Source organism: Babylonia areolata, chromosome 13 (genome assembly GCF_041734735.1).
Source record: "Babylonia areolata isolate BAREFJ2019XMU chromosome 13, ASM4173473v1, whole genome shotgun sequence".
NCBI lineage: Eukaryota > Metazoa > Mollusca > Gastropoda > Neogastropoda > Buccinidae > Babylonia > Babylonia areolata.
Window position 1 is genome coordinate 18,209,217 of NC_134888.1, and position 72,089 is coordinate 18,281,305.

At 40.3% G+C, this 72,089-nt stretch overlaps 3 protein-coding genes across 4 annotated transcripts; 1 reads left to right on the top strand and 2 right to left on the bottom strand.

Moving 5' to 3' along the window:
- Window positions 1–2,438: 2,438 nt before the first annotated feature.
- LOC143289119 (peroxynitrite isomerase THAP4-like) lies at window positions 2,439–14,889 on the bottom strand. The gene is made up of 6 exons (XM_076597982.1): window positions 14,598–14,889; window positions 12,781–12,911; window positions 11,543–11,702; window positions 10,680–10,789; window positions 8,359–8,462; window positions 2,439–6,412 (listed from the first exon to the last, which is right to left on the bottom strand). The coding sequence occupies exons 2-6, from the start codon at window positions 12,791–12,793 to the stop codon at window positions 6,299–6,301; spliced, it is 501 nt and encodes a 166-aa protein (XP_076454097.1). The 5' UTR covers window positions 12,794–12,911; window positions 14,598–14,889; the 3' UTR covers window positions 2,439–6,298.
- A 105-nt stretch (window positions 14,890–14,994) lies between these two features.
- On the top strand, window positions 14,995–40,757 carry LOC143289120 (cysteine protease ATG4B-like). 2 transcript variants are annotated; one of them, XM_076597984.1, is made up of 12 exons: window positions 14,995–15,027; window positions 22,236–22,343; window positions 23,632–23,703; window positions 25,751–25,849; window positions 26,716–26,817; window positions 28,587–28,659; window positions 29,548–29,627; window positions 30,888–31,147; window positions 32,184–32,262; window positions 33,572–33,720; window positions 35,404–35,557; window positions 36,691–40,757. In XM_076597984.1, exons 1-12 carry the CDS (start codon window positions 15,015–15,017, stop codon window positions 36,765–36,767), a joined length of 1,266 nt encoding a protein of 421 aa, XP_076454099.1. In that variant the 5' UTR covers window positions 14,995–15,014; the 3' UTR covers window positions 36,768–40,757. The 2 variants fall into 2 exon arrangements, with proteins under 2 accessions (XP_076454099.1, XP_076454098.1); XM_076597983.1 differs by having other exon boundaries at window positions 15,001–15,027; window positions 22,215–22,343.
- Window positions 40,758–45,448: 4,691 nt separating this feature from the next.
- LOC143288866 (rhomboid-related protein 4-like) lies at window positions 45,449–60,134 on the bottom strand. Its single transcript, XM_076597517.1, has 7 exons — window positions 59,976–60,134; window positions 58,058–58,412; window positions 57,044–57,155; window positions 52,265–52,414; window positions 50,965–51,051; window positions 48,944–49,174; window positions 45,449–47,671 (listed from the first exon to the last, which is right to left on the bottom strand). Exons 2-7 carry the CDS (start codon window positions 58,388–58,390, stop codon window positions 47,616–47,618), a joined length of 969 nt encoding a protein of 322 aa, XP_076453632.1. The 5' UTR covers window positions 58,391–58,412; window positions 59,976–60,134; the 3' UTR covers window positions 45,449–47,615.
- Between the last annotated feature and the right edge of the window lie 11,955 nt (window positions 60,135–72,089).

The following is a 72,089-nucleotide window of genomic DNA, read 5'->3' on the forward strand; positions in this document are numbered from 1 at the left end:
TCCATGGTGGGAAGGGGGGGAAGGGGAAAGTTTTCTAAGCTTTTCTTGCAGTTCTTGGACGAAAGTACTGGAAGGGAACACTTTGTCTGCACATGGGGGTGGAAGGAAATCGCCAGGCACTCGGAGGTTTGTGCCATAAGTGAAGAGAACAGGAGCAGCATCAAGATCTTCTTTCCACGTTGTCCGGATGCCAAGCATCACGATCGGTAGTTCATCCATCCAGCGTGGTCCACTGAGGCGAGCTTTGAGAGCAGCTTTGAGGCTGTGATCAAACCTTTCCACCATGCCGTTGGCCTGGGGGTGGTATGCTGGTGAACTGACGGCCTTGGTCTGAAGTAATTGTGTTTGGGACCCCGAATCGCGCGATCCAAGTACGCAATAAGGCTTTGGCACAGGTAACAGCTTCTGCGTTGGGGAGAGGGATAGCTTCTGGCCATCTTGTGAATCTGTCCACGATGGTAAGCAGATAATTGCAGTCTTCTGATGAAGGGGAGGGGTCCCACAAGGTCCACGTGTATGTCACCAAAGCGTCTATCAGGGGGGTCAAAAGAGGACAGTGGAGTTTTGGTATGGCGGCCAATTTTGCTAGCCTGACATTCATGACAAGCCCTGCCCATGTTCTTTACATCCTTTTTGAGTCCAGGCCAGATGTAGCGTGCTGAGATAGCGCGGGTGGTGGGTTTGGGTCCAGGGTGAGACAGGTTGTGCAAAACATTAAATACAGTTTTTGTCCATGCTGGAGGTACCACCGGCCGAGGGTGGCCAGTAGAAACATCACACAGAATTTGGGTGCCATCCAGAGTGATGTCCTTTAGTTGTAGGGATCCTGGTTTGGAGCGTAAGTCTGCAACGTTGGGATCGGTTTGTTGTGCCGCTGCCATTTGAGCAAGATCTACAGCAGGGATTGATGATGTGCTAGCAATCAGTGGCTCCTGGTCAGGCATAGGTGCCCTGGAGAGTGTATCAGGTACAATGTTGTCTGACCCACTGATGTGTCTGATGTCAGTTGTGAACTCGGCTATGTAGCAAAGCTGACGTTCTTGGCGAGGGGATCTGTCAGTGTTGCTTGTCAGGGCATGAGTTAGTGGTTTATGGTCTGTGAGCACCGTAAATGTTTTTCCTTCCAGGAAGTAGCGGAAATGCTGGATTGCACTGTAGATGGCCAACAGTTCACGGTCAAACGTTGAGTAACGTTGTTGGGTTGGTGTGAGCTTCCTTGAGAAGAATGCAATGGGTTTCCAGGCACCATTCTGCTGTTGTGACAGTTCGGCTCCCATGGCAGTGTCTGATGCATCCACCGAAAGTTTTGTTTCAGATTGTGGGTCGGGGTGATGAAGCATAACAACAGAAGCCAGTGCTGATTTGGCCTCCTGGAATGCAGCTTGACATTCAGGTGTCCATGTGAATTTCTTGGGTTTACCTTTGAGAGCCTCAGTCAGAGGTGCAAGGCGCTTTGCGATGCCTGGCAGAAATCTGTGGTAGAAATTCATCATTCCCAGAAAACGTTCAAGAGCTTTCTTATCAGAAGGTGTGGGAAGATCGACAATTGCGCTAACTTTTTCTGGCAGGGGTTCAATCCCGGCTGCTGAGACTAAATGTCCAAGGAAATGCAGGGAAGATTGACCAAAAACGCATTTCTTGATATTGACCACTAAACCGTTGGAGGTGAGTAGGCTGAAAATGGAGCGTAGATCGGCCTCATATTGTTCGGGTGAATCACTTGCAACAAGAATGTCATCGAGATACACAAAACAGCAATCTAGGTCCTTCAAAACACCATCCATGAAGCGTTGAAACGCCTGAGCTGCATTTTTCAGACCGAACGGCATTTTCAGAAACTCATACAGGCCGAATGGGGTGATGACTGCTGTTTTTGGAATATCCTGTGGTGCAACTGGGATTTGGTTGTAGCCGCGAACAAGGTCAATTTTGGAAAAAAATTATTTTTCCAGCAAGGTTGGCATTCAGGTCCTGGATGTGGGGAAGGGGGTAGCGGTCATCTCTAGTTATATCATTGAGTCGACAATAATCTCTGCAGGGACGCCAGCAGCCATTGCTTTTCTTCACCATGTGCAGTGGTGATGACCAAGGGGAAGATGAACGGCGGACGATACCTAGGTGCTCCATTTCATCAAACTCTGCCTTAGCAGCTGTCAATTTCTCATGGTCGAGGCGACGTGCATGTGCATGCACAGGAGAACCAGTAGTGGGGATGTAGTGGAGTACACCATGCTTGTTTTCTGTGAAGGAAGGTACTAGGAGTGCAGGAAAATCCTCTACAATTGCTTCGTAGCGGGAATGAATCTTGTGTATGCCTCTTCCTGCTTGCGAGCGTGCCAGTCGTCCAGGAATCACCAGATCTCCATCCAGGGACACCAGACGTCTGTTGGTAAGATCAATAGCCAGTCTTTGGGTAGCAAAAAAGTCTGCGCCCTGGCCTAATTGTAATGGGATATTCCTTTTTCCATAAGCAGGAATGGCTGAGCCGTTGGCAGCAATCAGACTGGGTCCTCGAGTCTTTTTGCGTTCTGCAACACTTGCAGGGAAAACAGATTCCTCAGCCCCCGTGTCAACCAGAAAACTGCGTCCTGACAAAACATCTGCTACCATGATTGTGTTAATGTTGACTGAGGTAGTTGTTGAAAAGTCCTGAGATTCGGTGGAGCTAATGTTAGCAGCCTGTTTTTGATCTCTTTTCCACTTAGGTTGTTGTGGGGCCATTGCACAGGGTCGTCCACCGACCTTGTTTTCGCAGCGTCTCGCTTCAGTTCCGAATCGTGCGTGGTACTTGCACAAAGTGAAAGGATTTGAAGCAGCAGTGCTAGAATAATTCTTTGGTGGTCGATTAGATGTAGCTGCCACAAATGCAGGAGTTGGAAGATCCAGTTCCAAAATGTGGTCAGCCTTTTCGGCCAGAACCTCAAGATCTTCGTTTGGAGACTGGGCAAGAATCTTTCAGACTTCTGGTGGCAGTTGATTCAGAAAAAGAGCTCTGAAGAGAGTCTCTGGGTTGGAATTCATCGTTTGCATGTACTGTAATAATTCTGACGGTCGTTTGTCTCCCAGACCTTGCATTTGCAGAAGGGCAGTATCTTTCTGTAGTTGTGTGGACTCAAAAGCTTTGAGTAGAGCTGCCTTGAGTGTTTCATACTTTTGGGTGTCTGGGGGGCGTTCAATTACCGCTTGTACACGCCTGGATGTATCTGAGTCGAGAAGTTGTACCACATGATGAAATTTTGTCAAATCATTCGTGATGGGAGGTGTGTGGGTAGCAAAAACAGCTTCCAAACGAAGAAACCATGCTGATGCATTGGTTGTCCAAAAGGGGGGTGCTTTGAAGGCGACAGCTGCCACAAGTGGTTGAGGAGGAAATTTTTCTGTCTGAGATAAAGTATGTTGCCGGATGGCGTCTGCAAGTTGTGTAATTGCTTCTGTTGTCATCGACATGATTGTAATTTGTATGAGTTTGTGAGTATACGAGTGGTCGTAGCTGGTATTAGCTGGTCACTATTAGATTCTACTCACGTCGGGGTCACAAAACATTTAATAACAAAGCTAAAACATTCTCAAATCAACTTCGCTAAAACAGTCGTTGAACAACGTGGTCATAGCAACGCTTCCGGTTTCAAATACAATTGACTAAAAACCCAAATCGCATGCGACGTTATGTCATGAGGTAAGTCGCATTAGGTAAATGCTACAGCATGAACATAAACACAAATCTTATTTATTTTCTCTCCAAATACAGATATGCGTTTGTGGTATAAAACACACAAAACACTGCAAGAAAATCACAGGGTCATTCAACACACATGTGTGCATGGCCATGGAGACAGAGAGAAATGTCCTGGTTAAATATTCTCACTTTGAATGTCAAAAAATGTAGTGTAAATTACTATTGCAAACATATTCAATAGAAACGCAAGTTCATACATGAATATAATGTAGCCTCCTAACGACTGAACTTTAGATAGCTCTCTGTGGACTGCTAGCACCGAGATAGTAGCAGAGGAACCCGAGCGTGGCTGTAAATTGGTGACATGGAATGAGCAGCGAGGAAATTATGCCACGGTGCAGATAATGGTGCTCCATTATTAGGTCACACATGATACTGTCCATTTCAGGTCTCTTGCAATCACATACCAACAACATCTTATGTACGGAAAATTGCGTAACTGTCGCATAATTATATGTTTGACTGTGGTTTAGTGTAACTGCCATTGAAAACGGTGCAGATAATGGTGCTCTATCATTGGGCCACAGATACCGTCAGTTTCATGTCCCACACAATCACATACCAACGTCATCCTGATCTTATGTTCATTGCGTAACTGTCGCATATATGTCTGTATGTGTGACTGTGGTTAAGCGTAAGTGCATTTATGGGTGCATGAACGGGATATTTTCATGTTCCTATGTGTTAAGAGTGAATTTACAGCAGCACCCCAAATTATTTTATCGTCAGCCAGCTGCTTTCACATAACAAAATCCACCTCAAAGTTCTTTTCAGCAACATTAATTTTTCCATTCACTTCCAAGCATGTTTACCACAGCCCTGAGACACCACAGTTCTCTGCTCTCTCAAAGGCACAACCGATGAACGGCAATGACAGATGACAACCAACCAATGAATGGCAATGACAGATGACAAACAACTGATGAATGGCAATGACAGATGACAAACAACCAATGAATGGCAATGACAGATGACAAACAACCGATGATGACAAACAATTGATGAACGGCAATGACAGATGACAAACAACCGATGAATGGCAATGACAGATGACAAACAACCGATGATGACAAACAATCGATGAACGGCAATGGCAGATGACAAACAACTGATGAATGGCAACAACAGATGACAGACAACTGATGAATGCCAACAACAGATGACAAACAACTGATGAATTACAACGACAGATGACAAACAAGAGAAGCCACAGCAATTACAACAGCTCCATCGTTGGAATGCTATGGTTTGACCCTTGTCATTTCAGGTCAGTCTGGAATTGGCTTTTGATCTGACTGAGTGACCTAAATGGAACACATATAACCCCCCACACCTCTTAACTTCTGGGCACAGGAATGTGAATAGGCACATCATGAGAAAATCCTCCCAGCTGTGCCAATAATGGAGCGACCTGCGTATAAGTGGAATCATCTTTCAAGTGAGAGCTCCCAGCTCTACCCCCCCACATTTTCTTTGATTCTCACAAAAAGCGTTTACACATCACATATCACCATTCTGATTGGTTAAGACATGTGAGACATTCTTTACAGGAATATAAACAAAACAAAACAAACAAACAAATACATGACCACACACACACTGGTGATCCCCAAAATCAAGTGATCTTTTGTTCTCAAACTGGATGACTGCATCAACAGTCAAACAGCAAACTAACAGAATACCGTCAATGAAATTAAAACAATATTTCCCATTGAAGAAATTTCCTAAACCAGACTATTAAGTTGAGCTAACTTGTTTCATTTGATGTTTTCATACCATTTTTCATTTACCATTTTAGCACAAGTGAAAATAAGGCAACCTGTACCAACGAACATTATGTCGGTGGCAGTTGATGATGATGATAACAATATGGATACTTACATAGTGCCTATCCTCTGTCAGAGACCAATCTCTAAGTGCATAACATGGGGTCTTTTGCACAACAGGCTATCTACCTGGATATGTGTACGACCGTTTTGTTTATTTACCCTGACATGTGGGTAACCATACTCCGTTTTCCGGGGTGTGCATGCTGCGTATGTTCTTGTTTCCATAACCCACCGAACGCTGACACAGATTGCAGGATCTTTTCATCCGTATTTGATATTCTGCATGCATTATACACACGAAAGGAGTTCATGCCCTAGCTTGTCTGCACACATGTTGACCTGGTAGATCAGAAAAAAGAAATCTCCAACCTTGACCCACCAGGTGCGACAGGATTTGAACTGAGAAAACTCCGGCGAAAATCCAGTGCTCTAACCATCCGACCGCTGAACCTGTCAGTTGTGCTGAGAAAGATGGTGTGAAACGATTGAAACATACAAGTAAGTTAAACTTCTGATTCCCACTTAGGATATTCCTTCCAGAATCAGAAAAAAAAAACTTATACCAACAAATATTTCTGATCTGTCATCAACTGATATGTCTTCAGAGTAAAATACACACAATACCAGTTCTAAAAGGCAAGAACATGTGCACTGATATTCAAATCTATGTTTTTTTTTTGTTTCTACTGGTTAAGACTGTTTATGAAGTTGAGAACATTTCTGGGTGTTGTTCTCAGTCTACTTTCTTGTAGGTGATACTGAGATGTTCAGTCAGAGGAGTTCGAGATGTCTCCATGGAAAGCACCTGCTTCAGTTCGTCTCCAGTTCGTTGGAATGTCCGCACCACCTGTGGCAAATCATGACTGCATGTTTGGAAATTTAAAAGCTCCGTGAAGAAAGCTGCGTTGGTTTGTTAAGTTAAATTTATGTGAAGCTTAATGACTTTCTTATGATTAACTCAGAATATGTTGCCCATACTGAATTTATCACACTCTTTTAAGTCATAATTATTGGTAGTTTCTTTTTTATATAATTTTTTTTAATTTGCACTGAATAATGTGCACAATTAAAATTAATGTGTGTGTGTGTGTGTGTGTGTGTGTGTATGTGTGTGTGTGTGTGTGTGTTTAATAACTGTTACCAAGCCATAGTAACATTTTGAAATTTTGTTGCTGTTTAATGGTTTTATACAGGATGCTCTTGCATTTGATCACAATGTACACACGCTCACATATCTGTCTGCAGATGTCAACAGATCTCTGTGTGTTCGTATGTGTGTGGTGGTGTACATGCGTGAGTGTGCATGTGTATGTATGTATGCCAGTGATCGCACTAACCAGCATTTGCACTATTGGTATTTAAAGGAACTACAAAAACAACAACAACAAAAAAAACAACAAAAAACCCCCAAAAAAACAAAACAAACAACACCAAAGTACCCATCAAAAGCCAGTCAGTGTCCTGATTAGGAATAACTAAAATCAATCCTTGAGAATGTCAGTGAACGTTTCTGTTTCTATTGAATAAGCCGACTCAACTGACTGATCAAGTTCAATAATTAGAAAAAAGAAAAAAGAAAAAAAAAAAGAAAAAAAAAAGAATCAGTGGTTGTATTGATCTTGTGTACAGCCTGTCAGTAGGACAGCACTGTGTGTGTGTGTGTGTGTATGTGTGTGTGTGTGTGTGGGGGGGGGGGGGGGGGGGGGGGGGCACAAGCTCTTGCACTAAGTGTGGCCCATTTTATTTTTTAAATTTTTATTAAAAAAAAAAAAAGTTTGCTGTTTGTTTGCTTGTGGAGTGGTGGCCTAGAGGTAACGCGTCCGCCTAGGAAGCAAGAGAATCTGAGCGCGCTGGTTCGGATCATGGCTCAGCCGCCGATATTTTCTCCCCCTCCACTACACCTGGAGTAGTGGTCTGGATGCTCGTCATTCGGATGAGACGATAAACTGAGGACCCGTGTGCAGCATGCACTTAGCACACGTAAAAGAACCCACGGCAAGAAAAGGGTTGTTCCTGGCAAAATTCTGTAAAAAATCCACTTCAATAGGAAAAACAAATAAAACTGCACACAGGAAGAAATACAACAAAATGGGTGGCGCTGTAGTGTAGTGACGCACTCTCCCTGGGGAGAGCAACCCGAATTTCACACAGAGAAATCTGTTGTGATAAAATGAAATACAAATACAAATCATCTTTCCCTTCACTATATTTTAATGTATTTTCTTTCTCTTCACAGTATTCAAATGTGTTATATTTTTTTGATTATTTTCTTTGACTGCCTTATTTCATTTACATGTTAATGTTTTAATATGTTAGGTTATTTCAATTTTCTGGATAAAATGTGCATGAATTTGAGTCATGACTTGTGTCTAATTTTTTTCCAGGTGTCTGAAAAAAAAAAAATCTTCCCTTCATGTTCTATGGGTTTGATACTGACAGCATTTTCTGCCCAGATATGGTCCAGTAGCGTGTGGTCAGCTAGGCTATAAGCAACAATGATAAACAGATAAATGAATAAGTACCACACTGGTAATTGAAAATCCTGATATGATCCCCATGATTGTGCATGTGTAATAAGTGTACGCATGTGCATGTCCTCACAGTTCAAGGATGGGTATGTGCATACCACTGAGTTAAAAAAAAAGAAAAAAAAAAGGGTAGTTCACTTCCAGCTGCAATATTTAGGATGGTGTGTGTGTGTGTGTGTGTGTGTGTGTGTGTGAGTGAGTGTGTGTGTGTGTGTGTGTGGGGGGGGGGGGGGGGGGGGGGGTGTTAACGGCAGGAGAAGTTTACCTTCTTTGTTTCAGGTTCTTTGGAGAAACTGATGCGATGGATGGTGGTCGTTTCCACTGTCAGTTCACCATCCTTCACCTCCCCTTCCTCAATGTCCGTCACACCTGGAGGTGGTGGTGACAGAACACGCCTTTCTTTGTTCAATCATGGTGTGAATGAACACCGACTGTTCTGCCTGTTATCATTTTTAATGTCAACCAAGCCTTATAATATCACATGGAATCAATGTGCAGATGAATACTCACTGTTCTGTCTGCCTATATTATTCATATGTAATCCAAACATTATCATATCACATATAGAATCAGTGTGCAAATGAACAATCAGTATTATGCCCATATTGTTTTTATGTATATCAAGCATTGAATAACACTGAATTAATATGTGGAGAAATACTCCTTGTTCTGCCTTCATTGTTTCAATACAAACAACACATTATACATAATTTTATCAGCACATGGAATCAATATGTGAATGAATGTTCATTCATTGTTCTGCTTATACTGTCTTTATGTAAAATAAGCATTTTGAATTCACATAAAATCATTGTGTAATGAATACTCATTGTTCTGCCGATATTGTTTTCATGTAAACTAAACATAATCATATCACATGGAAACAGTGTGTGAATGAATACTTATTATTTCCCCTACATTATTTTGCTGATGTGAATTAAACATTATAATATCACATGGAATTATTGTGTGAATGAAAACTCCTTGTTCTGCCCACATTATTTTGTTGATGCAAACATTTATATATAATATCACATGGAAAAATTATCATATCACATAAAACCAATGTGTAAATGAACTCATTGATCTGCCAAAGTTATTTTGATGTAAAGCAAACATGATAATATCACAAGGAATCAATGTATAAATGAGTACTTATTGTTCTGCCTATGCTCTATTTTGATGTAAACTCAGCATTATAGCACAGGGAATCAATGTGTGAATGAATATCTATCTATCATTCTGCCTATATTATGAATTTATTTTGATGTGAACTAAGTATTACAAGATCACATTTTAGAATCAATGTGTAAATAAATATCTGATGTTCTGTTTTATTTTGAAGTGGAATGCAATATAGTGCTGTGACTTCCCAATGTTGAAAAAAAAAAAAAGTATCTGTGAACCTTTGTCTAGATAAAAAATGTTGAAAATATGACCTTTTCTTTGCTCACTTTGCTGGAAAAAAAAAGAAAAAAAGAAAAAAAAGAAAAAAAGAAAAAAAAGAAAAAAAGAAAAAAAAAGGGGGACGGGGGGTCAGCATTTATTGCTCTGGAAGAAACTAAGTATAGCTGGTAAGCAAAAGGTATTTCAATCTTAGAAAAGGAAAGAAAAGATAAATCAACTATACAGGCTGTCATCCTGACCCATGATGAAGAACAGCACCAGTTGACCCCAGCAAGTGCACTACTTGCCCTTCCACTTGACAGTCGGCAAGTCCATCAGTCTGTCAAATTACTGGTCAACCGATCAGTATGCAACTTACGATATGTGTACTATACAAAATTCTAAGTGTGTGGTGTGCATGTGTGTTGATGAAAAAGTCCTCTGAACATTTTCTTCTTTTTTTAAAAAAAATTTCATTTTATAACTTTGTTTAACAGCCAGTCAGCTGACCAAATAACTGGTAAACTGATAAGCATGTAAGACTTTTATTATTATCATTATTCTTATTACTGTTGTTAACATTATTCATTATTGTTATCATTGTATTGTGAAGAGTATGTGGTTCACATGTGTGTTTATATGATTTATGTTTTGCAATGTCACTGAAAACATATAAGCATGCTTCTGTATGTATGGGTATGTGCGCTAATGTATGTGAGTGCGTGTACTTGAGTCAAACTGTCTTTTCTAAGACCGTATTGACATTTGGGGTTATCTGGTGCTGGCCCTGAATATCACTCTCTATTCTTTTGCAGTCTCTTTGGTGACTGCGTTTGGTTTCCTTTAATGGTTCCTTGACAGTCAGTATAATGCATAATTCTGTATGCAACAATCCGTTAAGTATGGTCCTGAAAACATGGGAGCACGTGTACATCTATGCATGCGTGTGAGTGCTTTTTGTCTCGTATTATCATGTGCACACCATCATTGTATTATCATGCCCACACAATTTCTAACGTGAAAGCACTTGCACATGTATGCATGCCTGCATAAATGCACGCCTGCCTGTCAGCATTTGGAAAGGCTTTTTTGCAAGCACAACGCAGTGCAAGAATCATAAATATTTTGATATACGTACACATACATGTGGAAGTGTGCGTGACCAGCATAAAGCATAAGTGCAGAAAACCAACAACTTGCCTGAGTTTTGTGCGCTGATGAGGGCAATTTTGTTTGTTCCTGGCTTGATTCGGATGAACCCTATTTCCCGGTGTAGGGGTATCTTTGACTGGGCATTCCAGGAGTATAAACTGAAACATTGCAAACATTGAAACAAACAATGAAAGAAATGACACACAAAAAATTATTGTTGTTGATACTGCAATTATCGCAAACTATACGTAAGGTATAAGAAGGAAGAATTCCTAGCTGAACTTTGCTGTTTATTGTTTCAAAAGTAGCAGTGGCCTTCTGATAATCTATTAGGTTTTGTTTTTCTTCTCTTTTATATCAGCGATAAAATGAGAATATTCTAAACTGCTCTGAGGGATATGTAAGAATTTTTTAAGATCTATGCTTGCTTATCACCATACTGTTAGAAATGATATACTTTCTGCCACTGATAAATCATGCATTTTCTCTCAAATTTCTTGTTTGTGTGCCATTTGTCCAAAAAAGGGGGGGGAAAAAACAACAACAAAAAACAACAACAAAAAAACAAAACAAAACAAAACCAACAAACAAGGCAAAGTAATAAAATGTAGAAGAAAAAACAACAATGTCATGCACATATTTCACAGCCGCTTTTAATTTTGTTCTCGCACACACACACACGCACACACACAATCACACACACACACATGCTGGTTTACATGCATACATTCCTCAACCACCTTTTCCTCTTCACCTCCAGTTCCACTCCTCTCTACATCCCTACCCAAACCCATCCCCCAATTACACACCCGCTTCCCCTCCCCCCCCACCCCACCCCTCTTATATCCCTGTGTGTGGAAAGACGTCAAACTAAAAGACTACTTACATTCTGTTTTCAATCGGACTCCTACCTGAACTGCACATTGGGCTGGCCCACGGTGAAGAATTCTGCCTCTTCACCGTATTCAAAGTTGTTGATAGTGGGATACTGTCCACTGCCGCCCTCTTCTGCCCTCCACTTGCCAAGTATCCATGCCAGTGGCTGTATCATCTCATGAACCACTGGGGCTTCTTTGGAGGAAAACAATATGAACAAAACAAACAGTCATCAAAGCATTTGATGTAGTGATAGAACTCATGTGCAAATGACACAAGCCTTATCCAAGGTATAACAAGGAAAAAATGTCATCTGAACTCAAACAGTCATGAAAGCATGTGGTTAAATGATATAACACACATATGCAAATATCGCAAACCATATGTAAGGTATAAGAAAGAAGAATTTTTAGCTGAACTTTGTTGTTCACTGTTTCAATAGTAGCAGTGGCCATCTGGTAATATACAAAACAAAGAAGAGAGTGTCCATGGACATGGTTTGCATAGACTTCATATGCATGTTTTCTTTTCTTCTCGTAAAGAATATCATGTCATTCAAAATGTTGTATTCATCTCAGTATACTTTGTGTTATATATTGATGCACTTATGGTGCGACGTCAAGGAATGGACCAAAATGACGATGCCAGATCTCCTCACGAAAGCTGCCAACAGAACGGCGTGGCGAGCTATGACATCTTCCTCATGCCCCCCCAACGACCCCAGCGGTCGAGGGAATGAGTGAGTGAGTGATGTAAATGACAGTACAACACGCTAGGTCAATTAAAAACCCTGACATTACATCTCATACTCCCCCAACACTAAGCTCAGCAAGAAAAAGTCCGTTATTTAGATATTAGACATACATTACACTAATGCAACTGAGTTTTATGCTTCCTGATTCATGAAAAGAAAAACAAACAAACAAAAAAAAAGCCCCCAAAACTGACTGTCCATAGGTGCAAGTTCTGCACTGGACCCAAGTTTTTAAAACTCCCTCCATTTGACCTCAAATCGTGGTCTGGGTGGTCTTTTCATTGCATGACACGATAAACCAAGATCCTGTACAAAACATTGCACTAAGCCAACATACAATTGATAGGAAAACAGACACACTTGCAGACAAAAAACAGAAAAAAAAAAGAAAAGAAAAAAAAAAAAAGAGAAAAGGTGAGGCTGCATTGAGGCAACACACACTTCCCAGACAGCAACCCAAACCTCACAGAGAGAAATCTGTTGTGACTAAGAAGTAATTAATACAATAATATAGTTTACCTGATTTACTCATCTTTTCTTTTTGGCCCTGTGATGGTTCTGTTGTTTTTTCGGGTTTTGTGCCGATGCCTTTTAAAGTTCAAAGGGTTCTTGCTAGGCCTTTATGTAGTTTGACCCAGTCACAGCAGACCCTGAAGACACAATGACAATAAGAATTGACATGAACTGATATAGTATACTGTACACACCCATTCCTGTTCCTTCTACTGCTGATTGCTGCCCTTGTTTAGTCTATTAAAAACTTTTTTTCTCTTAAAATGTATCCACTGTCAGTACTATCAAACTGTGTGCTTTAATTCTTTAATTTTTTTTGTATTTATAACACTGTGATGGAATAAACTCATTAAGCCCTGTACCCTGGCATTTCTCTGGTGTCAAAATTTGTCTCATTAAAACATTTTTTTTTTTTATGTTCCAATGTATATAAACCATAAGGAAAGGGAACTAACTTCTACAGTATTTCTGGATGTGTCTTCATGCAATTTGGAGGAAAAACAGTATATATTTTTGTGTGTGCAATTTTCCTGCTTCAGTATGGCATGGGAACCTGCTGAGACTGTAGACTCCTCCAGGGGATTAATGGATTAAGACAGTGAAAATGTGTAAGATTTCATGTCAAAATTAACTGAAGAATTTTGAATTGTATGGGGTGATTTTTATAATTGATTTTTCTTTAGGTTTTTCTTTTGGATTTCCGAAGAATGGACAGGAAAAAAAAAAGTAGAAAAAAGATGATGAAGAAGAAAAGAAACAACAAAAAAAGGAACATTTCAGACCATATATGTCTGTTTTCACAAAATTTGTTGCTGCTTGATCTGCCCCTGTCTAATGAATGTTTGTGTATTTATACAAGCTAGTGTATATTTTCCAATTCTACACATGAACAAGGGTATGTGACTGTGTCAGTGTGTATGTTGGTCAGTTCCAGTTTCAAGGAAGCATCAAAATGTGCAGACTGATTCAAGTGTACGCAACCCCACATCTGGTTTGCCTGCTTCATCCATTCAGTCCCTTCAGCGCATACAAAACTCTGCACATCACTCCTCTTTTGCAAATCTCCACTGGCTCCCTGTCTCACACAGAATAAAGTACAAGATCAGCATCTATGTTATAAATGTGTTCACAAAACTGCCCCTTCCTATCTCTGTGGCTGCCTTCACCTCTACACTCCATCTCGCTCACTACGATCGGCTTCGGATCCACTCTGTTTATGCATACCCAGATTCAAACACTCCACTGTTGGCCGCTGTTCTTTCTCTGTCTCTGGACCTTGCAATTGGAATGAACTTCCTCTTTCGCTTCGTCAAGTCTCCACTCTCAGCTCTTTCAAGTCTGGCCTTAAAACCCACCTCTTCCCAAAATAGCCCTCCCTTGCCTGCCCTTCCTGCACAAGATTCAGGGCTATATAAATACCATTATTATTATTATTAATAAATGCATAAATAAAGTTGGGGTGAGGAAGCATGCAGATGTCTAACACATGTAGACATGTTAAACACACTGGCCTTAGCCTCCTTGATGCGTCTAAACATGTTGCAGGAAAGGAAAGAGCTAGAAGGGGGGAGGGGGGGAAGAATCTAAAAATGACACAAAAATCAAAATGATAAAATATAAACCCAGAGAGAGAGAGAGAGAGAGAGAGAGAGAGTGTGTGTGTGTGTGTGTGTGTGTCGCGGTGTGTATGAATGTGTGTGTGTGAGTGTTTGTGTGCGAGCGCATACACACACAAACACGTACATGCACGTGCGCGCGCACACACACAGAAATACAAAAGTGAGTTGTTAACACAGGTACAGATTGTCGTTGAATTTAACAACCTTTTTTCGGCTTTCGTCTTGAGAAGTTCACCGCAGTCACACAAGTCACAGACACTCTGGCCCCGCCTAACATCGACACACAAACACGCAAGCCAGCAAGACGACTCCTGTGTTCAATGGGGCGCAAAGGTAAGCCCAGTCTGAAAGTCAGGCACCAGTCAAATAAACGGTTTTGTTCAACATTAAACATGAAATACGTACTCTTACTCTTCATAAGACAAAAAAACTATATAATTCAAGCTGTTGCTGTTTATTCTGCCTATCATCGTTCATACGGGTAGATAAAAAGAACAGAGAGAAAAAAAGTTTACCTAAGTTTAAAATTAGCAATGCATTGGTGACCAATCCAGGTTTTATTATTTTCCTGGTTCATATCCTGTCAGGCATGCGCAGTTGTATGTTTTGGTTTGCACGGAAATGGATTTCGATGGTAAGGCCCGCTGTCCGTTGATTTTGTTAATTTTGACTTAGTGTTCGCATTTGTGAGTTGAATGATCAATTCACATAAATATTTCTCCAAACAGACATGTAACGTTTGGTTTAAAGATGTTCAGAATGCGAGGGATTATCGTCTGTACTTTGGCTACTTTCGACAAGGAAAATGGTTGTGGTGACGCATCACATGACGAGTGATATACCATTGTTTTGTTATGATTGTCAGACTGGGAGTCTGTTCACCTGTAAAACACATATTGTTCGCCCAAGTCGAAGACTCAATTAACAGTTCCAGCCAGTAGCTCATTTTTTTGTTTTTAGTATTTCTGAATCCGAATCAAATTACACTGTGCCATCAGTTTTCTGATGGACACACTGCGATGGCAAAGTGTCACATCGTTTTTATACAACTTACAGGAAAGACAGTCCCAACTTCTTTGAATATAGAAACAACATAAAAGTTTATGTAAGAGTAATAGTACACACTAACACATGCACAGACTGACAGGCAGACTGACAGAGAAAGAGATGGTAGATTTACAAAATACTGTTGAAACAAATGTTTGATATATCATATAGGAACCAGTTTTTGGTAAACTGAACAAATCTGCCATCAGTATATATTGATTTCCAGTTAATTACTGTATGAAATTATGAAGAAAGCTTGCACATTTTTGTATTTCCTTTTTTCTTTTTATCACAACAGATTTCTCAGTGTGAATTTGGGCTGCTCTCTCCAGGGAGAGCGCGTTGCTACACTACAGCGTCACCCGTTTTTAAAAAAATTTTTCCTGCATGCAGTTTTACTTGTTTTTCCAATTGATGTGGATTTTTCTGCAAAATTTTGAGAGGAACAACTTTTTTTGTTGCAGTGGGTTCTTTAATGTGCGCTGTGTGTATGCTGCACACGGGACCTTGGTTTATGATGTCGTCTCATCCGAATGACTAGGGTCCAGACCACCACTCAAGGTCTAGTGGAGGGGAAGAAAATATCGGCGGCTGAGCCATGATTCGAACCAGCGCGCTCAGATTTTCTCACTTCCCAGGTGGACACGTTACCTCTAGGCCATCACTCCACATTTGGCAGTTATTCATGTAACATTTGTAGATATATACATATATATAAAACTTAGTACCAGAATGAAGTCAAAATCTTTGTCAGCAATTACACCATCTTTATAACCAAACATTACCAATTCTTCAGACAGGAATAGTGAATTACAATGTTATCATTTTTCAGTTATTGCCTTTAGTACCCCAGTCCAAACTGTTTGTGTGATTTTTTGCAATTCAGAGCAAATGCTGTAAGGTTTAAACTTCTCTATTACAAATGGAACAGTGGATCTTCATTGATTCTGCATTCATACAGAAATGTTCTTGTACTTGTAGGAAGTAACTGGTGTAAACTTTGAACCCGGAACCACTTCAGTTTCATTTGATATAATTTAAAGCAATCATATGGTTATGTGGTTCGTCCATCGGGATCGACGAGGACCATCTTGTCATACTGGGGGTGGGTGGGTTGGGCACTGCGGGTGCACAGATGACTGGTCAGGCCAATCCGCGCCTGGAAGGTTCTGATGCAGTGTGGACGGGATGGTGGTGGCTGTTGGGGACTTGCTGGCACTGCTTTTCCTGGCCTGTCTGCGTTGCTCTGCTGCAGCAATTCTGTTGGCCTCACAGGATTTGGCGCCTTTGTGGACAGCTGAACGCCACTTTGGTCTGTCCATTGCATTCAGCTCCCATGTGTCATGGCTGATGTTGAAGGCCTTCAGAGAAGCTTTCAGAGTGTCTATGAAGCGCTTCTTTTGGCCTCCATGGGAGCGCTCGCCATGTTGGAGTTCGCCGTACAGCAGTTTCTTGGGGAGCCGGTGGTCTGGCATGCGAACTACATGGCCTGCCCAGTGCAGCTGGACCTGCATCAAGATGGTGTAGATGCTGGGCAAGTTTGCACTAGTGAGCACCTCTGTGTCAGGGATCTTCTCGTGCCACTTTATGCCGAGAAGTTTTCTGAGGCTGGTGGTGTGGAAGTGGTTCAGCTTTTTGGCGTGGCGTTTGTAGACCGTCCATGATTCACATCCATAGAGCAGTGTGGTGAGAACTATGGCCTTGTATACTTTGAGCTTCGTCTCCAGGGTGATGCCTCTCCTGTTCCAAACGTTCTTATGGAGTCTGCCGAAGGCAGCGCTGGCTTTGGCGAGTCTGGCATTCACCTCGTCATCGATGACAACTGTGGGAGAGAGTGTACTGCCCAGGTATGTGAACTTGTCCACCGCATTTAGTTGTTGCCCATTGATGAAGATGTTTGGTTCAACATAAGGCTTTCCTGGAGCTGGCTGGTGCATCACCTCAGTCTTCTTTGTGCTGATTGTGAGGCCAAAGTTGTCACAGGCAGCAGAGAACTTGTCGACGCTGTGTTGCATGTCAGCTTTGGAGGCAGCATTGAGAGCGCAGTCATCAGCAAACAGGAAGTCGTTGACGGTGTCTGTCCTCACCTTGGTTTTTGCTTGAAGCCTCCTGAGGTTGAAGAGTGAGCCATCTGTGCGGTACCTGATGCCAATGCCTACGTCAGCATCTCTGAAGGCATCTGTCAGTATGGCTGAAAACATGAGAATTAACAGGGTGGGGGCAAGAACACACCCTTGCTTGACTGCGTTGGAGACAGGGAATGGTTCTGAAGTCTCTCCGTTGTCTTGGATTCGGGCCAGCATCCCATCGTGTAGTTGCCGTATGATGGTGATGAACTTTCTGGGACATCCGTACTTCGCCATGATTCTCCAAAGGCCATCTCTGCTAACAGTATCGAAGGCCTTGGTCAGATCGACATAGGTGGAGTAATGGTCGGCGTTCTGTTCCTGACACTTCTCCTGAAGCTGCCTGGCAGCAAACACCCTGTCGATAGTCCCGCGTTCTTTCCGGAAGCCACACTGGCTTTCTGGTAGGAGACCTTGCTCAAGGTGCGCTATGAGACGGTTGAGTAGCACTCTGGCCAGAGTCTTGCCTGCGACGGACAGCAGGGATATTCCACGATGGTTGTCACAGGCCTGACGATTTCCTTTGCGCTTGTACAGGTGTATGATGGAAGCGTCTTTGAAGTCCTGTGGAACTGCCTCATGCTGCCAGATGAGCTGGAACAGCTAATGAAGCTTCTCAGTCAGTGCCATACCACCTTCTTTGTAGACCTCAGCTGGAATGGAGTCTGAGCCAAGGGCTTTGCCATTGGATAGCAGACGGATAGCTTTCTGGGTCTCCTCCAAAGTTGGAATGGCATCCAACGACTCACTGACTGGCACCTGGAGGAGTCGGTCGAGGGCTTCATCATTGATGGTGGAAAGGCAGTTCAGTACGCTGTCAGTGTTCCACCCATCTCTCAAGGATCCCGTCCTTGTCAGTGATTAGGGTAGAACCATCAGCACTGAGGAGTGGAGCATATCTGGAGGTGGTGGGACCGTAGACTTCTTTCAGGCCGTTATAAAAGTTCTTCATGTCGTTTCTGTCTGCAAAGCCCTGGATCTCATCAGCTTTGTTGCTCAGCCAGGAATCCTGCATCTGCCGCAGCTTCAGCTGGATGGTGCTGCGTGCGCTCTTCAGTATGTCTTTCTTTGACTGTGACTTGGGATCTTCAACGTGGGCTCTGTAGGTTTGGCGTTTGTCTTCCAGCAGCTGCTTGATCTCAGTGCAGTTCTCATCAAACCAGTCTTTGTACTTCCTGGCAGAAGGCCCCAGGCACTCCATGGCAGTTTTGTACACCGTCTCATGCAGTGCGCCCCATGCTGCCTCCACATTCTGGTTGTCCAGCATGGTGGACTCAAGGCGTTCCTCCAGGATGTCAGCAAACCTCTGCTTGATGTTGCCTAGCTCCAGCTTGTTGACTTTCAGGCGTTTGGGTGCTTTCATGCCCTGAGGCCGTCTCTTGGGTTGGATGTGGAGGTTGAGTTTGGAGACGATAAGGTGGTTGTCTGTCCAGCACTCGGTGCCGCACATGGCCCTCGTGACTCGTACGTCCTGCCTTTCCCTCTTCCTGACGATGACAAAGTTGATGAGATGCCAATGCCCAGAGCGAGGATGCATCCATGACGTCCTGTTGCAGGTAGGGAGACAGAAGACAGTGTTTGTGATAAGAAGGTCACGCTCGGCACATGTTTGGAGAAGTATTTGACCATTGCTGTTACAGTTGCCAACCCCATGCTTCCCAATCACACCTTCCCAGGAGGTGCTGTCACAGCCAACTCTCGTGTTAAAGTCACCAAGAATGATGAGCTTGTCTGCGTTGGGAACAGTGGTGATGACAGCGTTCAGGTCCTCGTAGAACTTGTCCTTGATCTCATCTGGGTTGGTCATGGTGGGCGCGTAGGCGCTGACAATGGTGGTAAACTTCTTCCTGTTGCATAAAGGGAGTGTCATCATCATCAGGTGATTGTTCACTCCTTTCGGGGGGCCAGCCAGCTTGCCAACGAGGGTTGTCTTCACTGCAAAGCCAACTCCAGCCTCACGTCTCTCTTCAGGTCCGCAACCACTCCAAAAGAAGGTGTAGCCTGCACCTCGCTCACAGAGTTCGCCGCCTTCTGCCAGTCTGGTCTCACTTAAGGCAGCGATGTTGATGTTGTACTTGGCTAGTTCACTAGCAATGAGTGCTGTGCGTCTCAGTGGTCTGTCCGAGTCGCCTCTGTCCAGAAGCGTACGCATGTTCCATGTGACAGTGGTCAGTGGAGTGCTCCTTGTTTTCTTTCTTTCCTTTGTGTGTCGACCGCTTGAGTAGGGTCCCCGTCAGCCGCGGTATGCTGACTAGGGTGGTGTGGAACAGGCAATGTTTAGGGCACCTTTTCTAGCCCCTTCCTCATGCCATGGAGATGAGCAGTGCTGTCCTGAAGAGGGCTGCTCAGTCGCTCAGGGGGCTGCCGATCTCCACCGCTGCTCCAGTTGGTGAAAAACGACCCTATGGCCTGAGCCGCCTGTGTGCAGGTCCGCGGCTACAACTGCCAGTGTACCCACACCTGTCGCTTTGTCGCTCAACTGTTGCCACAGGGCTTGGGGAAAATGATGGTATGGGATGAAGGATGACTGATGACTTGCGCGATGACTGTGTTTATAGTGAGGAGGAGTTGCGCACTGTCAACCTCACTCTCTTGTCCGAGACCGTCTCATTCTCTCTGGCATTGACTACTGTAACTCTTATTGTCTGGGTTGCCTGCTTCATCCATTCAGTCCCTTCAGTACACACAAAACTCTGCTGCCTGACATGTTCTCAGAAAGAAAAGATCTGAGCACATCACTCCTCCTTTTGCATCATCTCCATTGGCTCCCTGTCTCACACAGAATAAAGTACAAGATCAGCACTTTATATTATAATTTATATATAAATGTATTCACAAATCTGCCCCTTCTTGTCTCTGTGGCTGCCTTCACCTCTACACCCCATTTCGCTCTCTGTGATTGGTTTCAGATCCACTCTATTTGCGCATACCCAGATACAAACACTACACTGTCGGTCGCTGATCTTTCTCTGTCTCTGGAACTTGCATTTGGAATGAACTTCTCTTTCGTTGTGTCAGGTCTCCTCACTCAGATCTTACAAGTCTGGCCTTAAAACCCACCTCTTTTCAAGATAGCCTCCCTCCCCTGCCTTTTTAAAAAATTTTTATTTGTCTTCTGTTTCTCAAGTTAAAGAGTTATGGAAGCACGTGAATGACTGGTGTGAAAGCGCTTTGATTTGTCTCTGCACAAGATTAAGTCCTTGTCAATCCTTTTATCAGTCTATGTCTAATGTCAAATGCCAGTGTATATCCATGGACTGTGTTGTGCAATTTACAAAAAAAGTTAATTTTGATATTAATGACTTTCAGTTTCATTTAATGATGAACTACTAGTACTAGTAGAGTAGGTTCTGTATTTCAGTTTTAAGCAATTGAAACTGAATTCACTTCAGTATTACAATGTAACTGATTCTTTTGTGTAAACTTCAATGGGCCTATGTACAATAGTATTGTAGCTTGCTATGCTTTGCAGTAAGTCATGAGTGTAAGTTTTAATTCTGAAATTGAAGAAGAACCCATAATTATTCTTTTCTTTCTTTCTTTTTCTTTTTCTTTTATTTATTTATTTTTTTTAAAGCCTGTGTGATTACTGATATTTGTAAAGTTCTACTATTGTTCTGTATAGTAGACAGTGCACTTAAGTTATGCCATGTTTATGGAGAGAGACTTGAAGAATGATATGATGAGGTGGTGTGTAGAAAGCTGAGATGGTGGAGGATCAGATAGACACAGAAAAACAGTCTGATCATCATGAACACCAAATTTATTTGATTTATTATTTGGACACTAAAAGAAAGTGCTTAATCAGATGGATGATAAAGACAGAGTAAAAATAAGCATATTTGCAGATGCTGAATACTTGCTGGATATAAATTTATGATAACTTGAAAAGTTAATTGAAGTTGGTGAATTCAGATGAGGATTGTGTGGAACCTGTCAGGCTTGGAGAAAAAACTAAAAGAAAAAAAGGTGGGCGTTGGATAGGTAACATGCAGTGAAAGGGGAAAAAAAAAGAAGAAAAAAAGAGAGATATTACCAGGAAAGTGCTTGGAAGTAACAAAGTTAGCAAAGCAAAAACATCATGAGCGAAGTTGCCAAATAAAAAAAAAAAAACATGAACAAAAACAATTACAGAATAAGAGATAAGAAAATAAAGAAAAAAAACAACAACATATCTAATGCTTACACACACACACGCGCGCGTGCACGCGCGCACACACACACACACACGCACACACTCTGCTAAGATAAAATAAAAATTCAGTGAACACACTCTAAAAAGTTACCGTTATTACAGTACAGTAGGTTTTCACTTTCAGTTTAATATTAGCTTAGAAAGAGAATGATGGGGTGGGTGGGATACTTTTCACATATTTTGTTACACTTTGCCTGACAAACATAGGTTTTCTGTTATCGGTTTAGAAGTTTCAAAAATAGGCTTTCTGTTACCAATTGAGGAAGTTTCAAGCACAGGCTTTCTATTATCTATTTAGGAAGTAGAAACTTCCTGCATGTTTTTCCTCGTAATTGTCATTGTTTTTGCACATGTGTATGTGCTTTTTTTTCACTATTATTTTTTTTCATCATATCAAGGAATGAAACAGCCACCCAGTAAGAACAATTGAGAAACATGTTGATTTACCTCCAGATACGTTTCTTCCCTATGCAGCCAACCTCAGCACACTGACCTACGAGAGTGGACCCTGCCCCAGCGATGAGTTCCCACGCTCGGCTGAGCCAGTCTGCATCCTTGGCAGAATGTACAGCACCCTTCATGGTAGGTAACTAGGTTGCTTTCAGTTTTGTGATGCTGCTAGTTTACTGGGAGTTCAAGAAAGTATATATATATATATATATATATATATATATATATATGTTTTTAGTTAAATGAAGCATACATAGACGGCGATAAACACACTGACACCAACACATGGCAGGTTTTGCAGTCTCTGGGTCAGAGATAACTCTTGGTAACAGATTCATACAAGCATGCATACAAACACACACACACACACACACACACACACACACACACACACACACACACACACACACACACACACACTGCCAAACCTATAACAGACCATATCAGCATCCTCCTGGTCCCCCACCTTCATGATTCATCATAATAAAAAAGAAAAAAAAACCCTGTCTCACACACATGCAGCACACATTTGGCACACTGAAAAAGAGCCCATGGCAACAAAAATGTTGTCCTCTGGCAAAATTATGTAAAAAGAAATCCACTCTGATAGGTAAACAAATGTATATGCATGTATTCAAGGCCTGACAAGTGCGATGGGTTATGCTGCTGTCAGGCATAGATCTGCCAAGCAGATGTGGTATTGTGTATATATATGGATTTGTCCAAACGCAGTGGCGCTTCCTTGAGAATCTCTCTCTCTCTCTCTCTCTCTCTCTCACACACACACACACACACACACACACACACACACACACACACACACACACACACACACACACACACACAACAGGGCTCCTCCTGACAAAAGAAATGTGATTCATTCACTCACTCTTAATAAACATTTCACTCAAAATGAAATAAAAAATCCATTTTCATGCATGCATTTCACCCTCCAAAATTGCAAACCAGGAAGTGGTTCACTCTCTTAAATCACACACACACACACACACACACACACACACACAGAGGCACATATACAAGCATTTCTCACACACACACACACACACACACACACACACACACACACACACACAGTCTCTTTTGTGTGTTTTTTAATATGCTACTGTTGCATGTGCAGTCACCCATGAATTTAGGTACATGAAATGATGTGCTTATAATAGTATGGCAAACTTGAAAAAAAAATTTGAATGTCAATAGATAAGGTGTATTACCACGAAATTCTTGTATTCTGTCACATGCTATTGTCAGCAACGTTTGGGCTGTGTTTCACTTGTGCATACATGCTTGTGTGTCTGTGTCTGTCTGAATGTCCGTCTGTCTCTTTCCCTCTCTCTGTCTCTGAGTTTCTCTTTGTCTCTCCATCAGTATATATGTACATGTATACATTGGATATTTGCAGACATGGAGGAGCTGAAAGATGACATCCGCTCAAGGATTTGGTGCACATACAGAAAGAACTTCATTTCCATAGGTCTGTGTAGTATGCTGTGTCAGGGTATGGTCGTGGGATGGTGTCCGTGTCTCGTCTCCTGAAATTGTTAGAATAATGTTAATGATGGTAGATTAATACATTTTATTGGCTTGCACGTGCAAAGAAAGAGGGTTTGTGTAATATCCCTGTTTTAGTTGTTCGTTTTTTCTGTGTGTATCATGTATCTATGTATGAATGTGTGTAAGTATGCATGTATGGTTGTGTAACATGTGTGTTGGTGGTAAACATTATGAAGTTTAACACTGCCATTTGCTCTGGAAATGCATCATGATCATCTGTTGAAACCATATTTGCTTTCCAAGCAACCTAATCATATCAATGCACAGTCAGGAAGGGCACAAGAAACATTAAACAACAATCAATTCACTGTTGATTTTTTTTTCTTTTTCATAGAATTATAGCACTTTTATCATAGTTACAAATTGTCACTTTGGTTTTTACAGAAAGTATCCAATTTATGATATATAGTTTCAATATGAACATTTTCTGCATAGTTTGGAAGTTACACGGATGCATATGTCAGTCCAGACTGGCAACAGATACTGCAGACTTTATCCTGGTGTTTTTTTTTTAACTGAACACAGTTGAAAAGCTCTTCAATGGACTTTTCTCTACAGATTTGTCAAAACTGCTCCTTCACCTCAGTGAAAATAGTTATGCTTCCAGGTTGCTGGGTGACATGAAATATGTTGTTGTGTCAGTCAATATCAAGTGTTGAAAATAAAATCAGTGAATTCCATTCACCATTGTTGACATGCTGGATACCTTCGTTTAAGTGAATGAAAAACAAAAAAACATACAGATTCCTGAATTTCATAGCTTGAAACAGCAGTTGGTTAATGATCACAAACGCCTGGAAAGGGTTAGTCAAATTGTCTGCTTTGTAATAATTTGTTATAAGTATTACAGAAGTTGCTTGCCTTATATCCACTGACAGTATTCTGATTCTAAAAACAGGCAGATTAACTTACCTTAGAAAACTGTGCATATGGTGAACCCCAGAACAGTAGGTTAAAACAAAAGTGGCAGGTCAAATTGTCTGGGCTGGAACAACTTGTTATTAGTAATACAAATGTTGCTTGCTTTTTATCCAGCATGTGACCTATTTTGATTGGAAAGGCAAACTTGTTTCATCTGAGAGAATTGTGCACTTGATGGCCCCTTGTATGCATGATATATGAACTTGTGGGTCATAACCCCCCTTTTGAAACCAGTGGTGCATGGTGCAGCCCTGAAATAAACCCTGCGATGATAGTGTTAATAATGAAGATGATGATGATGATTACAGGAAGCAGTCGGTGATGATGATGATAATAATGATGGTGGTGGTGATCACAAATAGCATGGGCAATGATAATGCTAATATTAGTAATAATAATAATGATGATTTTAATGATGATAATGACAGTGATGATGATTACAGGTAGCAATAGGCAATGATAATACTAATATAGTAATAATGCTGCTGCTGATGATAATGACAATGATGATGATTACAGGTGATAACAATGGTAATAATGACAGTGATGATGATTACAGGTAGCATTGAGCAATGATAATACTAATATAGTAATAATGATGATGATGATGATAATGACAATGATGATGATTACAGGTGATGATAATGGTAATAATGACAATGATGATGATTACAGGTAGCATTGAGCAATGATAGTGCTAATAGATAATGATTACATGTATGCATGATGGCCGATGATAATGGTACTACTGACAGTGATGATGATTACAGGTAGAATTGGGCAATGATGGTGCTAATGATAATGATTACATGTAGCAGTGGCCGATGATAATAATACTGACAGTGATGATGATTACATGTAGCAGTGGGCAATGATAATGATACTGACAATGATGATGATTACAGGTAACAGTGAGTGATGATAATAATAATGACAGTGATGATAATTACAGGTAGCAGTGGGCAATGATAATGATACTGACAGTGATGATGATTACAGGTAACAGTGAGTGATGATAATAATAATGACAGTGATGATAATTACAGGTAGCAGTGGGCAGACCACAGACACAGGATGGGGGTGTATGTTACGCTGTGGACAAATGATGTTGGCCCATACACTCGTACTCCGCCATCTCAGCAGAGGTGAGTGTACAGTGTATATCTATCTCTCTCTGTCTAAATATCTCTCTGTCTGTCTGTCTATCTATCTAAATAAATAAATAAATAGATATGTGTATGTATAATGTATGTATGTATGTATGAATACAATATATACATACCTGCATACACACATGCAACACTTACCAAATGATTAGCCACATGGAATCAGACACATAGGCTATTGAGACTGCAGAATACTTTATCATATTCAAAGAAGAAAATGATTTGTGGTGTAAAATCACAGTTGTGAATTGTAGATATTCCATTCAGATAAATTTTCTAAAACTGGGTTGCTATATCTCAAAACTATTTCAAAGGGATTTGTTCAATGATGAAACACACATATATTGTTAGATATTCTTGCATAATCAGTCTTCTGGTTCCTTTAAAAAAAAAATTATCAGTTGCCTTTATAATTTGTGTAGAAAAACAATATCAGAACTTCTCTGAGAACACTTTGGCACTTCAGCAAAACAACATTCCAGTTTGGGATGGGTTCCCCCCCCCCCCTAGTTTTTGATTCTCAGGTTGTTTAGATTCTTTTTCTCTTTTTGTTTTTTGTGCTGGTGGTGGGATTGAGAGAGGGGATTTTTTTGTACCTTCACTCATTTTCAGGGTTTAGTGTAGCAGGATTGATGCGCAAGTTGCATAAAATTTTGCCTGCCTTTGTGGTTTTACTATAAACAAGACCAGTATATTGTGGTATGCAAGATGGGCTTTTTGTTGTGTTTTTTTTAAATTTTGCACTCAGGTCAGTTTTTCAGCCCTGATATATGGTTGTGTTTGATCCACTGTGCTCTAACTAAACGATAATGATGGATGTCTTGTTTCTGTGCTGTGTTTTTCAGACTGGCGCTGGCAACAAGGGAAGAAAAAAGATGAGAAGTACTGGAGGTTGCTACGAATGTTTCAAGATAAGAAGGCCTGTGTCTACTCCATTCATCAGATAGGTGTGTGGCAGAGGTGGTGGGTAGTGTTACATCAACCAGCTTGAAAAAATATATATATATTTTTTTTAGTGTGTAGTTTGCGTCAGATAGCAGCATGAATGAGAGAAAACTTGTGTTGAGACTTGTGTAATACTTGTGTTGAGAATTGTGTAATACGTTCATGTATGAGTGGGAGTATTTTTGTATGATATGGATTTCCTTATTTGGCAATTTATATATACAAGTATATGTATTACTTTATTTCAGAATTACAACATGCACTTTCGTTATGCGGTCCTTGTGCCGTGGCCATAAGCTTTTCTATTTTTTGAAAATCAGTGGTTCCTATCTGTTTTAAAGTACATGATATTTTCGTTATTATATATTTTTCATTTTAAATGTGTGTCATTAAATCTGTTATAAAACATTGAAAGAATAAATGAATGATTTGGATACTTATATAGCGCCTTATGTAGCGGAGACCAAGCTCTAAGTACTTTACAAACACAGGGTCATTTGTACTGCAGGCTGCCGACATGGGTAGAACCGACTTACAGCAGTCATTGGGCACTCGTCATTCATTTCCTGTGTCATTCAATCAATTTCAGGCACGCACACATATACACTTAGACAGACATGTAACATTATTGCACTGATTTGCAGTCAAAATGATCAGAAATATGTTTGATATTTGCAGTGCTATTTTCATACCAAGTCTGCATTGTAAAACACCTAAAAAAACCACTTTGGAAATATACATACATGTCAAAGGGAAATCTGTTTAAAGGAACATTGCTAATGTTGGGCAAAAATGGCTGAGAATGATTGATTAGACATGCCTTCAGTCATGGGCAACTTTTATGATGAGGTATCTTTCTTTGTTGCTGAGCATTTAGAGAATGAAAACACAAGTACATGCACGCACATAACAGATAGAGAGTCAGTTTTCATCATCTTTGATGCACACACAACTTGAGACTTTCAAGAACATGTTGGAATTTTAAAAAAACTCATTCTTCACTGTAAAAATGTTCCCAATTTACTTATATATAAAACTGTCTGTGATATTACATGCATTTTATGAGCTGTCTTCTGCAAAAGAATAAATGAAGCCTTAATTTATTTATTTTTTTGTTTGGTAAGTGCGAGTTCGGTGCAGTTACCTCCCTTCATATAGGATTTAGAAGTTTCCTTGGGATTTTTCTGTCAGGGGGCAGAGGGTTAAGTGCATGTTGCAGATGGGACTTCCGTTATTGTCTTATTTGAATGACTTGCATCTGTACCAGCACAAGGTTTAGTGGAGAGGGAAGTAAAACGCCCAGTCCATATATGGGAATCAAACCTGTGGACACTTGTCAGTAGGGGACTATTTTTGCAGGTGTCCTAAGTACGTTACATCAGAAAAAGCACTGCTGAACACCACCAAAGTGACTCAGCAGCAGTGCAGAGTCTGCTGTGGTGTGTGGCATCCTGGTGACCTAACATAAATTGTTCCCTGTGGACTGCTTACAACTGGTACTGTGATAGACGAACATGGGTATACAGGGGACTCAGAATGAGCGGCGTTAGAGTAATTCCACTGAAATAGTACAGATGGTGGGGCAGCAAAAAAACAACAACAATTAAAACAAAAACAAACCAGGAACACTCATTTTCTAGTCAGGAGCGTGATTACTAGGTCAAACGTCCATTATGTATTTACTTGTGAGTGGGCTACAGCAGTTTGGAATTGGAGAGAGTGCAAGTGTAGGTTGTTATTTGAGGACTTGATGTTGGTGTTCTTGTTTCAGCGTCGATGGGGGAGTCAGAAGGCAAATCTGTGGGTCAGTGGTTCGGACCCAACACCATAGCTCAGGTGCTAAAGTGAGTAAAATCAGCGACACGGATTCATCATTTTTTGATCTGCGGTTTGCAGTGTGGTGGAGGGGGGGAAAGAGGGGCTTTGCCAGCCTATCTGCACCTCTCAGTTTGCTTGTTTATTCGTTGTCAGTTCTCAGCATTATTGTGACTTACTCATTGGCTAAACTGTTTATTGAAGTTGCCGTAAGCATGAAGGAGGCGAAGAAGACTGTTGGATTTGTTGTCTTACATTTTGCTGTGAATGACTATAAATTGATTTGTTCGTTTATTTACTTCTGAACTGATTTATTTACTCATTTTCTTTTATTTAGAAATGAAATTTTGCTGTGTGGGCGATCACTTATCGTGTTGGTTGAAGAATGAAAGCAAAAATGAAGAGAGTGTTCAGATGATCTTTCTCTCCCCATAGTCATCAAAACCATCAGCAGCATTGACATTGTTGTCTGGTCATTTGTGAGGAAAGCTTTTGTCAGATAAAACTGTTTATCTTGATTGTATTCTGAATGTTCAGTTCTTGTGAAATTTGGTCTTAGGACATTTGCATGGACATTCTCCCTCCCACTCCCTCACCCCCACACTCATACATACACAGACACGCACAGACAGACAGACAGACAGACAGACACACACACACACACACACACACACACACACACACACACACACACACACACACACACACAAAACTCACTCTTACTTTTGTGCACAAATGCACATACACACACACACACACACACACACACACACACACACACACACACACACACACACACACACACACACACACACATACACACACTCCCACACACACTCACACACACACGCACACACTATATCCAGATGATCTGTTTCAATAAGTCTCTTATTTTTTTCTCCCCTTTATGCCTGCAGACGAATTGTTTGTTACGATGAGTGGAGCAACATCAACATTTATGTTGCCTTGGACAACACTGTGATAGAGGATGAAATTCGTGAGTCTTTCTCTTTTCTTTTTTTTTCTGTCTCTGTCTGTCTGCCAGTCTGTCTGAGTCTGTCTTGTCTCTGTGTCTGTCTGCCTGTTTGTTTCAGTCTATCTTGTCTTCTGTAATTCTTATCTTTTATTGATTTATTTTATTTTATTTTTTTAGGTATAGATAAATCTGGGTTTCCCTAGCATCATCATCATGATCATTGTTCTCTTCACTGTAAAACATACAATACAATAAAAATTGTCAAAGATTCTGTGGTCATGCTATTGTTAGGTGCAATACTGTCATGGTAATCTCAGTTTCTTTACGCTCCCTCCCCCCCTTCACTTCATGCCTAGGATGAGTTTTTGTGCTGGAGTCTTTGTTGTCAGCAGATTCATGGAGATTGAGTCGGAAAGAGGATGTGGCAGGTCTGCACTCAAGGGACAAGGGGTGCGGTGGTCATGGGGGAGGGAGGGGGTGTGGGGGTCACTCAGTCTGGCACTACAAGTGAGCGGTTATTGTCGTCAGTCAGCAGGGAGCTGAGCAGGTGGTGGCCTTTATGACTTGCTTTGAGTCAGAGCGGACACGGCTGAAAACCAGACAAGGGACTGGGCAGCAGTGCAGGGTCTTCTCTGGTGTATGGCCTCACCAACTGTGATCTGACGTTGATGGTTAACTTTGGGCACCGAGACAGTGTCTGAATGAGCCCCATGGATGGCTGTGCAAGGAGCATTCATGGTATTTGGCATAGAAGTTATGCCACTGGAGCGTTGTAGGACATGGAACACACACACACACACACACTAACCCCCCCCCCCCAAAAAAAAAAACAACAACAAAAAAACAAAAACAAAACGAAAAGAAACAAAACAAAGAAACAGGCAAAAAACTTCAGTTTTTCATGTGCCTAGATACTAGACTTATCACTATTATTCTTCTTAATTTGGTTATTTCATTTGCGCCCTTTCTTGTCTTCTGGCTGTCTCATATTTTTATCATTACATTCCCAACCTTTCTAATTATGTGTGGCTGTCTTGTATATACTTATAAAATTATTATCACATTCCCACCTTTCTTATGTGAGACAGTCTTGTATTTGTGGGTTTTTTTTTTTAATTATATTACATTTCCACCTTTCTTGTGTTGTGGCTGTGGCTTATTGTAGATACATCCCCACCCTGTCTAATGCACGGCTGTCATATTTTTTTTATTGAACATATTCCCACCCTACGTTGTGTTGCGGCTGACTGACCGGCTGTCTGTCTTGTCTTGCCTTATCAGGGGAAGGCTGCAGGAAATGCAGCACTTTCAAAGAGCAGAGCTCGGCAACAGCAGCCATCAACGGCGACGGCCGAGACGTGGGCGTTCAGCGCTTCTCTCGCTTCGTCAACGACGCCTCCCCGACGGACGCGGGGCTGGACCAGCCTGGGGAGGGGCAGCCCGGTGGGGAGGGGGAGGGGCTCTGGCAGCCCCTGCTGCTGATCGTGCCGCTCAGGCTGGGGCTGACTGACATCAACCCCATCTACTTTGACGCCCTCAAGGTGAGTGGGGGTTTTGTGTGTGTTTGTGTTGTCTGTGCGTGTGTGTGTGTGTGTGTGTGTGTGTGTGTGTGATTGTTTGTGTTGTGTGTGTTGTTTGTGTGTGTATGTGTCATTTGTGTGAAATCTGTGTGTGTGCGTGTGTGTGTGTGTGTGTGTGTGTGGTTGTTGTTGTTGTTGTTGTGTGTGTATGTTTTATGTGTTGTTTTTGTGTGTGTGTTGTGTGTGTATGTGTTGTAAGTTGTTTGTAGCTTTGAAATATAATGCGCCTGAACTAGGAAGCGAGTGTCCAATGGATTCGGTTCACATAAATGAACTGGGATCTTTTTTACTCCCATGTCCATCCACTAGACCTTGAGTAGTGGTCTGGGTACAAGTGGTTTGGATGTGACAGTAAACTGAGATCTTGTGTGCAGCATGCATTTAACACAGATAAAAAAAGAACCCATGGCAAGTACAGGGTTGCCCTGGCAAAATTCTGTAGAAAAATCCAATTTCATAATGAAAGAAATACATTTGCAGTTAGAAAAAGGAAACAAAAAGAGTGGCACTCACTCTCCAAAGGGAGAGCAGCCTGACTTTCACACAGAGAAACCTGTTGTGACAAAAAGTTAAGTGATATAAGAAAAATCAGTACAGTACAATTTGTGGTGCTTCTTAATCTTGCGATGAGAATAGTGCAAGGTTTTGCTCCTTTCCCTTTCCATCTCTCAGAATTATGAACTCAGTTCATTCCCTTACAGTTACAGAATACTTTTGTTCTTGTTGTTGTTTTTTAATTATTTTTTTTTTATATAGATAACTTTAAGAAATAAACTGTATAAAGTTTGTTTCAGTTCTTGAATTAAGTGAATTTGTTTTTAAAGCTTTTACTATTCAATTTAAATTTGAAAGTGGGTTTTAGCAGTTTGTTTCATGAACAGCCAGAAATATGTGATGTTCTTTTATGATGTATATGTCCTTCATACCTCAGATGGGGTTAGTCTGTCCAGATGAATGGTATCTTGAACTGTGTGTGTGTGTGTGTGTGTGTGTGCAGCGGTGTTTGAATTTGCCATACTCTGTGGGGATCATTGGGGGAAAACCTAACCATGCCCACTGGTTTGTGGGATACGTGGGTGAGTATGTCCTTTTTTATTATGGTTTTGTTTTGTTTTTGTTTTGGGGTAGGGGGTGTGGTGGGGGGTAACTGGGTCTGGTTTATCATTGCATTTGAATAGTATACCCCTGATCTTCCCAACCCACGAATCCTCCCAATTATGCACCTGTTTCATATGCACAGAAGTCAAGGTCACAACGCGACATAATTATGATAACAGTAGAAAAAGCTTGCAGGTGCAACTTGAAAGTGAGATAAGGTGTTGCAGGCAATCTTCATCAAACTTGGCACAGTGATTGGAAATAGCCAAAACACAGCTTTCAGAAATCAAGATAAAGAGGTCAAGGTCACAGTGCTATACTATAACAATTTTCCTTTTGGGAGATATGTTTTACAACCTGTTCATAATTTTGTTGATTCCTATGCTTGATTGATGGTGTATTGTTCATGCTCATGAGAAGGCCTTGCATACCTTGTTGTTTTAGATTAAAATGGTTATGTAGTAACAGTGTTACTGGTAGTGAAACAATGGCACAACACCCTCAAGACAGGTTTACTTGACTGTAAAGAAAGAAAAGAGACTGCCATTTCAGATTTGGTGTGTTTGCCATCCCGTCCTCCACCCCTCCTTCCGTCAGAAAGAGTAAACACAGCTTAAGTGCTGATTTTATATCTATTTTAGTTTTTCAGCTTGAGGGCTGCAACTCCCATGTTCACCTGGATCTGTGTGTGGGCTTTTACATACATAGCTGTTTTTACCCAGCGTCTATGCAGCCATACTCTGTTTTTGACACGTATGCATGCTGGGATGTTCATCTTTCCATAACCCTTCCACTGAACTCGAATAATTATGGATCACAGGATCTTCGTATGAGTATCAGTATTAGTATCAGTAGCTTAAGGAGGCGTCATTGCGTTCGGTCAAATCCATATACGCTACACCACATCTGCGAAGCAGATGCCTGACCAGCAGCGTAACCCAACACGCTTAGGCCTTGAGGAAAAAAACCCAACAAATCAATAAAAAATAATAGATAGATACATAAAAATACTACTACTACTAATAATAATATTTATAAGGCACAAAATCTTGATGAAGCCAACTCTAAGCGGAAAAACAAAAATACATGCATGTTTGATGTTCTGCGTTTGTACACAATGCAGGGGGTTCAGGCAATAACAGGTCTGTAGATAATTGTGTTGATCTGGAAGATCAGAAAAAAAAACCCTTAACCCATCAGAAGCAGCCAGGATCCTCAGGATTGAAAGTACAGTGCTCTGAACCACTCAGTAGTCACCCCTGTCACATTGCAGTGGTGTGTCGACAGGTGATGAGCTGATATACCTGGACCCCCACACAACGCAGGTGGTGGGTGACCTTGACGACCCTGAGGAGAGAGCGGCGGCAGACGAGAGCTACCACTGTCGCTTCTCCTGCCGGATGAACATGCTGCGACTTGACCCGTCTGTGGCCGTGGTAAGTGGTGACATGAAGTGGTACAGACACGCTGATTTGTCTATCTGTTCTGTGAAACCAACAAAAAATTGTCAACAGCATTATGAAAATATGAAACTTGGTCGTTCGGGGGTGGTGGGGTGTGGGGGGTTCTTTCATGCGGGGGGGGGGGATTCTTTCTTCAGATGATCGCAGTGTCAACTTTGACAAGCCAGCATTCTGATGGAACCAGCATGGAAATACTGTGAAATGAATCCGCTTGCTTACAATACATGGAACATAGTGATGATAAGGGATTGTGTGTGAGAACAACTCTGAAAAAAGACTAAGCAGTGATGAAGAGGATGCTCTCGGAAAACCGCCGATGGCAAAATCACCGCAAGTGTCGTCTACAGCTGTGCAACAAGCTCAGATTTTTTTTTGTTTGTTTTGGTCTGTATATATGTGCTGTTCAATGTTAAATGATGTTATTGATGGCTTTGGTTTGCTCCTGATTTGGGGGGCAGTCCGTTTTGGGGGCAGGCAAGTCTGGGGAAGGTGGTAAGAGACCACATCAGAACATGATGATGTGTCATTTGGATCTGTTTGTGAGAACACTGTGTTGAAAAGAGACAAGGGAGGCCACTTGATTTTATTTGTGCTTTCGGGTCCTTTTTCATTTTCCTTAAAAAAAGAAAAGAAAAGAAAGAAAAAAAAAGAATAGGAATCGCACATGAGCTGTGAACTGAAGGCCTTGCCTGGCTTTTATGTGGACAGCATCTTTTAAAAATTGAACAACGCTGTGCAAATGAAAATGAAAGTGAATTAGACGTATGTATTCTTTTGCCACCTTTGTGTGACGTTGTCATGACACTTTGACAGTCATGTTAACACTCTTGGCTGCTGAACTTTGATGAAATGAAATCATTGTGGCACAAGTTTGAAGCACAATTACTGCTTTTTGTGTGCTTATCAATGATGTGACTTGTTTTGCTGAACAAAAGTAATGTAATTCCAAGAGGAGGAAGTCCAGATAAAGAATGGTGACTGACATCCTGACCGGTGTCAAGTCACGGGGTTAAGGTCAACAAGGGATGTAACTGTGAAAACAGGTTCTGATTTTAATTCTCTCATCTGCTGTTGTTCATGATAACCGCAGTCTGTACCATTTCCAGATATTCCAGAGATTTTGCTTTGAGTCCAAGGTGAAGGTCTGTTAGACCGTATGAATGCACATTATTCTTTTCTTTTTCTTATTATCATGAATGAGCTTCTGTAACTTTTTATGGTTTTTTTTTTTTTCATGAGATTAGTTCACATTTTCATTTCACATTTTCACAGGGAGGGCACACACTTATGCATACACATGCACGCTTGCACACACGCATAGGAACACAGAGTGCATTTTAGATTTTGTTTTTTCTACATTTTCTACAATTATTTTACTCTGTTTTGATTTTGATTATTACTTCTAGTCCTGTTTTTCTGTGATTGTGATATTTTTAAATCTTTCTTTTACATTTTCTGATTGTTTTATTCTCAGTTTTAATTTTGATTATGGCTCCTATTTAGTTTATTTCCCTTTAACTTTCAGTGTTAGGTTTTCCAGAGATATTTTTTCTATCACTCTTTCATTGTTATATTTTCAGAGAATGTTTTGTTGTTGGTTTTTTGTTGTTGTTGCTGTTGTTGTTTTCCTTCTGATAATGGGATTGCATGTTGCAGGGGTTCTTCTGTGACAGTGAGAAAGCATTTGACGACCTGTGTCAGTCCTTGCGATCGTTTGGCAAAAAGAACATGATGTTTGAGATTTGCAAGGAGCGGCCACCACATCTCCCTTACAACTTTGACACTGTCCCGCCGTCCCTCCGAAAGAAAGGTAAGGGACTTTAAAAGCTTTCTGATGAGGTGGTGTTGTGCCCTTTGATAGTTTTGGGGATAGGTTAGCGTGCATTTGTGTGCATGTTTTTGTTGGTGTTTGTGTGTGTATGTGTTGTTTGTTTGTGTGTGTGTGTGGTTTGTGTGTGTGTTGTTTGTGTGTATGTGCATGTGCATTCATTCTGTTTTTTAATGTCATTCCACAATTAGACAAAGGTCCATGCCCTATCGACCCCATACATAATATATATATATATATATATATATATATATATAAATAAGAGTGAGAGAACATAAACATAATGAATAAAACAAAACAGCAAACTAGCTAGTCACCTGGTAAAATTACCACAGAGACCTAATGGGGCTTCTGATGAAGCTCTGAGCTATTTCAAATATAAGCTGATTGTCAACTAGATGTTTTTAATGGAAACATGGGACTGCATATTTTGTAAATAGATAACACAAAAAAGTATGTGTCTGTTGTGTGCCAGTAGTATTGATGTGTATATGTGTTTGTTTTTTTGAGAACCATGTGTACAACTGTCATTTTTGGAGCATATGTAATTAAAGACTTTGATATTCTGGTGATGGTGTGTGTGTGTTTGTATGTATGTATATGTGTGTGGGTGCAGGTCTCTCTCTGCGTGTGTATGTTTGTGTATGAGTGTGCGTGTGTGTGTGTACGAGCACATGTGTATATGTAAAACTACCCAAAACAATGGACTGATCAGAAACCAGCTTGTTTACTTTTACCTGTTCAGTGTACAGTATGTTATTTCAGAGTATTTTGCACATGAGACTTATAATCATCATCACAGATTATTGGTTAAAACATGAGGAATTAATATAACAGAATGAATGAGAAGAAAGAAATTGAGATCTGTCTGTCTATGTATCCATCTACCTATCTGTCTGTCTGTCAGACTATCTGTCTATCTAGCTAGCTAGCTAGATTATATCTATCTATCTATCTATGTATCTATAGATACATACATATATATATATATATATATATATATATATATATATATACATATATACATATCTATATAGATATATATATATATATGGAGAGAGAGAGAGAGAGATGTATACATTATGTGAATTGTTTGGTTTTGTTGTCTGTTTCAGGGACGGCGGCAGCAGCAGCACGCATGTCAGATGCCTCAGGAAGCAGTGTGGACGATGAAGAGTTTGAAATCATCTGAGGACGCACAGGAAGCAACCACCATCTTTCCACTGACGGACCAAACCCCTCCCCTCACACGCCTAACACACACTACACCCACCCAACCAACACACACACACACACACACACACACACACACACACACCCTTCCTTCTGCCCCTACCTTCCTATCTGCTGTTATGTGTTCAGCTGCTTTGAGAATTCTTTTATTTTATTTTATTTTTTTAATTTTATTTTTTCCTTCCCAACCTGAGGAATTCACACTCATGTAACAGTTCGTTTGTTCTCCAGTTCGCTACTTCTTGTTGTGAAAACTCATGGGTCCAGGTGGGTGCGTGATGTGTGATGTAACGGTAAATGAGGACACTTGAGGTGATGATTTGAATACTTCAGTGCTGTAAAGTACTGTTAAGGGTGTGGGGCGTTAGGAGGAGGAGGAGGAGGAAGGGCGGAGAGGTGGGTTTGGGGGGTGGGGGTGCTCCTGGGAGCTATTTGAACAGACCGAAAGTGAATAAATATTCAGTTCTTTCCATCATATTTCTACTGGTTTTTTTTTGTTTGTTTTTTTCTTCCGTGGTGCTTCTGATGCAGATGGTCTGATGATGTAACTACAAGATAGGATGAGAAGTATTTGTTTAAAAAACAACCAAAAACAAACAAAAAACAACCACACACACAGCACGTATTTGAAAATGACATGAAAACATGTCCATTTTCAGTTGAGTGGTAAAACACAAAGTGCACAAACATGGAAAGAAAAAAAAAATGACATTTTCAGATGATTTTTTTCTCTTTGGAAAAAAAAAAAAAAACTAAAGAATGCACAATGGAAACGTAACTGTAGTAGGCTCTGCAGCATTATGAAGCCTTACTGTTACATTCAAACAGCAAGAGAAAAGATCCATGGTCAGGGAAAAGCGTACTTTGTGGCAACTTTCTAAATACGAAACCTGAAGATGGACCATCACTCACTTGTACGTGTATAAGTTTTGCAGAGGATAGGGAAGAGGCCGTGTGTGTGTGTGTGTGTGTGTGTGTGTGTGTGTGTGTGTGTGGGGAGGAGGGAGTAAGTGTTGGAGAGTGTTGGTAACCACAGCCTCTCTGTGCATTACTAGTCAGCTGGCTCTTTTCTTCTCCCCTCCTCTCGTCGCTTCAGAAGTGATGTTTGACGGATGAATAAAGACGTATATGTAGATGATCAAAGAAAGAGATATGAATAAATAAATGAATGAATATATAAATGGATGAGTTATGTAAATGAATGAGTGGATACACAAGAATTGAACAGATGGATGAACACAAATGGAAAGATTCTTAAGGTAATGGCAGAGCTTTTGTCAGTCATTATAATCTAAACAACGTGTGAAATAAGTTTTTTCTTTTCAGTTTTTAGAAATTGTTTTATTCCAAGCAGAGGACGAAAATGCTTTATAAATATGTTTGACCTTCCCTTATCCCCATGCACACTCAAACATTTAACATGCATTTGTTACTCAATTTTTTATGTCATGTACATACTACGAATCACAGTTTTACTGATTTTGTTTCTTCAGTGACTTCTTGAAGGCGTTCTTCAGATCGAGTGTTACACCCCAAAATAAGCTCTCCTCAAGATTGTAAAAAATAGTAGTTCGATACAGGAAGAGCCTCTACTATTTTTATTATTATATTTTTTTTATCACTGATATTTGTTCTCTTCTCTGTTTGATCAATACATGAGAAAGCATGATCACATCCAGAACTGTGATGAAGAATTTGGTTCTTTCTTTCACTGCAGTCATGACAGAATTTGAGAAATCGTATATACTGAACAATCCTTTTATGCGTCCCAATGTCTTTGAGTTTGTTGTTGTCAGGGAAACTGTTTGTGGTGTGTGGGATCTGGTGTAATGAAAACAACTCATCTTGATACCTGTCTTTTTTTTTTCATCTGGCAACCAGTACTTGTTGCATTTGTGTGGTAGAAGAATGAGGAACTTAAGTATTCAACAGTCATTTAGTTGAAACAGACGTGTCACAGCACAATTACAGCTATGAATATGACGAGACAGCAAGGAAGTGTTATTTAAAGTGCTGTCATCACACACACACACACACACACACACAGAATATTTTGAAGGATGTTGCTTCATTAGTTCAGGTAGAACTTAATATGTAGTAGCATGTTTCATAATGTAAAGAAAAATAACCGAAAACTTTCAATGTTATAGGGGATGTTGATATATTTTTAGATTTTTTTTTTTATATTGATAAAATTTCTGCAGCCATCAAGCCAGAGTAGGGAAGTTTCTTTTTTTTTTCTTTTTTTTTATTTTAAAGATTGATTGATTCTTTTATTTTTCCTAGTTTTTGTTTGGTCCATAAAATCATCCACTGTGGAGTGGCAGTTATTTTCCTTTACAGTGTTCAAACTGATCTTGTTTTTACTTGCAACTGACTGATCTTTACTTTGCTGATGAACAGTCTCTTATGTCTGTGTTCTGGTTACGCTGGATGGGGTGCTTCATATATTCATTTGCAAAACTGCAACCTCAAAGCTTTTAGCTTACAGAGAACACGGATGGCTTGGATGCGTTAAGGGGATCGGGACTCGTCAGGTTCATTCTCAGGATCATTTCCACAAAATATGGTTGTTTACACCTAGAAAATAGTCTTTTAAAAATCTACCTGTAAATCTGTCTCTCCCCCCCCCCCCCCCAGCCCCCCTCCCCCCCGCTCCCCCCATGGTCCTAGGTCATGCCCCATTAAAACATCACAATTCTGTGGTCACCAGTATTATTGTTCTGATCTACACTAAGGAGAAAAAAAAAGAAAAAAGGATTGAATGCTGTAAGAGTGCGTGCGTGGCAGACTACATCACGCAGGGAAAATGTTTGTGTTGTAGCATGAGGTCTGTTCTTTGGAACGATGCTGTAGGGATAAGCAGAGATGTTCAGTTGTGATGCCCCCGCTATGAGGAAAAATGTGTGCCTTTGTGTGTGTGTGTGTGTGTGTGTGTGTGAGTGAGTGTCTTCCTTCAGTCCCATAATGTTCTTCTGAAGACTGTTGACTGATGGGGGACCTTTCAGTGAGAGAGAGAGAGAGAGAGAGAGAGGGACTCCTTTGTATGTCAAAGTGTTGGAAACTTTGTCAGTGTGCCATTTCAAGGAGAGCTGGTTTTTTGGTGGGGTGTGGAGGGGGGTTGGGGGGCAGGGTAATTAATGTTAGTGGTTTTCTTTCTTTTTTTCGCTCTCCTTTTTATTCAGTTCTTCCTGTAACCTTATTTCTGTGCTGAACTTTATTTTCTGCATGTTCTGGGCAGATCAACATGCCTGTCATACTTTTCCCCTTGCACTTGCACCAGTACCAGATTTTGACTTGTGTGTCAAAACAAAGTGAATCTGTGTAATGATGTGTGTGATTGTGTGTGTGTTTGTGTGTATGTGTGTGTGTAATGACATAATGTGTGTCTGTGTGTGTGCGTGTGTGTGTCTGTGGTAAATAAACATTGGGTTTTTTTGGCTGCTACAAGTGGCATAGGAACCAGACTTGGCAGAAGAAACAAAAATACCCTATTGTCTCAGAAAGAGGAACTTGTGACATGTTTGCTGATAAATAAGCAGAGTATTAAAAAAAGCATATGCATTATCTCTGTATAACAACACAAAGTTTGAACATGCTCCTATGTTTCAGTAAGGATATTTATTTATTTGTTAGATATATGCTTAACACAGAATTTAGTGTGTCTCTTGTTGACACTGGGCGTCCCTGGCGCGGAGTTGCTTGGAACCAGTCAACAGGCGATCAGTTAAAAACAAAGCTCAGCGACACTGAGGTTCGGGTGGTTTGATACTTGCACATCGACCTTGTGAATGGTTGTGCAGTTAGAACATTCTTGGGGAATATTCTTTTTGGTCAGCCTCGTGTAACATTCAGAACAAGGCTTGTGCAATTAAAGAAAAAAGTATTTGCCTCACTTGACATCACATGTATTTCTACGTGTGCAATTAGAACGGGTTTTTTTTTTTTTCTCTCACTGAAATAACATTAAATTCCAGGCATGTCTGACTAAAGCTGTTTGTTTTTGGTTGTTGACTGGTAGTTATACCTGAAGATTTGCTTGTGGGAAACCTTGTCAAGTCTTTTTTTTTTTTTCTCTCACTGAAATAACATTAAATTCCAGGCATGTCTGACTAAAGCTGTTTGTTTTTGGTTGTTGACTGGTAGTTATACCTGAAGATTTGCTTGTGGGTAACTTTGTCAAGTCTGCGCAGTGGTGGTTCTTCCTTGCGGAAGCCATATGCTGTTCGTGTTTGATGCAGTTGGTTGGTCCCACCATGATGTGAAAATTCACTTTTGTGGTGTATTAGTAGCTCAAGGAGGCGTCACTGCGTTTGGTCAGATCCATACACGCCACACCACATCTGCCAAGCAGATGCCTGACCAGTATACCAGTGTGGCCATGGTGTTTTCCCATGCTCCTTCATCTGTCTTTAGTCTGATGTTCACAGATTTATCAGTATCTGGATTGTCCACGTAGGGCTGGAAGATTTGCAGGCATTGGTTGTTGGGCATTTTTTAAAAACGACTGGGGAAAATCTCAGAGCAAAGGTGTTGATAGTAAAGAGAGAGATCTCTGTTCAGTCCTCATTCCCATTTTGCACATATCTTCTTTTTTTGTTTGTTGCCTGGTTGTGTAGATGAGAGAGTACTGTATGTATCTATGTGCATGTTTCTTCAACGTCTTCTGAGTATGTTTCATTTTTATTTAATGTTTTACTTATTTCTTTATTTGATTGATTTGGTTTTAGGACTGTTTTATACACACCTGTGGAGAGCTCTCAAGACCCTGCCCAGTGTGTATGGTTTTTATGAAGGCAAAGCATCTACTCCTCGTTTTCTTCTTTTTTTGTGTGTTTTATTTCTGTAGAGCAGATGTGGTGTATTGTGTATAGATCAGTCTGCATACTTTGACACCGCTTTGAAACAGAAACTGTCTTTAAAAAGAAAAGAAAAAGACAGTCTTTGGTATTCTCTGTGTTTTATTAAGCAGAGCTGTGAAGAACGATTCCTGGACATGGAGTTCATGACTGCAGGATGCTGAAGGAGGTCAGGACAGTTCCTCTTCATGCCCCCCCTCCTGACCCCATCCTCCCCACCCCCATCACTCAACATTTCTTCCCTGAAGTGTGAGACCCAGCTGGAGTTTCAACATGGTAACTGTTTGTATAGTGGAGCCACCAGGGGTTTGTAGTACCGAGCGGTCCGCCTGGGCAATGCGGAAATGAGGTTCAAGGCTCAAGTACCATCCTGGGCAGTGACACTTTTTATCCCTTCCCATTTCCTCACAGTTCAGTGTGATTGTAAGTCTGGGAGCTAGTCGTTTGTATGAGAGGAAGCAGGCCCCTTTTTTTGTTTCTTCCCTTTCCCCCTCCTTACAGTCCACAGTGAGTGATGGTCTTTGAGCGAGTCTTCCGTATGAGAGGAGGAAGCAGGCCCTTTGGGAAGCGTGCCCTGGAAGCGTTTGTAAAAGTACCCTTGGCAACAATGGATTATCCATGGGATAACCATGTTGATTGCTTTTTATTTTGTTTATTTATTTTTTTTACATGCACACACACACACACACACACACAAACAAAGGGTGGTGCTACACTGTGATCTCCACTGGGAGAGCACCACTAGTATCACCAGGTCAAATCATTCTGACCCTGAATGTACACAGTATGCTGCTTCCAGATATTGTCAATTTTATATCGTGTGTAAAATCCTGCACATTCAGCTGCGAACAGAATTCTGCAGTTTTGAGAGCCATGTTGTTCCTCTTCTGTTCATGTGAAGACATGATTTTGAAATACCTCTGCTAACATTTTGTTTTGTATGACTGTGCTGGACAATTAATTATTCCTTATTGTGTAAAGCACTCTGGTTGATATTTGTTCAAACTTTTGTTAACAAAACTGAGGATGTCTTCATATGTGCCAAATCTTTAAAGCTGTATTGTCCTTGCTTTTTTTTTTTCTCTCCCCCCCCCCACACACACACACCCCTCCCCCAACCCCTGCTGTGTATTGTCCTTGCCTGGATTTTTTTTTTCCTTCCTCCACCCGCCCGACCCTTAAAATCTTTTTATCAATTTTTGCAAGTGCTTCTGGACTGTTTTTGGACATATGCTTGTGTTGCATAACTTTAAAGGATTTGATGAAAGGGTGAAGAGCAAACCAAAACAAAAACTGCACAAGTTTGGTGGATTGTGTGCATGTGTGTGTGTGTCTGTTAGCTTTGAGAAGTGTTATGTAAATGGAGACTACATGAATTACTTATCAGCACATTTGAGTATAAATGGGTTTTTTTCCCCATAGTGTGTGGACAGGAGTGAAGTTCTTTGGAGCAAAATGGAATCAGAGAAATGCAAGTGACACACATTTTTTTTTTTTCCGATTAAAATCTCGTGTGACTGCAATAAAGGTATGGCTGGTGCTGTTCAAAAAAAAAGAGAAAAAAAGAAAGAAAAAAGAAGGTGGTTAAATAGAAGTATGTTTTGCATTCCAGAAAAGCATGCTTTAAAAGTGTTGTAATTTTATTACGTGGAATGGTGTAATACTGAGTGAGAGTGTGTGTGTGTATGAAAAGAAAAGAGAGAGGGAGAGATCATGTGTGGTAGTGGTGTTGATGTGATTGTATCGCTATGTGCTACTGGGCTTTCATTGCCTTGCAAAGATTTCTTCCTTCGTTATGAGGTACCTACCTGTGCATGACATTTTTTCACATGTTCTGTAGTTCTGTGCTGTTTTGAGTGTTTTATTTTTTGCATAAATCGTTCTTGCACAAGAATGCCTGAAGCGGATGCTGTCAGTTTTGTTTCCTGACATTTCTGAGACGGTTGACCCACCACTTCTGCCTAGGCTGGAGAATGTGTTAGCTGCACAAGCTGATACTGCTGGTAGTAGTACAAACGTTTCCATCCTGACCACCAAACAGTATTGTAGCCATGTGTTACTTCTCAGCACAAAAGATTCCTTCAGAACCTATCTATATTTCTAAGTGACAAAAGAAAAAGAAATCCTCCTGAATGTATCTGAATTTCTAAGGGACTTTTCAAAAAGAATCATTCTGAATGTTGACTGTGTTTTGAGGGACTTCTGACAAGGAATCATTATGAATGTATATACTACTTATGTGTAAAGGACTTTTGGAAAAGAATCGTTCTGAATGTATGCTACATTTCAAAAGGACAGTGGAAATGAATCATTCAGATTGCATCTACATTTCAAAGGGAAAAGAACCATTCTGAATGTATACTACATTTCTGAGGGACTTTTGAAAAAGGATAATTGTGAATGTATTCTATTATGCTATAAGGGACTTTTGGAAAAGAATCCTTCTGAAGGTGTACGGAATGATTACACAAGGACTCATGTCATGCAAGAGTACTGTAACACAGGGCTTAACGAGTTTGATGCTTGTCTGGGAGTCTTCTTCAGCTTTATCATTTCTGTGGAATTCTGTGAAAGAAAATTAAGAATGAACGCTTGACACATGTTTTTGGAGTGATGTAGCGTCATGGAGTGTTCTTTGCAAAGGATCAGAAGTTGTATCTCCCTTAAAACATGTTTTTGAATTTGTACAGAATGAAATCTTTCCAAGACGGCAGGTGATGAAGCGATGTGTGGTTTGTCCTGTTCAAGTGAACAAAGCTGTGTGTGAGATTTGCAGTGTAGCATGCAGAAGGACATTGACTTGACTGTGTTATGAAGCGGCTGCTGTGGTGTGTGATGTGTATGTATTATTGTTGAACCTGAGGTGTTTGCCGTTTTCTTTTCTTCTTTGAGTTGTCCTGTATGTTACGGTTTGGGGAACAGTGTGTACTGAGTATACCTTTCACATTACATCACTACCCGAGTCCAGATAGGTATTGTGCACCGAAGAAGAAAAAATGCATGAAAGTGGTGGTTGAAGGTTCATTTCACAACCGAACTGATGACTTGAAACATTCACTTTCTTTGTGTATACAGCTGTTGGATGGACTTTTATTTTCTCTTCTGAATTTGTGGGTTTTCCAAGATTGGTCTGATTATGTCTTGTGTTAGGGTAATTGAAAATCAGAACATCAGTCTTCATCCCTGAATAGGTTACCATTGGATTTAAAAAGATTAGGCATGAGAAGAGGTGTAGGTAGTGTGGGGTATTATTAGGGGTTGGGGGTGGGGTTTGTATTTGTGTATTTCAACATTCGTAATCTGGACATGTGTTCGTCTGTTGATGTACAAAGTGAAATAAACTTTGATGATTATTGATGGTGTTCTTCTGTGAGGGAATTTACAACAGCAACCAAGACTTGCATTCTATCTTGCAGTCAGAATGACTGATGGAATTCTGGTTTGGTAATTTATTTTTAACTCTGAACATCTGTCAGTGCACTTGCACTGGAACATCTGTGACCAGTTATTTGCAGAATCAGTTACAAACTTCCATAGTCCTTTGCCAAAACTTTCAGAACACAGAACATTGGAATGTTTAAGGTATGATTTTTTATTTTTATTTTTTGTTGTCAACTTTCAGAATGCCATTACTGATTATTGTAAACACTGTTAACAGTTCTTGTACCCTTTCACAATGCATTTGAACATGCCATACAAACAAAAATATTGATAACTCCTAAAAATGCTAAAAAAAGAAGGAAAAAATGCTAAAAAAAAAAAAAAGCTAGTTAGTTCCAAATAGGTGTTTAATAGTCTGGAGAAAGAAATTACAAAGCTATGATCACTGTACACTAAGTGGCTACCTTCTAAACTATTTGGGGGATGTAAAAACAAAAATTAAAAAAAAAAAAATTACAACACACACACACACAAAACACACATTAAAGCCTGAGCATGTATAAAACCTGGTAGGGTGCCAAGTCAGTTGACGTTCCAAAGACGCATTCAAATCAAGCTGTTTGATATGATCTACAAGTTAATTTTTATCGATAATCATTGGCCATTTCACATTATTTTGAGGAGATGAAAAGGAAAAAAACCTGAGAAAATTGCTGTCTTTCTAATTTGATGAACAGGACAGTGTGTCTTCGAGAACAAGTCCACCATATATCTACATTTAACGTTTTTCATTTCAACTATTATGTTTTCTGGAAACATACTGGACAACAGAATTACCAGTGACATTGTTTTATTTACACACAATAATTTACAAGGTTTATTTTTCGCAAGCTTCCCATCAAATTCTCAACACAGAAAAGGTCAGTTATACATGTTACAGAATCATCAAAATGCCACAGCTTTATCCATCCTCACATTCTTGTCTAGATGCTTACATTTTCACACATCCACACACATGCAATACAAATAAAGTCACAAAATCGTTATATCACACTTTATCCCTTTTTTGCCATAAGTATTCTCAGATTACAGTAACTTGAACATCATTAGTAGGCAGCAGTCCTTTGCGAACAGCTTGCATTGGAGTGGAGAGTAAGGGTTCTACTGCACTACCCTGAGGCGCCCCTGATATTTCACCTGCCAGCTGGGAGCAAATGCCTTCTAGAAAATCCTCCTCCTTCCAAAACGCCCCACAAGAATACTTGAACCATGCAGACATCTGTTTTGAGCTGAGCAACACTGCTAGAGATGTGAACACTAGAATGGATGATCCTAACCTTGACTGCATGGTCCCAATCTTCCCATCTGAGCCCACAGTAAACTCTGTTCTAGTGCCAACCATGGGCTGAAAAAACCTGATGGGGCTCAAACCAGCGTCTTCCCAGTCGTCAGCCTGCAACACTAGCCACTTTGCCAAAACAGCTGTTAACTGGTTTGTGTTTCTGAAGATGCAGTGACAAATGAAGCTCAGATGACATGTAGCTGCTTTGGCAGATATGATTTTAAATTATGCGTAGCCATCCAAGATTTAACCTGACCAGTACAATTTTGCATGATCTATAATTTGAAAATTTTTCAATGTGAAGAAAAAACTGGACACACTCCTGAACTTAATGTTCACAGAATTTATGTCAGTATGTGTCAGCTCTAGTTTTATCTCTGCTTGCTCCAGCATCATGGAACACAAACGTAATGTGTTGGCTCTTAACTTTGCCTCTGCTTACTCTTATGACATGGAACACGAACATTATGTGTCATCTCTAGCTTTGCCTGTGCTTGCTCCAGCTCTAGCTTTGACTCTAGTGACATGAAACACATATAATGTGTCAGCTCTAGCTTTGCTTCTATCGACATGGAACACAAATATAATGTGTCCATTCTAGCTTTGCCTCCAGTGACATGGAACACAAATGTAATGTGTCAGCTCTAGTTTTGACTTTAGTGAAATGGAACACAAGCATAACGTGTCGGCTCTATCTTTGCCTTTAGTGACATGGAACACTAAGGTAATGTGTCAGCTCTAGCTTTGCCACTGCTTGGTCTAGACTAGTGCCATGGAAAACAATGTGTCAGTTCTAACTTTGCTTCTGCTTGCTCTAGTGCCATGCTGAGGTTCCAGCACTGTAGCAGCCGGTACCATCACATGAACCCCAGTGGCCTCCTATGGCAGTAATGCAACCTTTACCCTGTGTCCTCTAAGTTTTGAGCTCTATGCCCTTCACAAGATTACAGTAATGGAAAAGGAACATGACTAAATCCATCCATTTAAGCGCACACCCACCCACACACTTACACAGAGATAAAAACAAAACCATGCATGCCCACATGCAGCTTATAAGCAACAGTAATCAAACTGTCAGCACACACAAATAGTATTTGCATACACTTACACACCCTGCCTCTCCCACTGACCCCCACCAATGCACATGTATATATACACACACACACATACATACTCACACTGACTACCTGCACACACACACACACACACGAACAGAAGCAACACTTCACTGGAAACGGTTTGCTTTTCTTTGTCTCAGGTCATCCAGATCAGGGTATAATCCTGAAAAATCAACAAGACAGAACAGCAAAGGAGTTAATGACTGGCATAAAAAAATGCTTTCTTTTCCTTTCTGTTGACCTCCACATTATTTCTTCCATCTCCCCACTTGCTCACATGGACACACACACACACACACACACAAGAATCAAGAATATTTCATCCTTTGACCCCTGTTTGGTATAGAGGATATAAAGTAACAACATCGGTACTAGACACCAAAAACTGAAATGCAAACAACAACCAAAACAATGAAATTGGTGATAAAAACAGAAAAAAGCAGTGATCATATTATCTTGTAATCTTTCCTTTTTTTTTTTTTTTAAATGAATTTCTCCACTTTCAAACACACTCTCTCCTCCCTGCTTTCAACAAATTGCACACACACACACACACAGATAGATATATAGATAAATAGACGGATATAAGGTCCAAGTAACAGAGAGAGGATTCAAATTCTTTAAGGACTAGGCCATTCATTCTAGTGGGGATGAGGGGTAGGGGGAACTATACTAAAGCACACAACAATGTTCGGCAAAACATGGGTGTCAAATGTAGGGGTGGATGGCGATGGTCATGGGGCAGGGAGTCAGGGGGTACAGTCCAATCACACACTGGCGACCAAAGGAGAAGAAAGAAAGAGGAAGAGAAAGAGAAAGATCATACATAATAAAAATAATAATAATGGTATTTATATAGCGCTGAATCTTGTGCTGAGACAAATCAAAACGCTTTCGCACCAGTCATTCACATGCATGCATAACTCTAAAACTGGAGAAACTGAAGACAAGGAAGAGGCAGAGAAGGGAGGTTATTTTGGGAAGAGGTGGGCTTTAAGGCCAGACTCGAAAGAGCTGAGTGTGGAGACTTGACGAAGCGAAAGAGGAAGTTCATTCCAACTGCAAGGTCCAGAGACAGAGAAAGAACGGCGGCCAACAGTCGAGTGTCTGAATCTGGGTATGCGTAAACAGAGTGGATCCGAAGCCGATCGTAGTGAGCAAGATGGAGTGTAGAGGTGAAGGCAGCCACAGAGATAGGAAGGGGCACATCTGTGACTACATCTATAACATAGAGTGCTGATCTTATACTTTATTCGGTGTGAGACATACAAACATAATATAAACACACTGGAGAGAGAGAGATCATACATATATACACACAGACACACACACATATATGGAACAGTCAGAAAGCTTTACATGCCTCCTTGAGAAGCTAAAAAAACAACAACTGAAACTGAAGCACACACTCCCTCCTATGTGGAGGAGGACTCACCTGTCCCTGGGGGCGCCGACGGCTGGGGCATGGGAGGTCTGGCACTTTGCTGCCGGCTCTCCTCCATCGCCCGTCTGTACTGCTGCTCCTCCGACATACCCCCTGTGTACTGGTTGTACCCCCTCCATGAACTGTCAGGGTAGTGCCCACTGTTCGCTGAGGTACCTGTGGAGGAATACCAGCCTCTTTGTCTGTAGCCAGAGCTCCGCCCGCCTCCTGTGAACTGGGACGCTGAAGAAGACGTATCAAGGTGTTGGTTATACATTTGTCACTGCTGAAGATGGCATGTTCAAGTGTTAGTTAAACTACACACTCATGTTCAAGTGATAGTTAAACTACAAACTCATCACTGCTGAAGAAAGCATGTTCAAGTATTTATTACACACTCGTCAATGCTGAAGGATGCATGTTCAGGTGTTTAATACACACTCGTCAATGCTGAAGGATGCATGTTCAGGTGTTTAATACACACTTGTCAATGCTGAAGAATGCATGTTCAAGGGTCTGTTACACACTCGTCAATGCTGAAGAAGACATGTTCAAGTGTTTGTTACACACTTGTCAATGCTGAAGAAGACATGTTCAAGTGTTTGTTACACACTTGTCAATGCTGAAGAAGACATGTTCAAGTGTTTGTTACACACTCGTCAATACTGAAGAAGGCATGTTCAAATGTTTGTTACACACTTGTCAATGCTGAAGAAGGCACGTTCAAGTGTTTGTTACACACTCGTCAATGCTGAAGAAGACATGTTCAAGTGTTTGTTACACACTCGTCAATGCTGAAGAAGGCATGTTCAAATGTTTGTTACACACTTGTCAATGCTGAAGAAGGCATGTTCAAGTGTTTGTTACACACTCGTCAATGCTGAAGAAGGCATGTTCAAGTGTTTGTTACACACTCGTCAATGCTGAAGAAGGCACGTTCAAGTGTTTGTTACACACCTGTCAATGCTGACGAAGGCATGTTCAGGTGTTTGTTACACACTTGTCAATGCTGAAGAAGGCATGTTCATGGGTCTGTTACACACTCACCACTGCTGCATATTCATTAGTCGTTTGGATGATAAACTGGGTCCCCATGTGCAGTATGCATTTAGTGCATGTAAAAGAACCCACAGCCTAACTAAATGACACAGGAAATTAATGATAAGCGCCAAAAGACAGCCATCAATTAGCTCTTCCAAGGTAGGCAACCTAGCGTGCAAATGACTGTAAAGCACTTTGGTGTCTGACTGAAGATAAGTGTCATATAAATATTAGTAATAATCATAATCATAATAATAATCATCATCATAATAATCATAACAACAACAACAACAACAAAAGATTGTATAACAATAAGAATAATGATAATGATGATGATGATGATAATAATAATAATAATAATAACAATAATAACATGACAACACACACACACATTTCACTAATGCAATAATAATAATAATAATAATAATAATGATTACATAACAATAAGAATAATGATGATGATGATGATGATGATGATAATAATAATAATATGACAACACACACACACACGTTTCACTAACGTATCATCAAACTTAAAATGAAAAACAAAACAAACTCTTGAGACAAATGATCCACTCAACAGGATCTTATGCAAGAAAGAAAACACCTGCATGCATAGACACAGTAACACTTTATAAAAAAGAAAAAAAAAATCATATAGTACTAATATGGCATAAAGTCATACAAACACATTCAAGCACATACAGCATTAAAAATCTCACAGCAAAGTTCCACTTTCTCAGATACTATTTCACCATGGCATGTAAGGATACCTGGTAATGTAGACTAAGAGTAAGAACTTCCAATCTGTACAGCAGATAAAAAAACAAAAAAGAAACAAGACGTTACTTCAGATCGGCCCTACAACACAGTGGTAAATATCATGTATGCTCTTCAACATACTGATTTTTGAATGACACCTTGCAGCTGATCTCAAATACTGGCACATGATACACTGATATGTAAAGATGCCGGAACTTCAACAATGTTACCTGAGGCCGGGCGAATCAAACCATCCATCAGCGGCTTTAGAGGTCCTTTGATGTACAACAGACCGACCAGAATACCAGCCAAATGACCTGCACACGTCCACCACAAGAAAACACAAAATTAGAGGACCCATATTCAAAGCAGCCCGGCATACACATAAAATAAGATGACCTAATTAATGCAGGCCAAACATGAAAACGGAATTAGAGGACACCATTAGAGGCAGCCTGACATAAACCCAGATTAAGAGTACCCCATTAAAGGCAGCTGACAAACACAGAATTAGAACATAGAAGACACTGTTAAAGGCAGCCTTGCCTAGCATAGTCAACACAGAATTAGAAGACCCCATTATTAAAAGCCTAACTTAAGCACAAATCTTGATGACATCATCAATGCTGGCCTGACACAAACACAAAATCAAAGGACCCCACTGAAGGTATCCTGACATAAACACAGAAACAGGGGACCCCATTACTACAGGCTTATATAAACACAGAATTAGAAGACCCCATAAACAGAATTTGAAGACCCCTTCAACACAAACACAGAATTAGAAGACCCCATAAACAGAATTAGAAGACCCCTTCAACATAAACACAGAATTAGAAGACCCCATAAACAGAATTTGAAGACCCCTTCAACACAAACACAGAATTAGAAGACCCCATAAACAGAATTAGAAGACCCCTTCAACACAAACACAGAATTAGAAGACCCCATAAACAGAATTAGAAGACCCCTTCAACACAAACACAGAATTAGAAGACCCCATAAACAGAATTAGAAGACCCCTTCAACACAAACACAGAATTAGAAGACCCCTTCAACATAAACACAGAATTAGAAGACCCCTTCAACACAAACACAGAATTAAACAGGGATTTTTCGACACACAAGGTGGGTTAAGGGTGGAGAATTTTTCCAATCTGCTAGGTCAATACATGTGTTGACCTGCTACTACCTGAACCACCTTTATGTGTATATACATGTGTAAGATCAAATATCCACAATAAAGATCCCATAATCTGTATCAACATTTGGTGGGTTATAAAAACAAGAACATACCTGGCAAGTCACACCTGAAAATGGGGGCATGACTGCCTCCATGGTTGGGGCAAAAACAGTCATATTAGTCAAATCCCACTTGGACAGTATACAAGTGAACATGGGAAGTATTGCAGCCAATGAATGCAAGAAGAAGAAGAAGAAGAAGAAAAAGAAGATGAAGAAGACAAAGATGATGAAGAAGAAGAAGAAGACAGACAAGAATCAGAAGACCCCATTGTGCTGACCACCGACCTGTGAAGGATGCATTGGGCGTGATCATCTGGATAAGCAGCAGTTCGGCCCAGTAGATCATGCGTGAAGGCACGGGGATAAAGCCCAGGAGATAGTGGAGACCCACTGGGGTGTAGTGTGTCGTCACCACCTTCAGTGCAAACAGCACCCCTGAACAAACGCAGCAGACATGTGCTGTAGGATTATATCACATAATGATGTCTTTTCAAACCCAAAAGTCTTGAAACAGACTCACTGACAACCTCTAACACACTCTCTCTCTCTCTCTGTCCTCAAAATCATCTTTTCTCTCAGCTTTTGCATTGGTCGTGGGCATGTCCATCCAAACAGTGAACAGTCCTGTATATGTGTGGTATGTTTGACTATACATACATGTACGTATAATGTATGTGTACACGTTACGCATGTGTGAATGTGCGTGTATGTGTTTTATCTTCAGTTTTATCTTCAGTTTAACGTCTATTCACTATAACTGTATAAGTGTTTTTAGATGGAAAGGAGTAAAGAAGTGGATAAAGGAAAGGGAATGCATGTGAATATTAGTGTAAAAAAGTATTCATGTTATGTATCAGAGGAAAAGTATATTATAAGAAAATGTCTAAAGAGATTGTGGTGTGTATTGAATGAGCCATCATGGGAAGGAGAATATGTATATGCATATCAACAAGTATTAACCTACAACAATGTAAATAAAAATAACAACATTAATTATAACACATCAAAGGACGATACCAACTGGACTGGAGTTTAAAATTTTCGAAAACATTCTAAGCAATGAATAATCATTCAAAATCTTTTCAGTGGCTAATGAAATATTGGAAGAAAAGCCATCAACTACATCTTTAGGAATTAACTGTCTTATGCTCAGACAATGAATGAGTAGATGACTTACATTTATTTGCTTACCGCATATACATTTTATACTTTTAGAAAATTTTGTACAAAAGGCATTTAAACGAATTCTATACATTAGACTTGTAATTTGTCTTGAATGTGCTGCTGGTGTCAAATTTAGAAAATGTTTGGGATTAGCTGCATTCTTTGTGTTTACACAACATTGGTAATATTGATTATTTGAATCTATACGTAATTTCTTAAATTGATTTCTAGATACATTTTCTATACAACTAATGTATTCATGTAGATCTAACTGGATGTCAAGTTGTATTGCGCCTTCGAAATTACGTGCTGCTCTTCTTGCTGCTTGGTCTACCCACTCATTTGAAGATATTCCACAGTGCGAAGGTACCCAACAGAAAGTTATTCTAATGCCCTGTTTTGTCAGTTGGTGGATAATATGTTTTATTTCCATTGTCATCTCAATTCACTTCTTTGAATTTGGAGATTCTATAGCTTGTAATACAGACTTCGAGTCTACACATTATAAAATTTCACTGACAGTTTTTGGAATGTCTGATATATAATTTAAGGCCATAAGTATGGCTATAAGTTCAGCTGTGAAAATGGAATATTGTCTACCAATATAGTATAATTTTTCTATTCTAAATGAAGGAGTTACAAAAGCCGCTCCTGAATTACCATCTTCTAGAACAGATCCGTCTGTGTATGTTTTTAGATAATTAGAATATTGATTTTCTATATTGGAGAGCACTTCAGGTTTTAATAAAAATGGTGACTGGTTCTTGGATAAATCTGTATAATCCATGTCAAAGGTAGCTCTACACTGCTCCCATTCAGGGACTGGTGAAAAAGTAGGTATTTTTGCAATTTGCTTGTCTTTTGATTCCGTAGCACTAATGATATCTGGTGCAAATGTATTAATGGATGTCATAGACTGTATCGTCTTAGCTCTTTTAGCAAAATCTTTTTTGTGAACTCACATTAGCTTCTTCTTTTGAAAAGGTTTCATATGCGAAAGATTTGATAACGAATTTCACGGCTGAAGCTTTCCTTTGTTCATCAAGAGATAAAACACCTGCTTCTCTGTAGGTCCCTAAATTTGATGTAAGAATGGGCACACCTACAGCGAGTTTATAAGCCTTACAATCAATGCTTTGCAGCTTCTTTAACAAATGCAGTGGAGCACTGAAAAATACCTCTTGAGCATATGTCAAGCATGAACGTACGAGAGAGGTTGCCCCCAGTGCTGTTCACAAATTATTTTAAGGAAATTTAGACCTTTTCTTGCTTTGTTTAGTATATAGTCAATATGATAATTCCATGAAAGCTTTGAAGAAAGATAGACTCCCCAAAATTTAACAGATTGTGTATATCTGATGATAGAACCCTTTATTGCAAACACGGGGAGCTTTTCTGGGTCTGATCCTGTATGAAATAGCATCATATTTATTTTTTCTAAGGACAATGATAAACCATTTTCTGTCATAAAGTTGCTGATTTTATCAAGTTCTCACTGGTATATTTTCTTTATGTAATTCAATGTCCTAGTAGGCGTTTTATTTTTCATTATCACCTTCATCCATAAACAAATGTCATCAGCAAATCGAACCAAGACTGTATCTTTAGCTAGCTTGTTAGGTAGATCTGCTAATAATATATTGAATAAAATCGGCGAAATTACTGATCCTTGTGGTAACCCCATATGTAACTGTCTGGGGTTTGAGTAGGTATTTCCTATTCTTACTTGTATAAATCTATCTGATAAAAAAAACTTCTAATATAATCATACATGTTGCCTGTGATACTGATATTTTTCAGTTTATATAAAAGTCGAGCACGCCACACTTGGTCATATGCTTTTTTCACATAAAAAAAAGTCGCTAGTATGTTTTTTCGCCTTGCAAACTGTTACTTTACCTGTGTAGTCAGTTTGACTAGATGTTCTGTGGAGGATCTACCTTTTGTAAAGCCCGCTTGATTTATAAGAATTACACTATGCTTCTCACAATAATGAACAAGTCTTTTTAGAACAATTTTTTCCATTAGTTTGCATACATGTGATGTTAAGGCAATTGGTTGATAACTGTTTTTATCTGTTCTGTGTTTGCCCTGTTTGTGTATTGGGACAACAATTGATTGTTTCCATTACAAGAGGAATGTCACCATCAGACCAGCATTTCTTTAAAATTAAGTGTAAGAAGTCAGTCAAATTTCCAGACAAATGTCTCAACATTTCGCTTGAAATTCCGTCTAAACCAACTGATGTTTTTTGCTGCCGAGATTTGAGAGACATTCCTTTATTTCATCTGGTGTTATTTCACTATTTATGTATAGGTGATTTACGCTCTCTGAATCTTGGTATATTTCATTTTTCTCTTGGCTTTCTCTGAACTTTCTATTTTCTTCTGACAAACCAGTGTTTCTACTATGATTACCAAACATGTCAGCAAAAACCTCTGCCTTTTCAATATTTGAAGGTAGATCTGTATGGTCCAGTTTAATTGGGCATTGTGGTAAATATATTCCATTTTGAATTTTGACTTCTTTTCTTTCTTTGCTGCTTCACAAGCCTCATTCTACCAGATATTACCTGAGTGCTTATGATCTTTAACTGATTTGTACTTGTGTATAGATTCATTTGCAGTGGTGATGACTACATTTGTAAATGTCAAATATAAACTGTTGACGTCTGTATCTGTATCGTTTATGTTGCTAATTTGAAACATGAAAGTAAACTTGTGAATTTATCCCAGTTCTGAGGCATTTTAGATTCAAGTCTTATTATAACAGGCAAATGATCACTATTAAGAGTGTCAGCCAGTGTATTCCAGTCACATACTGGTGCCAGATCTGGTGAGATTAAAGTGAGATCTATGGCAGTTGCTCTATGACTTGGATCGTCTGGTATCCATGTTATTTCGCCATTGTTAAGTAGGTATAAAGAAGTATCTACAATGTTTTCAATAAAACGATTGCGTGTATGTGTGTGTGCATGCGTGTGCATGTGGGTGTGTATGAGTAACCAGCCACTGTGTGGCTGTGATTAATAAAATAAACAGATAAACAGATGACTAGGTGGTTATGGGGATGAAGCTGAAGTGCTTCACAAGGAAGTAAGAATAATTCAAAGGAGAGTGGCAGATTAAATTCACACTCACACACATCAAATACCTATAACTGGACTGCAGTTTGAAAATAGGCATTCTCTGGGAGCAAGACTGAATGAACACACCATACCTGATACACAGTTCACAAAAAGTTAAAAACCACTTGAGAAACCTGCAGTTTTCTTTTGAGGGCATGGTGAAATGCTGCTGAATTTCAAGCAATCAACTGTGTGTGCAGCCAACGTAAGGAGCAACAATCATGAGCAGAGGAACATTCTTGCACATGCACTTACAGTTTTCACAAAGAAAAAACACAGCTATTGTTTATAAACCACTGATTTTGTTGTTGTTGCAATTTTCGACTAAAAGTAAAACACTGATCTTTCAAACACACTTTTTTTTTCAAGCTGTTAAAGGAGCATGTGTTCCTGAAACGTCAGTTTGTGCATTCAATAAGAGGCCAGTAGCAGACCACATGCAGCCAGAATAACTTATATCACATCTTTTTTTTTTCTTTTTTGAACATTCTATGCAAACATACCTGCTTAAAAAAAAAAAAGGGTTATGAACTTAAGTCGTCCTTTATTTTTTTCTACAGTCTGTAATATGCAGACTTTACACGTCTTTACAAAACTTTACAGTAATATACACTGACACTGATATACCATTACATTGGAAAACACAAACACCAGTACAACCTCCTGGCAACACATTTCTCAGCATCAGTACCCAGCACAGGTAAACAAAACAGCAGCTCAAACACGGTCGATCGCTACTGCTCCAGATCACTCTCTTTCCAACACTTTCTTACCTGAAAACCCCACGGCACACTGAGTGGCGTAGAAGTGGTCGTGCAGACGCTCCTCGAGTATCACATTGATGGCCACATAGGCCACCCCAGTAAGCCCTGTGAACACTGCCACCTGGACAACAAAGAAAATGAATTCAGCTTGGTAGAAAAGTATGAGGAGGCGCCGTGGCAGGTTTGATCAGGTGTTGGACTCGTGTTCACCACTGATCAGGGTTCGAAGCCCCGTTTCAGCACGGCGTTGCGTCCTTAGGAAAAGGCACTTTACTCCAGTTTTCCTCACTCCACCCAAGTGTGAATGGGTACCTGACTTTGGTCAGGGAAGGTTAATACTAATAGTAATATCACGGCTGAAGGAGAGGATTGGTCACTACTTTCCTATGCCCAGCCATACACATAGCAGATATGAATTCCCTGCCCTAATGGCCATCATAAAAGGCTATGGAACTGTTAGTGTTAACCGTTTTAACTGTCAGAAAAGCAATGACACTGACTGTGTATGTATTGTGCAGAATCTGTTTAACATCTTCAAACAGGTATACATATGAAGTATAAGTTGGGCAGGTACTGATCAGTAGAGAGCATTATCTATGTGGACAGAAAAAGTTATAAACTTCAGACAAATCTAAAAATAAGAGAGATATTGAATACAGTAAGGTTGGTTTCTTTTTCATAACCATATCTAAGTGACTTCTTTTTATCAAGAATTTCAGAAACTCCTTAATTATGATATGAATAGCCTTTACCTGTTGACTGACTGCATCACAGTCAACTTCCTTTCAGAAAAACAAATGATTTGCATACTTCTGATAAATAATGTAGCCTGTAGATTTTTGGGGAGAAGTAAATTTATACCCATTTTCGCTGAAAGTTACATGACAGACGCTCTGCAGCAGAAGTTGTTACCCCCGCAGTGAACAGGTTAAGAGTAAAGAATCATTAAAACAAAAACCACCCCAAAATTCTACCATTTTCTCCTTAAAAAACATACATGAAACAAACCCATCACGCACGTACCATGAAGAAGTAGTACGGGCTGCCAAACCTCCGCTCCAGGCTCCGTCCCTTCAGCAAGAGAGAGCCCATGTTGAAATATAAATGCATGTCATCCGCATGGAAAAACTGGGAAAAGAACAGCCGCTTCCAGTCTTGTCGGTGCCAGACCAGGTACGAACTCATACACACACTGGCTGCTGAGCCAAAATACTGTGGAAGCATGTCAAGATATATGGCCGTCTGACCCAGCACCAAGGCCAAGGTCACTGCGGGGATGTTTTCCAGACCCATGTTCATCATCTGCATTCCCAGGAGCAGGACTCCCAGATTACCTCCCCTTCTCCTTGGATGCATTGTGATGGAATTCTGTTTGACTCTGGAACACATATCAATCAATCAAAAAAAAATACTTTAATCACATTACTACATTTACACACAAATAGAACTAGATGAACATAGTCAATTAATAATTATGGCTAAGAAAAAACACCAAAATCGTGCATAAACCAGAGAGAGAGAGAGAGAGAGAGGGCGGGGGGAGGGAGGGGGCGGGGGGGGGGGGGGGGGGGGGGGGGGGGGGGGCAGGGGGTACAAGAAAGTGGCAACAGACACAAACTTTTCAAGTAGTAAAGTAGTATCCAATCTGTCTCAAGAGAAAGGTCTAACTTCCAGAGATCATGCACCTTCTGTGAAAGGTATCCAAAAAGTGTGATATGATTATGGGTTGGAAAACACATGGATATTTCTCAGACAGTGTTCAACCAATTATAGAAAAGTGTGAAGACACATACTGCAAAAAGAGAATAAAGACATAATTGTTTTATGCTGTACCAAATATCAAATACATGCAAACATTGTTTGCCAATGAAACTACATACAGTAGGCCACCCTTGATCTGAGGCAGGACCGGATATCAAAGCTGCAAGAATCATTCTTTTTGCAGCTTAAGTCTGCAGTCTGATGGTCTGGCAGGAAGGCTGAGAATATGGGGATGAGGTTTATATGCTATTGTGGAAGTTGTCGAATGGAAGACATTCATTCACCTTCACTGTAGTGTAATGTAGGCCAGTCGGGAAGTTCAGAAAGGAGAGACACGGAGTGGTTGGTAGAAACAGATTTAAAACCATTTTGCTGCAGTGGTTGGTAGAAACAGATTTAGAACCATTATGCTGCTTCTTGAGTGACTGGATTGAAGGCGGAAAAATAAAGTGGGTTGACAAAGAATTTATAGCATTTCCTCATTTTCAATTTCAAGATTTTGACAATGAAATTCTATGGTTATGTTGGATGTTGGTTTTACTTGCAATGGAAACAGTGTGTGAATCCCTCTTCTTGTAATCTTGGAATATGATGCTCAGGAACTTGGTAATGCTGATGCTTTCCACTGGCATTTTCCAGAGTGTGTCCAAGGAACTCGAGCATGTACAGTCTGAAAGTGATTTTTTTTTTTTCATTTGCAAGAAGCACTGTTTAGAGCTTAACATGTCTGTGGGTGTAATTCCATAGATTGTGTAGATATTTCACAGGAGATATGGGACTCTCTCTCTCTCTCTCTCTCTCTGTGTGTGTGTGTGTGTGTGTGTAAGGGGCGGTGGAGGACGACCAAAACCAGAAAAGTATATTTCAGAGAATAACAGATTTAGGCACTGCTCAGTCTGCTGTTTTGTTTCATATCCAGTCCCCGCCCTAAATTATGTCTACATTACACAATATTACATGATAAAAAGCATAAATGTAAGCGAGAGAGAGAGAGAGAGAGAGAGAGAGAGAGAGAGAAGGGAAAGTGAGAGACAAAATAATTTAAATATTTCAAAATGTTCCTGTTTGAGACCAACTTTCAGTTTCACTCATCGTAGCACACGGACTGACATGTAAAAACAATTAAAACAAATCTGCTGCTGATGGAGAAGAAAAAAAGGCTTAAGCACCACTGACTTACCTGAATAAGCCACTACCGTCAGCAACACGAAGTACAAAAGATTTCTTTTAGCTTCACACATCGACTGTGCTGACTTTCCACAGACCTAACACACAGCATGGAATAGTTTGTAATGGATGCCACCATCTTGTGACGTATCCGCTATCCACCAATCAAACGTAGGTCTGACGTGTCTTTTCAATCGAAACTGATGAAATATAGCGGGTACTTTTGTCATGGGTGTCATTCTGCGTGTATCTAATCACTTTATAACTGGCACTGCACATAAAAAACAAAATTATACAGGTACGTCTGTGTGCAGGATTTTTCCCCCCACATGAAAGTCAGCTATTTCAAGAAACGTAACTGATGTCCAAAAAGGAAAAAAAAATAAAGGTGATTTTCTCCCTTGATATGATGGGAGAGTGGCATGGAGTAACTGATCGATTCATGGCTTCGAACGATTGATTGATTAATTGGTTGTTTGCTTTTATTTACTGTTAATGTGGATCATGTTGCTGAAATAGAATTTGAACTAATTATGATACAGCGTTTACTTTGTGACTTTAAGCTCAGTTCAGTTCCCGGTTCACTGATGCCGCAGTCTCAGTCAAGGAGGCGTCATTGCAGTTCGCTTTAAGCGCATTTAACAATAGGCGGCCTGTGACTAAAACGCAAATGTTTTTTGTAATGTTATGATACAATCATCAACCCTCATAATGCATACACATCAGTCTTCCACTCAGTGACCTACCCCCACTATCACCGCCGGTGACACACACCACCGCTGACGGCATCGCCCCCCGGTCCCCGCGGCGGCCACTCAGTGACCGTGCAGTGGTGACAGCGGAAACACACACTGACACACACACTGACACACACACACACACACACACACACACACACACACACACACACACCTCCAGTCCAGTTTGTATCCTCCTTTGATGTATTACAATTAATGTTGTTATTTATCAGTGTTTACATTGTTGTAGGTTAATACTTGTTGATATGCATATACATATTCTCCCTCCCATGACATCTCATTCAATACACACCACAATCTCTTTAGACTTTTTCTTATATAATCTACCTTTCCTCTGGTACATATCATGAACACTTTTTTTTACACTAATATTCACATGCACTCCCTTTCCTTTATCCACTACTTGACTCCTTTCCATCTAAAAACACTTATAGTGAATAGACGTTAAACTGGAGATAAAACACACACACACACACACACACACACACACACACACACACACACACACACACTGGCACACTGACGGCACACAAAGACGGCCGTCGCCGGCGGTTTGAGCCGGGCTCAGTAGAAATACATCGTTTGAACATGTGTGTCCTAAGTTTCTATGATATTTTGTAAAACAGATTTCCATAACCAAGGTCCGTATATATAGTGTGCAAATCGGTTAAGAAACCATTCGAAAGGATTTGCATCAGTCTCGAAGTGTATGTATCGTGCGATCCCTTCTTCTCAGTCTTCCCGCGGTGATGTCCAGCTGTCAACGGCGATGCCTTGGCAATTACTGACATTTGGAGAAGCTGCGCACCGCATTGGTATCAGACGAAGAGAGAGAGAGAGAGAGAGAGAGAGAGAGAGGAATTGCCGTAATCTAATGTCACAGCCAGTAGAAAGTGAACGCCGAAAGGACAAGTATTTATATTGAATCGTCTGTGAAGTATCTCCGAACTTAACAAATTCGTTTAACTGAGCTCGTAAAAGATTCTCAGCTTTAAAAACTCAGTTTAGTTACATGCACTGTGCTTTAATGCTGAGTTTCTTGCATTGTTTGTGAATGGGATAGGTATATCTTGGGAGCCTAATCAAATTCAACTCAGTGCGGACGACGGAAACGAACGGCAAAAGACAGAAAGTTTTGGAACTGACTGAAAAGATAATTTTATCATCATCAGTTTAAGTTTCAGTTGATTATTGTTCACAGTCCAGCATTTTACACTATGGGTGCAGTTTTCTTGATCCCGAGGAGGTTGTTATGCATTTTCTGGTGGGGCTGATTTAGATTTTTGTTTTTACTTGAGTGTAATCTGGAAACCGAACTAGCTGATGCCGGAGCAACAGAGTGGTTCATTATTATTTGACTGACAGAGGCGTGGCATACATTATAAAGAAAATGGGACACACCCACCCACTATGGCACACGCTACACACACATACACACACATCAGTACCTACACCCCCAACACACACACACACACACACACACACACACACACACACACACACACACGATCATTATTTTGTATATACTTTAAATATATATCTTCACTGGCACACACACACACAAACACACACACACACACACACACACACACACACACACAGACACATACACGCGCGCGAAAAAACGCCCAACAACAACAACAACAACAAAACTGGGTGGGGGTTTGGGGGTTGGGGGTTTGGAGTGGATGTGAAACTTTACAATCAATCACAAACTGTTTCCGCGACTTTTATTTACATCTTTGCCTCCCCCCTCTCTCTTTTTGTCAGTGCGCGCGCTTGCGTGTGTGCGTCTGCGTTTGCTGTGTGTGTGTGTGTGTGTGTGTGTGTGTGTGTGTGTGTGTGTGTGTGTGTCAGTGAAAAGTGTAACGCTTTTTAATGGACAAAAGGGGAAAAAAGCATAATTTCGAGAGAACATTAAAACTTTTTTCCATTTTAAACAGAAGCACGCATGAAAAGGAAAACGTAGTACAATATGTCGATCCGTCGCTTTTGGCACTGCTCGAATTTCGAGTAAAAGTTAGCCGGATCAGTGCGCATGCGCAAGATCCAAGATGGCCGTGGAACTCTCCAGCGGAGTATTCCCACTCACTCCGACCAAGCGTAAAATGGGTATGTCCCTGATTTTGGCTGGGGAAGAGACTGAAAAACGGCGGAAGGGGAGGATTTGGTTTAAACATTTTAGTATCAAGAAAAAAGACAAAATACAGCGTCAAGTTCAATGGGGGGAAGAAAAGAAAAGAAAAAAATTAAAAAGAAAAAAAAAGAAAAAAAGAAAAGAAAACTTGAGCAACAACAACCTGACCTTGTATCATGCTCTTTGATGTGTCACAAACGATCGATAAACACAATGACGAAAACGATACACACGACGGAGAATTGATGATGAAAAAGACATTTAAAGTGAAACAACAACAACAATAACTGGTAAAAACAACAACACTGAAACAACAACAATATCAACAACAACAAACAAACAAACAATACTACTGCTACTACTGCACTGGAAAGTGAACAGTACTTAAAGCGTAACGAACTAAGAGAGAGAGAGAGAGAGAGAGAGAGAGAGAGAGAGAGAGAGAAGTACTAAGAGAGAGAGAGAGAGAGAGAGAGAGAGAGAGAGAGAGAGAGAGAGAGAGATTACAGAGTGAAACCGGGGCCATTCATCAAGTGGAATTTTCTCTGTGTGTTGCTGCAGAAAATATTACATGATGTAAATCAAAGTCACAGGCGTGAAATAATCTTGAACCTTTTCGACATATCCAGTATAATCTTGAACAGGATCGAAGAGGAAGATCTTGTACAGGGGAAGATTTGGGCCCAGCCTTCCTACGTCGACACCCTCGACACTGTGGATATGAATTCCCTTCCTCGGTGGCCGTAAATGCTATGGGATCTCTTTAACTCTTTCCATACGAACGGCAAAAGAGACGACGTTAACAGCGTTTCACCCCAATTACCATCATCAAAATATTGCAAGCGGAAGGCTCTTATACTGAAGACGTGAATGTGACAAAGAATACCACAATTCTGACGACGGAAGCTAAAGGTTGGGTCATTCAGACACCCACTGGAGATCCGAAGGGTCTGTGTAGAGGAGAAGAGAGGACTGGCCGTACTGAGTGAGTTAACCCATTCAGACCATTAGGCTACTGCTGATAGTAAGACATTTTACTTCGTGTTCCTAATTAACTCGTCATAGACGTAAACCAATATCGATCCTCCCATTGATACGCACGAACTCCTTTGTGACAAAGGAGTTATGATACTTTCATGATAGGTGGGTATAGTATGATACTTTCATGATAGGTGGGTGTAGTTTCAGTCTTGCTGTATTTCCTTCAATACGTAAATTTACAGCACTGTGTACTTGCTCAGTCCTGAGCAAATGAGACTCACTGTGCTGTGTGTGTGTGTGTGTGTGTGTGTGTGCGTGCGTCTGTACGTTCCCGCGCGCGCGTGTGTGCGTGTGTAACATCTGAGTAAATTATGTGCTTAGGGTTGTGAGTTACAGCGTAAAGAACATTAATTTTGCTATCTTCATCATCATCATCATCACCGTCATCACCACATCATCATCATTATCGATCATATGTCATCATTATCACCATCGTCATCATCATAGTCGTCAATATTGTTGATGTTTTTCAGTGTTTTTCAACAATGTTCATATCTTAGTTGAAACAGGAGTTCGTACCGAATCACGTTCTGAGCATGGACTGCTAGATAGCATTGGAATAATCATTGATGATCCTACTATAATTATATATCAGACCATTTATGTTTGTATAGGGTTATAACCACTGGTCTTCTATGTCACTGTACTCATTGTGAAGTACTTAATTTATCTGTCAGCACCGACTTGCTTTCTGTAGTTGCCATATAAAACAATTCAAAGCTCACTGCATCCATCCGGCTGTCTCGTCAAGATATGTCTCACTGAGGTGTTCTGTTAGAGCAGAGCAGTTTCAGTTTCAGTCTCTCGGGAAGGCGTCACTGCTTTCGGACACTTCCATATATACGCTACACCACATCTACTAGGTAAATGCCTGACCAGCAGCATAACCCAACGCGCTTAGTCAGGCCTTGAGTGCATGCATGTATATTTTTGTACCTCTCCGAGTGGATTTCTTCTGTCGTTGCCATGGGTTCTTTTTCGGTGCGCTAAGTGCATGCTGCATACGGAACCTCGGGTTATCATCACATCCGACCAACTAGACGCTCAGTTCAATTTTCAAGTCGTCAGTACATGGGAGAAAGGGCGAAAGCGGGATTCGAACCCAGACCCTCACGGACTCTGTATTGGCAGACAAGCTTCTTAACCCGTAGGCTGCCTATATGACGAGATAACTCGTCATGGAAAGCATGTACGCTTCGCTGCCACAATGACGAGATAACTCGTCATCGAAATATTCTGACTTTTCCCTGCTTTGCATTCAGTTCGTTGACAAAAATGCTGGTAGCTTTCGGTTGGGGAATCTTTCTAGATTCTATTCATAGCTAGAAATACCATCTGCGTCATTAGACAGTCCTTTATTTGAACGTTTTGGTTGGGTTACTGGCCGCAGTCTTGCCTGGCTCCTCTCCTCGCTCGCTCAACAAAATGTCCGACTGACTCTGTGCTCAAGACATGCGATCGTGACGAACTAAATCAAAAAAGATTACTTTCTTTAGCTGATGCTCAGAAAGAACTGAAGCATAAATTCGAAGGAGAAGACAGTGGTGAACATTTATAGGACGATTTGATAGAAAATAAAGGGAACAATCAAGAGAGTGGCCAAGATTCGACTATCAGTGAGTGATGCCGGCTGTTCAGCTCTAGCAGACGACAGAAGTCACCGAATTTTTAGCAGTGTGAGCTATTTTCTTGGCACTCAGCCAATGCAGTCTGGTGAGAACTGGATAAAGTGACTGTGTGAGGGGGGTGAAGAGGAGGGGGGTGGCGACTGAGGGGGCGTGGCCTCACATCCATATTATCACTTGCAGAAGTCACAATGCATTATGTATCTATTTCTTCTTCAGTTTTTTGGACTCACTTGTGTAAACAAAGTGAGTCTATGTTTTAACCCGGTGTTCGGTTGTCTGTATGTGTGTGTGTGTGTGTGTGTGTGTGCGTCTGTGTGTCCATGGTAAACTTTAACATTGACATTTTCTCTGCAAATACTTTGTCAGTTGACACCAAATTAGGCATAAAAATAGGAAAAATTCAGTTCTTTCCAGTCATCTTGTTTAAAACAATATTGCATCTCTGGGATGAAAAAAAAGAAAAAAAAAGAAGCCAAATTATATGCAAACTGCATTTACAGTTATATTTATATTTTTTGTATTCTCTAAACTTGGCACTTTGATCTGATATTCTGACACAACAACAAGAGCAGTCATTAGTATCATTTTTTTGTTCAAACAGGAACTTCTTTTGCTAAGCATGGAAGTTTTATTTATTTTGGAAACGTTTTGGTGCAGATAGTAAAAAAGGGAAATTAATCTGCAATTAATGCTATGGGACTTAATTTGCTTTAAACTGATCTTTCTCATCTTAAACATGACATTCTGAAATTATACTCAAAACATAAAAAGCTTGTGTGTACAGGGCTTTCACTATGTTCATTCGCCCAAGTGGTCTTTTTCGGAAAAAAACTAAAGTCAATACGACGAGTGGACTTTACAGATCTATTGGCTGAGCCCTGAAGGTCATGGGCAAAAATCAATTGCGTACACATATTTATACACATTCAAAGTGCGTGCTCATATTCTTCGCGAACGTGAACGACGCCATTTTGTTTCAAGTTGTTGACCTGCCCGTTCAATCCTATATTCAATCGACAATACACGATTACATGTGATGGAAAGTTGGAGAAGGAGACCGTGAAATATTTATCCAGAGAAAGATTTGTGAACGCCTCATCACTTACTGGATTATGCCCCAAACTGCCATAAAAATATCCACAGAATCAGTCGGAATTCACAGTTAAAAAATTGTAAACCATGTGAGTTAATACCCTTGAACTGATTACGATGAAACGAAAAAATTTCCAGTCTTGACTTTTCTCAAAATGAAGTCCTTTTCACTTCTTACGACGTTTAGAAGTACTTGTACTTGGCTCTACATGTTATTAGTTTAACAAAATACTAAATTTTCATGTCAACTTTAAAACTATAAAACTAGAATGAACATAAAAGAGAAATTGAATTGACTGTGTCATACTACATGCCCGGCGGGTGTAACTAAACTTGTACATCTATCTAGATCTAGAGAAAACGGCTAAATGTTGCAGTGTGATTGCAGGATAGCCACGTCTCCTTTACCGCGGACTTAAAAAGAATTTTTTTTTTTTTATTGCCCTTAAAGATTTTTTGAATGCCCAAGATACACCAGAATAATATGATTTAAACAGCGTTCTCACTGTAGTGCGAATACCGCAATTGATTTATCGCCCTTTAAAAAAGTATGTTCAAATATTAAATTTTAGAACGTCAGTTAAGGAGCCACGATAGTGTAATAGGAAGACAGTTTCTTCTCACCTGAACACGCGGGGTTCAAATCTGATTATGACTTCTTTTTTTTTCTTTCTTTTTTTTAACCCGAAGCTTTATAATAACAAATACAGAACACATTTTAACGATTAGATTATTTTTTTAAGTGTATCACAGGTGAGTCTTGAAGGCCTTGCCTCTCTTGTGTATATTTTTTTTATTTGCAGATCTAAGCGCGTGCAGCGCTGATTTTGAATCTACACAGAGAGGAATTTGACCGTAATCATTTTTATGAAAATCTAGAATGTGAATCAAAGTCATGAGTATGGCCACGAGGTCAGCAGTAAAGACACTGTAAATTGTTTGTACAATTACAAGTGGTACTTTTTCTCATGGTTCAATTCCGGATTTCCAAAAGCTGCTCCCGTTTTGCCATTATCAAGAACCGAATCACCTGTATACATTTTTTGATATTATTACTATTTCTATATTTATTTTCCATAACCATGAGAGCATGCAGAGCTCTTTAATAGTCGATTTATTTTTCGAGATTTGTGTGGTCTATAACAAAGTTGGGTTTTCTCAATTCCCACTATGGTGTGGTTGAGAATGGTGGTTCTCTCTCTCCCTCTCTTTCTCGATGCACACTTCCACTGTCCATTCCTTGGCAACTTCGAACACAGTTACGTTAGCACAGTTAGCATTGTTTCGGGGTTTGTCACTGATCTTGTTCTGTGTGTTATGGTTGCCGTTGTGAGGCCACACATTGAACAAGCGGGTATCGAGTTTCCCCCACCGATCCTCCCCCTTCCTCTCACTCCAAATCTTGCCACCTGGGACCCCCCCCCCCCCCGCCCCCCACCAAATCTCGCCACCTGGGACCCCCCCTCCCACCCCAGATCTCGCCACCTGGGACAGAGAGAGAGAGAAAGAGAGATCAGAGAGAGAGAGAGGCAGCAATGTGGTTTTGTGGTGCTTGGGATAATCAGTGGTGGTTCACGCCGAAGAGAGAGAAGGAAGGAAGGAATTTTTTAATGTCCCGTCACACATATCGGTGATTCAAGACATTTTGTAAAAGTATTTATGAATACATCTGTGTATTATCGGTTAGAAGGGGTGGGAGATGTGGATGAATGGAGGGTTGGGGGAAACTGGGCAAATGAGGGTAAAAATGTGGGTGAAATTTGAAAGAAAAACAAAAACAAACAAACAAACAAAAAAACCCCCTCTAAATACAGTTACAGGAAATTACTTAAAGGACTTCGTAAAAGAGAAGTCGTTAAACTGACAAGCGAAACAACTGATAATGAATGCAAAAAGTCAAAAACATCAAAGTTCTCAGTCACTTGTGAAGACACACTTTCGTGTACAAAAGGCTTCATCAAGCTACAGTGAAAAATTATATGCTCAATTGTCAGGTTATTAAAGCATATACACTTGACATTAGAACAATACTTGGTCCGTAATGAATTTGATAATAGTCTGAGAGCTAAGCTCAGAATTGGTCTGCGAATCGGACCAAAGTCTGAGAGAGTCAACTGACGAGGTTTTAGACTTGAATTCAAGCACCTATAAAAGTCTCTTTCTAGTATATTGCTTATTTCCTTGTATGACAATGGGCAATATACTTTTATACTATCTATATGATTTTTTGCTCCCCTTTTTGCTGCCCTATCTGCTTGGTCGTTATAACGGAATCCAGTGTGGGATGGTATCCAACAAAAATCAACATTTGTACCCTTCACAAATAGGGAGTGCAATAAATACCTAATTTCAAAAAAATAAATCTTCTCTTTGATTATTCTCAAAAAGGAGCAAACCTTTTAAGACAGATTGAGAATCAACACAAAATAGGATATTACTTATTATGATTGGTATATCAACAAGATGATTTAAAGCCATAAGGATGGCCACCAATTCAGCTGTAAAAATTGAATGTCCCTTACCTAAATAATATGATTTTTCTGTTTTTAGGTCAGGAATGACAAAAGAAGATCCTGCACTGCTATCATCCAGGACCGAGCCATCAGTGTAAACTTTTAAATGATAATCAAAATTTTCTTCTAATTCAATTCTGACAGATGCTGCTATTATATGTGGACGAAGAGAGAGAGAGAGACAGACACAGAGAGAGAGAGAGAGAGAGAGAGAGAGAGAGAGAGAGACCCTAATATCTAATTCAATTCTGACAGATGCTGCTATTATATGTGGACGAAGAGAGAGAGAGACAGAGAGAGAGAGAGAGTCAGACCCAATGATAAGGATTTCAGCCTTGCTTTTATTTCCCATCTGTCCTAACCAATCTACATTCACTACATTTTGTACACAAATATACCTACATGGATGAGGGGGATGGTGCAAATGAATATGCATGTCGAAGAAGGTACACACACACACACACACACACACACAAGCGCGCGCGCACGCACACACACACACACACACACACACACTCGCTCACTTACACATGATACGTATTTTTTAACATACACAGACACGCTCACACAGAGATGACAGGTGGACGGGAGAGATAGGGGTGAAAAAGAGAGAGTGCGGAATGGAAGGGGTAGGGTGGGGGTCTCCAAGTGCTGGTGTGAGCGGTTTACAACTGTTCACGATTTTTTTTTTTTTTTTTTTTTTTTTTTTTTTACCCGCAAGCTCATCTCGCCCGTGGGGTGAAACGATGTGAGTTCGTGTTTCCGCAGTCAAAAGCGTCATTTTGTCAGGCTCAGTCGCTAGCGGTCTGGAGGAGAGAAACCATACAGCCTTGGTTGTCCGGCCTGGTAAGTACGTAGCTGTGTTTAAATGAAATGTTTAGTTTTGTTAATAACTTTGTAAATGAACTCATTCACCATCCCAGTACTGCTGCAAGAGAGCCTCTTACCTGTTTTTATCTGACGCAAAGGTAGTCATCGATAAATCGCCAGTTTACCTTCACTGGGTGTCCACAGGAAGGAGTATTTGAAGTTCTCATTTAAAGTTCTATAAACTAAAATGGGAAAACATTACCACCACACCTCCCCCACCCCGTTTTGGCTTCTTTGCACACCCATTTATTTATGTTTTAAATCAGAAGGTAGGGATTGATCCCAGAACGATAGCAAGCGTGTTGAAAACATCGGAATGGGAATATTGCTCATTGAAGAAGGAACAATGTTGGAAAGATATTCACCCCAGACCTCTCCAGCCTTTTTCCAATTGAGTAAAGAGGGCAGGGGATGGGGACAAAAAGGAGGTATATTTCCAATGTTTCCAGCAGCAGGAATGGTGGGGGTGGTGGAGGCAGGGGAGGAGAGGGGGCAGGGTGGAAATCATGTCCAAAAAAGACGAGAATAGTTTACATTATAGTGACAGGTTTTGGTAGCAGGGATGGTGGTTCCCATTCCTAGCCAAAATGGCTAAAAACAAACAAAATATTTCATTATTGATATTTGAAGTCATCTCATTTTGTTTTCAGTTTATCATTTTTGACAGGTCACCTTAATCATAGAAAACAGAAAAATCTGGTTACCGCAAAAAATGTGGTCAGTAACTTTAGTTCAAGCATTGAATGGCAGATTTCTTTGTTCACCCCTCCTCCATCATAACTGTCAAGTTTTTGTATCCATTTTAGATCAGCTTTTTTATTCTTCATTGTGATATTTAAAAAGTTTTAAAGGGTGTTCAAATCATCACAGATTATTGATAGTGGTGTAGAATTGAGAAAGACAGAAAAATCAAACTGAACTAGACATACATGAAACGTAAATCATTGATCAAAGATCTCTACTGATACGTTGTTGAAACATTAAAAAAAAAAAAGACAAGAAAAAAAGTAAGACAACATGCATGCCCACATATTATGCACGACCCAAGCACACATAAAAATCCACACCTGCACTCTCTCTCCACCCCCCCCCCCCCCAACCGCTTCCCTCCCCACACACCTTAGTAGGGATGGTGTGGAGGGGGGATGCAGTAACAGGAGGGGCAGGGTGGAAGTCTTGCCCAAAAGTGTTGGTGGATATAATTGTGGTTGACATTATGCACAATTTTAATCTTAAGTCAGCTTTTCATTTTTGCAGTTTGTTGAAAGGTGTGAAAAGAGTGCCTGAAAGTGTTCCATTTTTTTTTTCAAAATGAAAAGGTTACAAGATAAGAATTTTAATGATCATTTATATTTGTTCCCCCCCCCCCCCCCGGACCCCCCTTTTAAATCAATGTTTTCATTTGCTTTTATATTTAATTTTGTTGAAAAATATCAACGGCGTTATTCAATAACCTCCATGCCCCCAAAGGGATTAAAAGATGAAAAAGAAAATGTTCAGGGCATTATAACACCTCCCCCCCCCCACTCATTCCAATTGTCAAGTGGTTTTTTATGCATTTTACATTTAGATACTCTTTGTTACCACATTTTTTTCTTTTTAGACGCAGTTACACAACATGCATACTTACTTAAAACGCTGAAGCAGAAGGTGACCATTTCCCCATGCAATGCTACTGATGTGATGGAGACATTTACAATTTAGTGATGCTTGCAACCTCTGTGGGATGAATATCAAAAGTGAATGTCTAGACAAAACAAAGAAATATATTAGAAAATGTCAATAATGAAAGCTAACAGATGCAATGATACATGACAACTGTTACTAGAAATTTATAAAAATGATGCACTAGTTGTCAAAATGATCCAATATGCAGCACTATTTTACCAATAATGTTTTAGCATAACTGTTTTGTAAACCCAACCATTGACTTTACTTGATATATTTTTGCTTGAATAAAACACCCCTCTCCCTTTCCCAAGATCCCAGAAAGCCCTGACACCATGTTTAAATTGATTGACTGTCTTAAATGTATCTGACCATTTGTATGTGGTCATGTTATTAGGGATCAAGGACGCGAACAAGGGA

Coding starts and splice junctions, on each gene's coding strand:
- LOC143289120 (XM_076597983.1), top strand. Junction 26,818..28,586: donor CTACTCCATTCATCAGATAG/GTGTGTGGCAGA, acceptor TTCTTGTTTCAG/CGTCGATGGGGGAGTCAGAA. Junction 31,148..32,183: donor TCTACTTTGACGCCCTCAAG/GTGAGTGGGGGT, acceptor GTGTGTGTGCAG/CGGTGTTTGAATTTGCCATA.
- LOC143288866 (XM_076597517.1), bottom strand. CDS start 58,390: ATGCATCCAAGGAGAAGGGGAGGTAATCTGGGAGTCCTGCTCCTGGGA. Junction 52,415..57,043: donor GTGTGCCGTGGGGTTTTCAG/GTAAGAAAGTGT, acceptor GCGTTTGTTCAG/GGGTGCTGTTTGCACTGAAG. Junction 51,052..52,264: donor GCCCAATGCATCCTTCACAG/GTCGGTGGTCAG, acceptor GGACGTGTGCAG/GTCATTTGGCTGGTATTCTG.
- LOC143289119 (XM_076597982.1), bottom strand. Junction 10,790..11,542: donor CAGCCCAATGTGCAGTTCAG/GTAGGAGTCCGA, acceptor GCAATGTTTCAG/TTTATACTCCTGGAATGCCC. Junction 6,413..8,358: donor AAGAACCTGAAACAAAGAAG/GTAAACTTCTCC, acceptor GATTTGCCACAG/GTGGTGCGGACATTCCAACG.